Source organism: Symsagittifera roscoffensis, chromosome 5, assembly GCF_963678635.1.
Source record: "Symsagittifera roscoffensis chromosome 5, txSymRosc1.1, whole genome shotgun sequence".
NCBI lineage: Eukaryota > Metazoa > Xenacoelomorpha > Acoela > Convolutidae > Symsagittifera > Symsagittifera roscoffensis.
Window position 1 is genome coordinate 46225717 of NC_087066.1, and position 72089 is coordinate 46297805.

At 39.3% G+C, this 72089-nt stretch overlaps 1 protein-coding gene across 1 annotated transcript; it reads right to left on the reverse strand.

The window, feature by feature from the left end:
• Window positions 1-14983: 14983 nt before the first annotated feature.
• On the reverse strand, window positions 14984-48856 carry LOC134845514 (probable ATP-dependent RNA helicase DDX46). Its single transcript, XM_063862438.1, has 23 exons — window positions 48760-48856; window positions 48292-48349; window positions 47932-47978; window positions 47409-47657; window positions 44409-44556; window positions 43909-44127; window positions 43552-43725; window positions 33211-33516; window positions 32016-32181; window positions 31599-31722; window positions 28397-28572; window positions 27986-28107; window positions 27364-27525; window positions 26443-26607; window positions 25688-26022; window positions 24682-24844; window positions 21862-22008; window positions 21256-21403; window positions 19582-19823; window positions 18693-18880; window positions 18297-18433; window positions 17990-18063; window positions 14984-17609 (listed from the first exon to the last, which is right to left on the reverse strand). The coding sequence occupies exons 1-23, from the start codon at window positions 48780-48782 to the stop codon at window positions 17562-17564; spliced, it is 3621 nt and encodes a 1206-aa protein (XP_063718508.1). The 5' UTR covers window positions 48783-48856; the 3' UTR covers window positions 14984-17561.
• Between the last annotated feature and the right edge of the window lie 23233 nt (window positions 48857-72089).

The following is a 72089-nucleotide window of genomic DNA, read 5'->3' on the forward strand; positions in this document are numbered from 1 at the left end:
ATTGTAGGTCAGTTTTTGATGCACTCCCGTATGTTAAAATACCGTACTCAATTATTGATTTAGCATAGGCATTATAAAACATCAATAGCTGTTTTGTGCTGAAAAAACTTCTAGTTTTGAGTAATAGGCCATTGAACTGACGTAATTTTTTGTTCACTTTATCTATATGATCCTTAAAACTGAGCTTATTGTCGATTATTAGACCTAAATATTTTGTTTTGTAGGAATTTTCAATTTTGTGAGATGCAAAGGTAATTTCCGTCAGATGATTGTTATTAAAAGAGACTAGATTGCATTTTGCTGGATTAACAGTAAGCCCATTATTAACAAACCACTCCTGACTGAGGTATAAGGCACTTAAAAAATCTTTTTTGTTGTTGCAAAAAATCGTTGTATCATCAGCGTATAGAACGGAGTTGGCTTTACCAAGTTGTGTCGGCAAATCATTTATGTACAGTAAAAACAATAGTGGCCCCAGAACTGACCCCTGAGGAACGCCATATTTTATCAAACGTTTTTCTGACCAACATTTATTATAATCAACAAACTGAAATCTATATGATAAATAACTTTGTAATATCTGCAAAAATTTTCCTCTAAACCCGTTTTTTTCAAGCTTGGACAGCAATCTTTCATGATTTATTGTATCAAATGCTTTGGTCAGGTCTACGAAGCAGGATTGACAGGTGCATTTTTTGTCAATACTTTTACGTAAAGTTTCTGTAAACTCTAAAAGTGCATAAGTACATGAATGTTTTGGTCGAAAACTAAATTGGCTATCACTCAAAACCTTGTTCTTATTTATAAAGCTCATCATTCTGTAGAAAATGATCTTTTCAAAAACTTTATCAATTGATGTAAGTAGACTGATTGGTCTGTAGTTGCCCGCGTCATGACTGATCCATCTTTGTATATTGGAATAACTCGAGCAACTTTCAAGTCGGAAGGATAATATCCTTCATCAAAACATTGGTTAAATAGCTCAGTTAATGGTTGACTGATAACTGGAAGGGTTTGTTTAATTGTTTTATTGCTTATACCATCATGACCAATACTGTTACCGTTTTTCAATTTCTTAATCGCATTAGTTGTTTCTTTTATTGTTATTGGAGCAAAAACAAATGTGTTACTAATAATATTTGACTTAACCTTTTTGTTATCTGTAAATTTTGCTGCAAGTTTTTCACCAATACTGTTAAAATATTCATTAAATTTTGTCGCGTTTATTAAATTTCCTGAAACATTTTTTGCTTTACCCCAAAGCGATCGTATTGTAGAGAAAAGCTCTTTAGAGTTGCTGAAATTAGCTGTACTTTTGTCGTAAAAAGCAATCTTGGCATTACGAATTGTTTTATTGCAGATATTCCGTTCCTTTTTATAATTTTTGTGGTTTTCAGGGGTGGGATTTTTGATCAATTTTTTGTAACATTTGTTCTTTTGTTGGCGCTGTTTTTGGCATTCATTTGTTATCCAAGATTTTTTTGAGTTTTTAAAAGATTGATAGGGTGCAAATCTATCCAAAGCTTGGTTTATACTTCTAGTTATATGGGCTAACTTTTTATCAACAGACCAATTTGCCTCAATTTTAGATAGAAATTGGTGTATTAAAAACAAATATTTTAATATGCTAATATAGTTTCTTGAAAAATTAAAATTTCTTTTCCAATTACGGGGGAAATTTCTTTTGTTTTGTGGTCGATCGCTGGCATTTAAAAAATTAACAAGAGCATAATGATCGCTTATATTACAACGCAGAGTCGCAATGTCGTAGAAAGTGTTACTTATTGAGTGGTCAATGCAAGTCATTGTGCTCGGGGTAATTCTAGTTGCTTCGCAATTGTTTATATGTAAACCATACATGTTGATCAGGCCTTGGTACTTTTTAGTTTGAGAGTTCTCTTTTGAGATATCAATATTAAAATCCCCACAAATAATTATGTCTTTATTTCGTTCGCTCTTTATCTAGTTCTCTATTACAAGTTCAAGAGTAAAGACATAAAACTTCAAACCACTGAAATAAAAAATAACGATCTAAATAAGTGAAAAATCTATCGTTAATTAACCCTAAATAATACCTCATATAATTTACAATTAAGTTTGCGCCTTTCGTACATCACACTCTCCCGCTTCTTCAGTTAACAGAGATCAGTTCACAAGCGGAAATAGAGGGGGGCAGACGCCCCCCGTCAGGGATTCGACCCCCTGACAACCCGAAGGTTCCCTTCTTTGAACTTTTTTACGATATCCATTTTTGACTGAACAGACTCTAAATTTTTTCTTAAGTCGCCTTTGGCGCCAATATATACCAATTTTGAGGGGCAGCGCGCGGCAATCAATTTGGTCAACCTACAAAAAGGTCGATAAAGTTTCGAAAGTTTTTTGAAAATCCACCACCAACCCCTAAATCCCCCCCCCCCCCGAGAAAATCCTAGATTCGCCCGTGGATCACTTGATTTGCTGGTAACTTGTTTTTGAAAAGCTGCTGGTATATCCATAGATGGAAGTTATCCATTGGATTCTCTTGTATATCGGTCAAAATGACGAAACTGAGATTTGAACATCATAATGCAAAAATCCTCACAGAGTACTAAAGACGCAACTACTGTTCTGATTGAAAAACGAACTATTCTGGAAATCGAACTATTCTGATAGAAAAAATGCTGGAATATAATTTGAATTCACTAATCCTATCCGTAAAATTCATTATAAAAGAGAGAGATAGAGATAAATATTTTTGAACAGCCATTGGTGTCGATCAGTTTACAATGACCAGCTAAACTATAAATTCAAATTAAATCCTCAAGTATGATCACAAATTCAGCAGAGCAGAACATAACAAGCAAATAGAACGTCCATTATCTAAGGGCAGAAAATGAAACGAAGAAACCTCCACGGCGACTATAATTTGCTCTGAAATTGCAAGACGCCGTATTCAGAATAGAAAACGAGCTGAGATAAAATAAAAATACAAATTCAAAATCAAAAGTCTTTTTCCTGTTAGACTCTTTCCCCCAAACTCGTGGAAGTCATTTTACGACACAAACTCCACATGTCATACATGTACCAAAATATTGACGCGGAATTCAATTTTTTATTTCGTAAAACTTTTTTTGTGCTTTTCAAAAAACTTCGCTAAACCCCCCCCCCCCCCCCATTCAGCGCCAAACTACTTCAAACTTTTGCCTATATTTCATTCTAGGTCGATTTGAGCATAAGTATTTCCTTTTTAGACGATATTGTCTGAGTTCAAAATTTTTTACCAAGAGGGACTAACAGAAAGACCAGTGAAAGACATTGAGCATCATTTTTAACTAAAACAGACAGTTGGAAGAGAGTCATGAACGCAAAATAAAAATTATCTTGGCTTGTTTTTTTGAAAAACTTCAACTTTCGAATTTCAAAGAATCAAAATATGGCCTTCTGAAAACTAAATTCCACTTTAGTTCGAAATTAGAACTTGATCACGTTTTTCGTGACATTTACATTTTTTCTGTTCGCCAACGGAGTTTGCCCTTTTTCAACAAGGGAAATGAACTGAACTTAAAAAGAAATTAAACGTAAAATTGCTAAAAATCTAATTGAGTGTGAAAAAGTTTCAAGCCGTTTTCCTGAAAAACGCCACTAAAGACCTATATAAGAGTATTCACTACGTTCATGACTCTTAAAAATCCTTGAGCAGCGAACCTTCTGTTTAAGTCGGCAGTATTTAACTCTATTACATCTCAATACTTCAGTATTTCAGCTCAATGTCTATCAAACCACGAAAAGAAAAATTTAGACACAAATATCAGCGCAATCATTTTAGAGATAAAAGATTTAAGCAAATGGAATAAAAAAACTATAAAAATAAAATTGCTGAAAGCAAAATTGTCAATATTTTTCAAATAATTGCTCATTTTTAAATTATTTATAATTCAACTTATTGTCTCTAGCGCTAGCTTAGTGGCAAATACATTTTATCTGGTAAGCTAATCGCGATCTCTCATTATCAGTTTCATAACGACTGGTCTCAGGCTTTGAAGCAGTATTAATTTTGGGGGTGCCATTTTTGGACATGGATAATAGTTTTTTTTAGTTCTGTTGTCAGAACATTTTGAGATTGTCCAGGATGTTGAGAGCGTTTTTCTTGATAAACTCGTCGTCATTTTCCACTCCGCTCTCGTTGCCCTTTTCGCTGTCGTTTTCGTCCTCACTCGAGAGATCATCAAAGCCAATGACCTTTGCTAGTGATGTGTATTGTGTTGTTTGCTTCTGCATTTGACCAATTTTTGAACAGGAGGGCGAAGAGCCCATCATATTCGCAGTCATACTCGGTGAGATTTGTTGCGAGTTGGGAGGAGAGGGTAAAGTCAAGGAGGACGTTGAAATGGATTGCACGAGGGGTCGCTGGTTCAAGCAGTTCATACCAGGTAGCTGTTGCTGGTGACGTTGGTATCCCATTTGAGTCTGGGGGTCCATTGCCAGCCGACTATATTTGAAGCCCACATCACTTTTACCATTAATAAAACTGCTAGCGACCTTGTTCGAGAGTGAGGATGCAGTGCCAGGTGTTGTAGAGCTCGAGTTTGAGGCGACTAAGAGGAGTCCTTGCTGTTGTACAGTACTCACCGGGGTCGTGTCTTCTACCCCACTCTCACTGAAGTAGTCGCTGCAAACAGAAGGCGTCATCGCATGTTGCTGTTGTTGCATCTCATTCAATAACAACACACTCGATGCCACGTCCACTCCATTAGTGTCGAAACAGCTGTCATTTGATGATGTCATCACTCCCTCATCGGTCAGTTGATTCAAGAGGTCCGATTGGTTAATTTGGGATCCACTACGCTGATGTTGCAGTTTTTGAACCAGATTGTTTTCCAATGAGAACTGCGGCTGAAACTGGCTGTTCGAAAAAGCCGTACTCGTGCTGTTGCTATCTGTGAATTGAGAGGTATATGGTGCATTTGAATTTGTCAATTCTGTTAAGAGGGGCACCGAGTTTGTCTGACTAAACGCCTTGCCTATTGAAGAGGAGTTCTGACTGATATTACCACGATCACTACTACTGAATCGCGGTTGCGTAGTCGAATCGAGGCGAGTTTCAAATTTGGCCATGTCAAATGGATTGTTCACAAAGGCGCCGGGTGAAATTTGACCGCCATTTGAAGTCTGCATTGAGCTAGAACAAGGCTGCAGATTAAAGGCGGCGGCGCCAGTCGAGGACGTAGTAACTTGTGGGCAATTGTTGGAGCTCAAAAAATGATTGAAAGTGTCGTAATAACTAATTGGTTCAGACTTTATATTCACTCCATGTCTTGAGGCAGAGGAAGTGTTCGAAATATCGCCGAGGAGAAAGTTTCCATTGGGTAGTTTGTTGTTGCCCTCGGCAAAGGAAGAAGACAAAGAAGATGAGGATGAGATGCGAATCTTGTTCTCGGACACCAGTTGTCTGAAGGGTATCTTGTAACATTGCGCTATGTTGCTACTACTATTACTAACAGTTCCACTAGTCGGCTCTGTTATGACATCTTGCACGACTAAGTGATCAGTGTCCGATTTGTACTCACTGACTATTGCATTGTACCAACCAGGTACAAATGTTGTTCCTCTTAATTGCCTTTCGTCCCAGAATATTTCCACGCAACTTCCCCGTGTTTTCATTTCGGACAAGCAATCGCTGATACCTTCTTGCGAGGAGGCACCGTTCTCATCTAATGCACATTGTTCGCCTGAGACAACTTTCGAGCTATCTTGCTTCGGTTTAAGTTTCCTGAACTTCATCACAATCTTGTTTCCATCCATAATCACTATTTCAGAACTGTATTTGGAATACAGCGCATTTAAAGCTGGATTGACTTTTGAGGATCTGGTTTTCATTTTGCTCGTTGTTTTGTCTTCACGATTAGTCAATGCTGTTTCCACTTTCAGTTCCTGAGAAAGTTTTTCATTATGAAACGGTTGCTTATCACTAACAAGAGCGAGGGGACTGGATGTCTGCTGGAAGTCTTGAGAAGGAAACCTAACATCGACAGTGATGTCCAACTGTGTCGTCGTGGGTTTGTCCAGAAAAGGAGACGACTCGAATGCAGAACTCTTCTGGGAGCTGGATTCATTAGGAGAGTAGAACGTGTTCTGTAGGAACTCAGTCTGGTCGTTCTGAGGCACTGACGCTACTAGTTGTTGCAAGTCCAGCAGTGCCCGGATCCTGGGGTTGGCTTCGGCGTCTAGCCAAGCTCCTTGCCGGTTAATTTCATTGATTAGACTCGTAGACAGAAAGTGACAAGGGCAAGAACAGTCAAAATTGTTCCCAGTCAGAAACTCCTTGACCGCTTTAAGAACTTCATTAGAAAGAAACTTCTTCACGTCGTTGACAAGGAACTTGCAGCCTCTTAGACAGCATTCTGGTGGTACTCGATTGTCAAACTCGCCTGGATTGGGTTTCAGGAAGTCACAGAGGCGGCGTTTCTCGGGCTTGGCTTCATATTGGAATTGTAGTGGACGTTTGCGCGGCAGTCTGATGATTCTTTTCGCTTTCACGGGGGTCGAGTTCAAGCTTCGATTACTTTGATTTGTTACTTGTTGAGGTTCAGTTTTGACGGATTCAGTTGTAACTATGGGCGTTGCGGGACTCTTAGCTGAATTTGAGATTCCAGGTAAAGTGCCCATTGCTTTGGAACAAGGCACTCCAGCTGTATTGACAAGACTGGCAGCCTTTTCCTTCTTCTTTTCCCGGTCTGCCAGAGCAGGAGGAGCTCCGTGACCGGAATGAAAAAATTGGATATTCGCTTTTACAAACTTAGAGTTTGCTTTTTTGGCTGCTGCAGATTTATTTTTATCGGCGTTTGCCAGATCTAAAATGGAGGGATCCTTTAATGGCGACGTAAGACCTATTGACAGCTGAGGCTCTTCTTTAATAACAATTTGTTCTGGTCGGTTCTGGTGCAGAAAACTATTCCCGATGGGCGAGCTGGCAGTTAATCTAGGATGGTACGCTTCAATTGGTTCCAACTGTCCTTTCGTAAGACATGCAATCACCCAATCCGGCGTCACAATAGAAATTCGGTCGGACATTTTGAGTGACTTGGTATATTTTAAGCTTTGATTGGTAGCAGAGATGAGGAGGTTGCATCTGCTGTCCAAGAAAATCAAGCAGAGAGCTCCAAAGTGACTCATGACGAACCAGAGTTTCCGTCTGTCCTCGTGCGACAGACCACTGAAGGAGACGATGAGTCCCTCGAAGAAGGCCATGGACTTGGGTGAGAAGAGGGTGGGGTTGAGGATGTTATGGAGCATGATGGAAGAGATGGCCCATGACTCATCCACCACCACTGCCTGTGAGTACAGCTCACTTAGGTTTGATACGTGCTGGTCCTTGTGCATGTGTGTGCCCACTATGATGTGTGTGACGTCATCACTCATAAATCGGGACTCCTCCGCCCCGTTCTGGGTGAGTGCACGAGTCACTGGCTGAGACACTCCCACTCCGTAGAAGCGCAGCACAGTGAACAACCGCGAGACACTCCCTGTTCCTCCCCCTCCTCCTCCTCTGTGGTCGCCATCCTCTCCTCCGCCTCCAAAAGAGGCTAAGTCTACTCCACTCATAATTACATCTGAAATTACAATACAAATCAATACACTGCAGTCAATCGATAATCATATTTCGGCACTGCCAGAACAGCGCAAACAGGAATTTCACGCACAGAGGCGAATCGGAGCTTCGCACCACTTGCGATACACCAAAAAATGGCACGGCAGTTAGCCCAAAAAAGGGAAGCAAGCTGAATCGAAAAAAAAGAATTAATTTTTTAACGTTTGTCTGGAATGCGGGTAAATTTAAGGAAAAATACAACTGCCAGTTTTAAATAAGCATTAAGAAAAAAGTTCATTAAGCGGATACTGAGAAGAAAAAATTTGGGTGGACGCAGGGTGACCACTTCGGCCGGGAAAAAAGGGACCATTTCTTTTTCTCCGTAAAATAGCTATAGCAACCTAGCTGCCTCATAAAAAAGTTTATTTATTGAACAAATTTTGGTGATCTATTACAATAGGTGGCAGATTCAATTTCAACAGCTGGATCGCTTTTTGTTATACTTCGCACATTATTTATAGTTTATTCCAAAAAGCCAATCTTTTTGCAAAACAAGTGTAAAAATTGAATTTTTGAATAAGCATTTCATTTTCATTTGTATTTACAAAAACTATCTTTAGTATTAGTACAATTGATTGAAAATAAAATGACTATATAATGCATTAGAGTTCTGAAATTTAATACGTGCACTATACTCAAAATTACCACCTATTGTAACATATCACCCAAATTTTATTAGATTACTCATGAATGCAACAGTTAACTGTTTAAAAAACTATGAAAAAGTTTTCGAAAAATTCAAAAAAACACCAAAAAGTGACTAGTCACTCAAAAAGTAACCAAATGGGCATCTTAGGTTGACGACTTTTGAGCCGAAAAAAAAATCAAAAATTGAGCAAAAAAACGTTTTGAGAAAAAAAAAATCCCTTCACCTACCCTTCTGTAAGCACAAAAGCAATTTAAAAATTTGTTGCTTCATGCAACGAATTAACAGGCAACTAAACACATATGCATCAGCCCAAACCATTTAAGCCGAAAAAAAAACATTTAAGGGAAAAAAGCGGAAAATAAAAGGCGAAAAAAGAAAACTAAAAACAAGTGACAACTAAAAACACCAACAAAAAAATTCGAATGGAACGGCCATTTAAAAGGCAGCCATGCTCAGAAAAAACATCTTGAGAGGCAATCTGTTCTGTTGATATCAGCTAACAGCCGAGCTAACTGATTCAACTGATTTTGTTAAACTTGTTGTTAACTAGAAAAAAGTCTTTATTCCAGTTTGATAACGCTTGCTACTCGCAAGCGTAAGTAACAATTTGAATCATCGGGGCAGTACAACAGTGCCGAAAATGAAAACTTTATTCAACAGTGCCAAAAATGAAAACTTTGTTCAACAGTGCCGAAAATTTGAACAAATTTCAACATATTAAGTGCCGCAATCAAAAATTAAACAGCGATCGTTTACAATCTTAAGTGGCACTTTAAGAATTTGGGAGAGAAAATTTGCAATTTAGAAGTTTTGGCGCCAAAATAATTGTTTAATTTGCTGTTGCAGACATTTTGGCGCCGAAATTGGAGTGATTCTCTTTGATAATTAGGGTCAGTAATTTCCCGCTCTTTAGAAAATGCGTGTAAATTATTCTGAAATTTTCCCGCCTTTTTCGGCACTGTTGTTCTTCGGCACTGTTGAACGCCCCCGAATCACCAAAACAACGAAATCGAGTATGATACAAAATAAAGATTTAAAATTTTCCTCCCGTTAGTCATCACTCCAAACTGAAAAAAAATAACACATCGCGAGACTAATTACAACCTAGAATATTCGGCCACTCTTTAAGTAGCTCAAATGTTTGATAACAATTACCATTGTAAGCAATTAAAACCGGGGGCGTTCAACAGTGCCGAAAAAGGCGAGAAAATTTCAGAATAATTTACACGCATTTTCTAAAGAGCGGGAAATTACTGACGCTAATTATCAAAGAAAATCACTCCAATTTCGGCGCCAAAATGTCTGCAACAGCAAATTAAACGATTATTTGGGCGCCAAAACGTCTAAATTGCAAATTTTCTCTCCCAAAATCTTTAAGTGCCACTTAAGATTGTAAACGATCGCTGTTTAATTTTTGATTGACGCACTTAATATGTTGAAATTTGTTCAAGTTTTCGGCACTGTTGAACAAAGTTTTCATTTTCGGCACTGTTGAACAAAGTTTTCATTTTCGGCACTGTTGTACTTTGACACTGTTGTACTGCCTCTTAAAACCGAGTGCAAAAGTGACAACCCGGTGAAAAAAAAACTTTTAGAGCAAATAAATCAGTTGTCTGCGATAAATTGCATGGGAAGTTCAAGTTGAAGATGCTTTCGGTAAACTACAATCTTTTCGCTAATTTTGGGTTTGAATAGTCAAACTGTAGACCAGTTTCTCTCAACTTGAATTCAAATCACCAGTAAGAGTACTTTGAAATGATAGCAAGCTTGACCTTATACACCTACAATCTTCGGTGAGATTATGAATGTTTAGATGCGGGCAATCCATCCCATTTCTCAACATACGATCTATTAGACGGAAAGTTACAGCTCTTTCTCATATCATTCTTTCTAATAATCTACATGTATTTGGCATCGTTGAAACCTGGATTACATCAAATGAAAGTTATCTCATTAGGCAAATATGCCCAACCGGCTTCATGTATTTTAATTGTCCGCGTGAAAATAGAAGTGGTGGCGGACTGGCTTTAATCGCCCACCAGTCTTTGTGTATATCTTTAGTTCGCCATATTTGCTTCGATTATTTAGAAGCAGCCTTATTCACTTTTAATAACTTAGGTTCTAATGGACTCTTAATGCTAGTCTATCGGCCTCCTTCGGCGAACTTCAACAATTTTATCACTGAATTATGTAATTTGTTTTCTGAATTGCTACCGAACTGCCATTCTTTTATTTGCTTCGGTGATTTTAACGTTCACTTTAATAAAAGGGACAATAAATTTTTCCTACTTGAACACTTATTGAAAGAATATGGTTTGTACCAATCTGTACATGAACCAACGCACAATAAAGGCAACATTCTCGACTTGGTTTTATCATTCGAGAATAACAAGCCACAGGACGTTTCAGTTTATCCTTTTGATAAGTCAGACCATCACTTTATTAAATTTACGGTGCAGATTCTTTTCATACAAACTAAGATGAAATTACTTACATATCGCAGTTGGAAAAATGTAATTTTAGCGGAATTTGGCGACACTCTAGAATCGTCCTTGGATTTAAATGTTGGTCTTGGCATTTGTCAGAATAATTCAAATTTGATAACTGTTTTTAATCAAACCGTGGAAATGATTACGGACTTCATGGCGCCTATCAAAAAGCGGAATAAACTCATTCGGGAGTGTGATTTCTTCGATTCTGAACTTATTTTTATGAAACGTAAACGACGAAAGTTAGAAAGAATGTATAGAAAGAAGAAAATAGTTTTTAATGATTTTAAAGAGTTTGATAGGGAAATGAGAAACTGCTTTGCGGCTAAGAAACGCGAATTTTTTCGAAAGAAAATTGAGGTTATTCAAACCGATTCTAAGAAATTTAGAGCGCTTGATAAACTTATAGGAAATAAAACCGAAGCTTTTAGAGGAAATAAAACCGAAGGAAATAAAACCTTTGGCTAATAATTTTAATGATTATTTTGCTGGTAAAGTATCGAAATTGTGTACTGAAACTCTCAGTATGGATATGTTAGAAAATTCGTTTAAGGCTACACCTGTAGTTTTAATGGAAAGTTTCAGCTATATTAAACTTGAAGATTTGCATCAGGCTGTGCTATCAATGTCAAATGCAACTGCTCCTCATGATTTAATTCGAACAGTTATTTTTAAAAAGTTATGGAGCTACTGGGGACCGCATATCCTGAAAATTTTAAACCTTTAAATTGAAATGGGTAAGTTCCCCGATGAACTTAAAGAAGCAGTGATAATTCCAACTCTGAAGAAAGAAAATCTCGATCCGGAACAGCTTTCATCGTACAGACCAATTTCAAATCTTGTGTTTCTTTCGAAGTTATTTGAAAAACTTATACACAGTCAGCTTGTTGAACATGTTATGGTTTCGGGTCTCCTGGATAATAATCAATCTGCATACAGATTTGGAGCTTCGACAGAAACGGCATTGTTGAAAACATCTAATGATATATGTAAATTTTTGGATATGAATAATTACCTGATATTGATTGGCCTTGACTTATCTAGTGCGTTTGATACCCTTAGACATGATTATTTGATTGGAATCATGAAAAATTATATTGGTCTTTCTGATAACATATTGAAATGGTTTAGATCGTATCTCAGTAACCGTCGCCAAAAAGTTTTCATTGATTCACATTACTCTGACGAAGTTAATATTGAACACGGTGTTCCCCAAGGGTCGATCTTGGGACCCCTTTTATTTTGCATCTATGTTTTACCTCTTCGTGATGTGTTTCTTAAACTTAACGTATCTTATCAATCTTATGCAGATGATACCTTATTCTATGTTGCTGCAAACTTCAAAGAAAACGATTTTATCAGTGTCAAGGAGAAAGTTCACTCTATTATAATTAACGTGCTTGATTGTTACAAAAAACTTGGTTTAGTGGTAAACCCCGACAAAACTGAAATTATTTCACTCGCAAAACCAAACCATAAACTGGACCTCAAATCGTTTTTTGTTGGCTCATATGAAGTTAGGGTGTTGAATGAATTGAAATCATTAGGTGTACTTATTGATAAAAACTGGAATGCGGTTCCCCATATAAACAAAGTAACGCAGACATGTTACTTCGTCCTGCGGAAATGATACAGCGTTGGCTACTATTTGGATTTTAATAACCGTGTTATTCTTGTGAAAAATCTTATTTTATCGCGACTGGATTACTGTAATTCGCTGTTTTTAAGTTTACCGGACAAATTGATTAGAAAATTACAACGAATACAAGATGCCGCTGCTAGATTTGTGTTTCAGGCACATCGGCAGACGTCGGCAACGATCCTTCTACATGAACTGCATTGGCTGCCGGTTTGTCAGCGTATTAAGTTTAAGACTCTAGTTCTTCTCCACAAAGTACTTCATGATGACAGAATGGCCCAATATTTTGATGACATAGCAATATCGATAAGGCAACGATTTTCGATCAACAGATGGAATGCCACCATACGTTTATCCATGGCGCGTTCAAAATATGGAAAGAGATGTTTCACGTTTGCAGGACCGAAGTTATGGAACAGTCTGACGCAGGAGCTTAAATCAGAATCGGATGAATTGCTATTCAGGAAAAATTTGAAAACCCACCTGTTTCGACAATATTTCTACTAAGAACAGAACACCTTTGAGTCTAGAAAGGGTGTCAAAATAAACCCATGAATGAATGAATGAATGAATGGAAAGCATGCCACCTTTGCACTGAAAAATAGTCTTTTGTTTTTCGTTCCGCGCGCTTTTAAAATGATTCCACAGATCTGGTGAGAAGGCCCTGCTTGGCCCTTTAGAAGCAGCTGTGTGTTTTGCGCGAGACATTGGATCAATTAATTTCATCGAAAAAAAACTTCATATAAAGACCAAAGAGTTATACTCTTTGGGGCTGGACCAATCATCTGATCTTTTTCCAATTAGCCTGTGCAAAAAAGAAGCCAGTGGTAAAAGCAATGACTGATTTACCGGAATCCATGACAGCTATTTTGAAATCGAGCAAGCTATGGTAGGCTCCAACTGTTTCAGACTTTCAAAAACTCTTGACATTAATCTTCAGTTTCCGGCTTAGGGAAGTGAACCATCGGATCCGTCTGCTCGTTCACTGTAACATAATAAATAATTAATGTTGTTGTTGCTGTTTTTAGCCACAAGGTGGCGCGTCCGGTATGCTCAAACTGAGCCCCAGAAACGTCTCAACTTCAAACGGATGAATCCTCGTCTACTGGGATTTGAAAAAATGGTGTTCTAATTAACGGTCAAAAAGATAAAGAGCGGTGTCGGGGAAAGGACAGTGAACGTGGACGCAGTTTAGTGGACAGTTGGGGTCAATACGGTTCAGGAAAGTTTTGAGGAAGGGAATGCACCCGGATCAACTGTGCGGATAAGGTTCTCCCAGTGGAGAGGGAGGGACCCTTAGGAGAGAGGTACCCTTCTGAGTGGACTCTTTCGAGGGTGGTGCATCTGATATTAGCTGGCTGACTCTATATGAATAAAATTGCTTTTGAAGCACTTTAAATTGAAAAAGATAGAAATTTTATCCGCTAAAAACATTGAAAGACGTATGGGTAATAGTTTCAGATATGATATTTTCAATTTTGGGGCCTATAAACTTAAGCAGTGACAGGCAGATATTCCAGATGTTTAGAATCATGATGGAATTGAAACATGATGAAATCAAGGTTACTGCGCATAGGAAACTGCGCAGCCAGTAAATGATGGCAGTGGTCCATTTTAACTTTATATTCTCGATAAAATGTTCCATTGCGCTTATCTTTGTGCACCGTAATTACAAAGGGAACTGCACTTGAAACATCCGCACGCCAAATTGAGTTGCTCTCCAGCGCATCTAACTTTCTGCCGTAGAGAAAAATAACATGCCAACAGCATCAGAAGTGCGACTCGGTGACCAGAAAGATATTCCCCGGCAGAGATTCAGCGGCGAAGGTATGCGAATGTCCTTCAAAGCAGCAGGCGCTACCTCGATGAATATTTGCGACTCAAAGGCATCCCAGTTAACTCTGCGCACATCACTCTCAAGAGTTCTAAAATTGACTTAGCCTTGTCATTTATTGCATATCTCCGAATAAAACGGTTACTAGATAGAACTCACACCTTTTTGCCTGAAAAAAGTAGATTTATCCAATCTTTTTGTGAACCCAAGTTTTGTTAACCCAAAGTTCTCGAGATCATTTTGATACTTTTTACAAACAATTATGCCATAAAAAATTACAGATCATTCGCAGGGACGTTTACATCGATATTTGTCTGATAGGCAATAGTATTCTGGCGAACTTGATAACACTTCAGAAGAAACAGCTGCTTATCCCATTTGCTGATGGTATATTTAAGCCACCAATAGACCATTTTATTCAGATTCAATTGATAGATGAGCGACTAAACTGGTAGAAAAACCGATAAAAATGGTCAAAATCAATTTAAGAAGATCCAACTTAGCGTTAAAAGTTTAGAATTCCAGTTCGCATGATATCGAATTTAATCCAGATTTGAACAATTGTTCAACTAAGTTGTAGCTTACAAAATATTTCAATCACCCACCCGAAGCTTTACATGCAATTAAAAATACAATTAACAGTTTTAATCTCGTTTTAAATATACAGTTTTAAAAATGCAATTAGTTGGAAAAGAGTCAATTAACGCAATTAAACAAAAAAAAACTGACTTAATTTTTTTGAAAAACCTCAACTTTCGAAACTTGAAGAAAAATTAGACGCCCTTCAAGCTCTTCGAATATCTAAAACAAATTATGATGGCACTTTTTCGATGAAATTACGCCAATTCGAGAAAACTCGATCAATAGGTAAATTTATTATTTCGCTGGGAAATCTAAAAATCAAATTCCATTTTCGAAACTAGAAGTCAATCACGTTTTTTGTTACCTTTAACGTTCGCTGTTCGATACTGGAATTTGCCTTCCTTTCACATAGAGGCGAAGCTGCGCTTTGCTAACACTTGCGAGAACATGACCAAAAAGCAGCTCTATCAAGTGTCATAAGGAGAAGTGGAAATAAGCCTAGAATTAGCAAAAACTAGGCTACGTGTAGGATTCGAATCTGCGACCTACTGCAATCAAGTGATTTTGAGTCTCACGCACTTTACACTCAGCCACGGAAGCTTAACAACCGACAAACACTAGTCACGAATAAAGCAGCTACATATGCTAATAAATTGCCAATGCCATTCAGCAAAACTGGTACCAAATAAAATAGACTCAATTTTGCAACTTTCGAAATTTGAAGAAAAATTAGATGCCCTTCAAGCTCTTCGAATATCTAAAACAAATTATGATGGCACTTTTTCGATGAATTTACGCCTGAGAAAACTCGATCAATAGGTAAATTTTTTATTTAGCTGGGAAAGCTGAAAATCAAACTCAATTTTCGAAACCAGACGTCGATCACATTTTTCGTTCCCTTTTACGTTCGCTGATCGATAGTGGAATTTGCCTTCGTTTCACACAGAGGCGAAGCTGCGTTTTGCAAACACTTGCGAGAACACGACCAAAAAGCAGCTCTATCAAGTGAAATAAGAAAAGGTGAAAATAAGCTTCGAATTAGCAAAAACTAGGCTACGTGTAGGATTCGAATCTGCGACCTACTGCAATCAAAAGACTTTGAGTCTTACGCACTTCCCACTCAACCACGGAAGCTTACCAACCGACAAACACTAGTCACGAATAAAACAGCTACATATGCTTATAGATTCCCAATGCCATTCAGCAAAAGTGGCAGCGCCATTCAGCAAAAGTGGCACCAAATAAAAATAGACTCAATTTCGCAAGTAATAATTTTGAATATAACAAACTGAAGGTATCAACACTAATTTTGCATGAAACATATTGCAAAGCATAAAGCCACATTATGAACAAATTATGCATTTCAGAAGATTGCGATATATGAGTTAGAAAATTTCTGAAATCGCGGTTTCATTATTGCCATGTTGTTTGAAACAAACCAATTTTTTTCGGTTCATTTGATAAATTAAAAATGCATCTACTCTGTGGACTTGTTACTATTCGAATGTCAAAGACATGCTTTTAAAAAGCTGTTAAGTTGCCCCAAAAGTGGTACCAATATTTGCGACTTAGGCTATAAAAAACAGAAGGTTCGTACTAATACACTCGCTTCGCAAGTTTAAACAAAGGAAATAAACTGAACAAAAAAGTAAACCAAAAGACAACACGCGAAAAAGTGAATTTGAGCCTGAACAAATTGCAAGACTTTCCCGAAAAAAGTCATCGCGACCTAAATAAGAGTCTAACTACGTTCATCGACTATTAACAAATGATTTACGTTTTTTCGCGCTAATTTCAGTTTTGTGATTCGAGACTAATTTGCATTCCATTTAGAAAACGTATTTGATGTTGAATAATCCACAGCCAAACAGCTTATATTGAACCCCTAGATCCGTTTGTGGCTCCTATTTCAGATATAGTACTAGTGGGTGCGTATAAGATTTTCGCTTTTGATGATTTAAACACAGGCGAAAATGCACATCGCATACACAAGCAAAAATATGACCGATAATGCTACTGGGAGAATGAGTAAAACTTTGAGTCTACAAAATTTCGAGACGCACGCCAATTATGAGTCTACATAATTGCTAAGTGACGCAAGCCAATTAAGACGCATTGGCGCAGTACCAGTCAATTAAAAAAAAAATTACCAACTAACATGTCTTAATTTATAGAGCGTACGCATTTAAACTAGTATACGAAAACGTTCATTAAAACATCCGACCCTGCCCAGGTTCGAACCCTCTTATTTTGCTGCTGGTCTCCCTCCCTACCTCTCCGCTACAGATCCATGATGCCTTGAAGCTAAGTGTTATTTGTAATATAATATTCTGTGTTAATATCCTTAGCATTGGCTGTACTTAAAACCTGGATCAAAATGAACACTTTCAAAATGAACACATTTTGTCGAAACAATTGCATCGCAACAATATTTGCGCCCTAGGTTGAAAAAAAGAACGTTAATACTATAACACAAGCTATGCTTGTGAAATGACAGGATAATTTATCCTTCTTTTAAATAAAATGACCCAAGTATCGTACTTCCACATCGAAAATTGCAGCCTATTCAGAAAAAAATCGTTCATATTTTTAGCTCTAAATATTAACTGTGAGAAATAGTGAAAACAAAATACATCATCAATCATCATAAATGAAACTGCATGGCTACAAATTTCTGAATCAGGGGTCGACAATCAATTCTCTGATGAAGATGGGTCCGAAATGCATGCGCATTCCTGGGTTCAAACAACTTTGTAGCGTCCTTGCTGCCTCGTGCCTTGGTTTGTTTGCTAGAACAAGACAGTCAGCTTTAGAATTGTCAAACGGAAAAATTTCAGACTAATTAAGGGCTATTTTAACTTTGAACATGAAAAGGTTCATTCGAACATAGCCTGAAGAGAGTTAGAAAGTTGTGAATCAAATTTAAAAAATACAAAAAATACTGTTTTTTGAAATATTTTATGTTTGCGTATTTCAAAGAACGAACCACATCGCCGTCAACCGTTAATCATCATCATAAAATTTGATGATTGACTTTGTCACCAAACTAACTACAATTGCAAAACCAGATCATTGAAAAATTTTGTCTTTTTTTCTTTCTTGGCTAATTTAAGAATTAGAAACTTTCGTGCACTATGTATACTTCCTGTGTTTCTACAAGCAAACTCACCAATCGCACAAGTTCTTCCTTGATTATTCTGATCAACTCCGCTTTGCAAATGGCCACGCCTCTCTCGTGGATACCTAGAGCAACACAGAGCTTAACTCACTACAATTGCACCCATTAAAGGTTAACAGCCGCGGATCTAATATTTTTTGGAGACGAGGAAAAAGGAGGGATTATGATTTTTTATACTTTAGGCCGACCAAATTAACTTTCCTAGCTCTTGTCAAGTGCTAAAAACACTCTATTTCGCTTTAAAGAATTCGCCATCCACGGGCAGTTTTTGTAGTATAGTGTCGAGTATGTTACTCACTTTCGATGGCGAGGAACAGTTTCCTCTCTCCCTCGGGCGGCGTGTGTCCGCTGGGGTAGTACTGTCCCTTCACCGTGATCATGCAGTCAGAGTACTCGGCCAGGTGAGTGAGAGTCTCACGCGACAGTACCTTGAATCTAAGCCACAAACACACACACACACACACTCATGAATATTCGATAACAGCGTTTCTCTGCAAAGAGCTGAACAGTTTATTTTTTGGTCCTTTCCTGGTAGATACATTGTCTTAATGTTAACATTAACTCGTATCACATCAACACATTCATAGCTTGTAGAAGGGACATTAGCAGCTGGATTACTATGCGAAATTTCACTGAGAATGATGAATTTGACCTATTGGGGCTGAGGCTAAAAACACGTAAGTCGGATTGTTACCTGGCGGTGGCGGGGAAATCATTGATCTCCAGCTCTTCCTCGTACTTGGTCATCATGTGTGCATCCACTTCCATCTGGTGGGCGGAAGAGGCGGAGAGGGAGGAGGAGGATGAGGAGTCTGTGAGAGACCTCTGGTAGTTGAGCTTCCGGTTCAGCTTCTCCGCTGCCTGCTCAGCCGCTGATTTGCTCTGAAACACAAAACAGCTCTCAGAAAAACTAAAACATTTATTCAAGATAAAGTTCCCAGGCGCTCGATTGTACTACATCACATTGCTGAATGTGTCAACAAAGGATATGGGAAAAGATCCGGTTTTCAATTTTTTCGAATTGCATACAACAAATTACATTACCTTGAAGTTCTTTCAAATTCTAAACAAAATTCTGATTGACACTATCTTGAATTTTGTTTTGCATGAGTATGATTTCATTAGAAAGTCATATATGAATTTGAGCTTGATAATTACTCGATACCCCGGTACCACACTACAATCATCAGCATCATTATCAACTACATCAACAACTTCAAACGCAACAAGACATTGGCAAGTAGCGGTTACGTAGCAGTAAGTAGACAACTACTATATCAACCAATCAAAACCGAGATAGGAATGAAAACTGTCGAAATAAATAATTATCAATTTCCAATACTTATCAATGGTTTAATAGAGTTATTGTCTACTTACTGACGAGTATGAATAAGCACTCAGCGAAAAACGACTGCGTCACTTGCTTTAACGAGCTTAGATTTTTCACACTGTGTTTACCTATCAGTTCCGATTGTTACGATTTGGCGCCGAACTTGGCATACAAATAAGAATAGGAACAGTTGAACTGCAAGATAAAACTCTAAGTAGGACCTCTGCATATGAAGAGTAAAGAGGTTACTTACGCTGCTGCCAGTGGAGAAAGAGCCGGTCCTGAGGAATGCATTGGCCGCATCCATAAACGAAGAGTTGTCTTTGTTCATGTTGTTGGGTGTGGTTATGGCGTTGGAGCCTGTAGCGGGCACTTGAGGCCTGTGGATGGCATTGGTCATCTCAGCCGAGAATTTGGACGCCTGCTGTGGATTCTTCAGCATCTTCATGGCCAGTTCTCTCGCCTGTTTCATCTTATTGTCTATGTTCTGGTTACCTGTTAACAGTGATGTCAAATTTTGGAAGCAAGCAGTTTGATAATTTTTAACAACATAGACGCCAATACCGCTCTGTTAATTTTGGGAAAATAGTGCCCTCAAATAGAGACTAAGAAACTGACTAGAAGAAAAACTAGTCTAAATACATCCTAAACAGCATCAACGCTCCGCTTTAATTATCCAGGATAAAACCTAGCCAACACAGCTGGAAAAGCGTCAATGAACGCAAGGAAACAGAAAACATAGCCAACAGACAATTGGAACAGAGTCAATGAATGCCAATGAACAGAAAAAATACTAACTTTTTTTTTGAAAAAAAAACTAACTTCGATTTTCCGAAAAAAAAATAGATGGCCCTTAAACTATTTGAATTTCAAGAAAAATTTATGATTGACAATTTTTTCATAAAACTGACCTAATTTGAGAAAACTGGATCAGTAGGTAAGTTTATATTCGCTGGGTCTGATAATTAAATTCCATTTTCGAAATTCAAGTCGATCACGTTTTTCGCAATCTTTACACTTTTGCTGTTCGATAGTGGAGTTTACCCCTGGCCCCGAAATTAAGATTATTACGCCCTAGCAACTGCGCCATGTGTTGACCAGATATTCCTGTTGTCAAATGGTGCAGTCATGTTGTTTAAATAGTTGTTAACGTGAAAAATTCCACGTTCTGATTGAAAAGGATTGCAAATCGCAAGCTTTAAGAACATAGCTAATCGAAGATCGGAAAAGTAATGAACGCAAGTAAACAAAAAAAACACTGACTTTCTTGAAAAAATCTCAACTTTCGAATTTCTAAGAAGAAAATAGATGCCCTTAAAGTTCTTTGAATTTTTAGAACAAATTGTGATTGGCGCTTTTTTGATAACCTGAACCCAACTTGAGAAAACTGGATCAACAGGTAAAGTTTTTATTCTGCAGGAAATCTAAAAATTAAATTCCACTTTTGAAACTAGAAATCGTTCACGTTTTTTTCTCGCCATTTTCACGTACGTATGCATTATACCTCAAAAAGTGCATTATACCTAATTTCTTCCATATTTTAAGCTTTTTTCCTGAAAAAAAAACAAAAAAAATCAGCAAGACCTATATAAGAGTTTTCTCTACGTTCATTGCTCTTAAAAATGCTCATCAATGAAAAGAAGAGCTTGAGCTGCAGTGAAATAATGCAGCCAAATTTTTTGATGTCTAAAAAACGGTTGCAAAACCCTAGCAGCTCAGAAAAAGAGATTCCAGGCACAAGGAGAGATTCTAATGCGTTGTTACTGCTAGAAACAAGCAAATTTATAAAAACAAAGAACTATTTTCAGTTTTATGCTCACTGCACGACCGTAGATTGTGAAATTTTGAAGAACCAGATATAGTTTAAAAAACTGGAGTTTGAAAAGTTCTGTAGTAAGTGTAACTACTGAGTGATTTAGTTAAATACCCGTGAATATGACGGGTGCGTCGAGTGTTTTCTGAGCCTGTTCTGCCAGTCGCATCTGTTCTGCCAATTGAGCCTTCTCCTCCATACTCGGCTCCACTGACTTCACGCTCTTCTTCGTCTCAAACATCTGCTCAATCTTGCTCTCGATCTAACAAAGATACCAGAAATCACACCATCCTTGCGTTTGCTAAGGATAAAATAAGTTGCCAAATTTCGGGCAGAACCAATTGCCAATTGACTAGTAATGCAATTTGCCAATTTTGAACAACGTGCCCAAATAGAAACTTCAGATGACTAAGTGAGATAAATTATTCCTGAAAAAATAGTTTTCGCATGCAAAAATTATATTGAGTTGAGCCAATTGCTTTTTAAACTTCGGCCTTCATAGCTGTGAATATACCATGAAACATTTCCGCTGATATAAATGATACTATGTTAGGCCTCTCGCTTTTCGATCTAAGCAAAATAGCGTCACTTGTATCTTAAAATGAGTTCTACGCACTGATTTAAAATGAACTTTCCTGGCTGTTTTCACCATGTAGTTTAATCAAATTTTTCGCACTATGATGTCGAGCATTGTACTGGTTTTATGTTGTTTGTACTCACAATGTGGTCGTCCTCGTCGTCTGATTCGCCCATGCCATGTGATATCTTCTGCAGTTTCTTCCTCTCTAAGTCCATCTCCCGCTCACTTTCGTCGAACTTGAAGCCCTTCCCTCCAAATCCACCAGTACGGTATACCTCCTTCCCTAGCTATCACAACACAACAACCCATATCAAGCCAAATGAAAACCCATATAAAGCCAAATGAAAACCCATATCAAGCCAGTTGAAGGAAAATGGGACATAAGCCACGTGTGAAAATAAATTTGAAACCCTGTTCAAAAATTTAATCCGTTTGTCTCAATTTAAGTTCAATTTGAGGACAACATGTCGAGAAATCCAATCTCCAGCGTTAAACAAGCATTCGGAGCTATTTACCGAGGGGAAACTAGGCCGCCGATACTTGGAGAGACGAAAACAAAATTGATCCCAGAACTAAACTGTTGTCAAAAAAAACTTAAGAGCTGCAAGTTTTGAAACTAGAAGTTTGTACGCACTACCCCTGCTGAAACACAAAAGCATCCAACGCTATTTTTGTCCTTCAAGCGACACAATACGAGAGGAGAGTTCCTGCACTTCGCTTCAATCAAGCCAAAGCCCTTATGCTTTGCGATGTGAGAAGACAAAAACATAGCCAACAGACATTTGGAAAAGAGTCAATAAACGCAAGGAAACAAGAAAAATTAACCCAATTTGAGAAAACTATTAATCGGTAAAGTTTATATTTCGTTTCAACTTTTGTTGTTCGATAGTGGAGTTTGCCTTTTTTAACAAAAGAAAATCTGAACTTAGAAAGAAATCAAAAGTCAAAACGCGAAAAATTTCAGCGTGAACAAATTTTCGTGAAAAAAAAAACGAAAAAAAATAATCGCGACCTATATAAGAGCCTGAGCTACGTTCATCGCTTTTTAATAAGCAAATGATAGTCCGGCAATTTAACTAATCAAGAAAAAATTTCAGTTTAAATATAATCGGCCCCCGACAGGAATCGAACATTACTTTCGCTTGAGAGAGGAAATTCGAACTCTCAAAATCCAGACATGCTCAAAATTCACATCTGCTTGGTCATTCACAAATTCACATCTGCGTGCGAACTGGTATTGCTCTACTTGCTATATAAACATATATGCTATTAAAAACAATCTGAAAAAATGCGATATATCCGATATTTCAAAAACTCAAATAAGTTTCAAGAGACAGATCAATTCGCGAATCCTGGAATGATCGAAAACAAGCACTCATTTCATCACTTCAAAGCTTTCAAACAATTTCTGAAATCGTATATGATTAAGACTTTTCCGATAACAGAAGTAAAATAGCAAAACAATCCATATTTTTCCGCTGTGAATGCTACACACAGCCAAGAAATAGTTGGAAAGTGTCAATCAGCCAAAATAAAACAAGGTTAGCCAATAGCTGTGCAAGTGGCACAGAATGTTCCGACCATATTCATAAAAACTACACATAAAAGTTCTTCAAATTATTAAGTTCTGCAAATAAGCGTCGTTTTTTATACGTGGTGTGATGAGAATACTATACACAAGCCTGAAAAACTGGTAAATTAGGCTTAATCGACCAAAAAATGAAAAAATATTTTTAAAATTGTTCTTAATAGGGAAGTGCCAAATATAGCTTTCAAAAAATTTCCGTTTACAAAAATTAAAATTTTTAAGCCTAAATGACCAATTTATCAAGTTATCGTCACTTAATTCGATCGAAATTAGACGAAAAACCAAAAACTTCAAACCGTTTTTCTCGAATCACGACTGAAAGGGCTTTAATATGATATATCAATCAGCCCAGTCCGATGACTATTTGTGGTATCTATTTGTGGAATCTGGGAAAAAATAAAACACATCCGAATACTAAGTTCTTCCCCATTTTCCATGGTCGGAACAAAAATACTTGGCTTTAAGATCTTCGAATTTCAAAAAACTTTTTATGAATGACAGTTTTCGACAAAATTAAACCAATTTGTAGAAATTGACCAATACTAAGATATAATATTCTGCCGAGAAACTAAAAAAAAGAAAAGATCCATTTCCGAGAAAACTTGTTTACTTTGCGCAATTTAAGCAAATGAAACTGGAAAAAAAATTTTTAAAAAATCAACCGAAAAAAATAAAATTCGAGCGTGTAAAATTGTTCACAGAGGCGAAGCAGAAATTCGAACCACTCACGATTTAATTCACACATAAACACAGAGGCGAATTGCAGCTTCGTATCACTAGCGATTCAACACAAAAGCAGCATTGCAAGCTAGCGAAAGAAAAAGGAGACGGAAATCGAATCAAAAACATTTGGAAAAAAAACTTTCAGAAAAACAGTCGAAATACAAACCACCACAATTAAATAGGCATTGTATCTTTACCGAGTGGCCCCTCAGCCGACATAAAGTGGGTAGATGCCCATTGAGCCGAAAAACAAAAAAAATGTTTCAAAACAGTTGTTACGAAAAAAAATGTCAGCAATTACTTAAAACATTGAAATCTCGCGACACAAACTACCTGAAAATTTCAATAGAAACGTGAATTATTTTTTGCCCTTGAAGCGACATTATATAAGTTTAAATAATCCGTAAAAAGCAGAAGCCGAAACCATTTAGGCCTAAAAAGCTTTCAAGCTCACAAAGGAAAATCAAGAAAAATATAAGGTCAGGGCTATTATATCATTAAATTACAGGAGTGTATCAAAAAAGTTGCATCTACGATGAAAATTGCTCACAGCACAAGCAAAGTCTCCAATGTGGCAAGCCGAGGGAAGCAGTTTCGAAGTTGATACCGCTCACTTATATATACGTTCGCTTTTTAATATCATACTTACTGCCTTCTGTTCTGCGACGTACTCGTCCCACAGCTGCTGCAGTTCTCGAGGCAACTCTACTTTGGATAGTTGAAATGCACGCACTATGTCCCCAGACAATTTGCCCTGGTCTGTGGTGATGAAGGTGTACGCCACACCTTTGTTGCCCGCCCTCCCCGTACGACTTAAAAACAAACCTTTCAAGACACTCAGTACTGTAACTCTTTTTATCGAATACCTAGCTAGATGTTTTGATTTCGCAAATGTTAAGACCTCTGAGAATTCTGAGACGCAAATATATTACATTGTCTAAACCCATTTTGACAGTTTACTCGACGCATAACAATATATCAACGCAATACCAAAACAGCCCACTGAAAGTTGGAAAACAGTAATGAACGCAAATAAAGAGAAAAAACTGACTTCTTTTTGAAAAAACTTGCAAATTTTACAGAAGAAAAACTATGCACTTAAAGCTCTTTGAATTTCACAAAGAATTTATGTAGGACCCTTTTTTGATAAAACTAACCCAATTTGAGAAAACTGGATCAATTGGTAAAACTTTTTTATTAGGCTGGGTAATCTGATAATTAAATTCAACTTTCGAAATTAGAATTCGATCACGTGTTTCGTGAACTTTACACTTTTGCTGTTCGATAGTGGAGTTTGCCTCCTTTTAACAATGGAAATGCACTGAACTTCAAAAGAAATCACAAGTCAAACCGCGAAAAATTTGAGCTTGAACAAATTTCAAGACTTTTCCTGAAAAAAAATCACCATCACCGATATAAGAGTATTCACTACGTTCATTACTCTTAATAAAATGTCATAGAACATTCAGAGGACACCCGAAATTCGTATGTCTGACAGAAAAGACTTTGGTAGAAATTTACCAGTAGAAATTACGAGTCGATCATTAAAAATCAAAATTATTTGCCGAGTTCTGTGAGTAGTAGCAAGCCTATGTTGATATCTGAGAAACAAATTCGATCAGATACGAATTGAAGAGCTTGTATTGACAACATACCCGCATCTGTGCACGTAATCCTCGTAATGACTTGGACAGTCATAGTTGACGACTAGATACAGACTGCGCACGTCCAGACCTCTGGCAGCTACTGAGGTGGCGATGAGGAGAGAACACACTCCCATTCGGAAGTCCTGGATGACGGAGTCCCGGTCATACTGGTCCAGACCCCCGTGTAAAGCCAGGCAGGAGTAGGAGGCGTCCATGAGTCTCTTCAACAGCTTGTCAGCGTCCTCTTGTCGCTCCACGAACACCAAAGAGCTACCCTTCTCCGCATAGAGACCGAGGAGTTCGAGTAGCTTGTAAAACTTGATGTCTTCATCGTCCAATATGACCTATATATATCACAGAAAATACGTACCAAAAAGATGAGTGCTTAACTGCAAGAGAAAAAACCAAAACGCGAGATAATCCTATCGTCACAAATTGAATTTCACCCAATGATAAGGCGCTGTGGTTGAGTTTTTTTTGGAATATTGCGAAACCTTCAAGGGGCAACGCAACAAACACACTTGACCTTGGACCTCAAAAAATCATGTATTCGGATTTCTTATATTAGGACAGCGAACACAACTTGTCACCTCGGCCCGGATCAATTGTAACAATCAGTTTTTAAAGATTCTTTTAATAGGCGGTGTTATAATAAATCATAAATCAATTTTACGGCATTGAAACTTCAAGCAGCAGTCTTTCACATGCATTTTCGGCTTAAATTATTAGCCTAGTTTGAAACTTAAGCAGCCAGAGGAACCCACCACGTTTTGCTCGACGTCTGGACATACGACAGACCTGCCTCCGACCTGGATTTCGATGGGGTTGTCTAGAATGCGTCTGGCCAGAGTCTCCATCTGACGCGGAAAGGTAGCCGAGAACATGACTGTCTGTCGGTCCGGGCGCATATTGTCCATGATACGCATTACCTAATAAACCCAACAGATAATGTGACGCTTCAAAAGTAATTATATATTTTTTAATTGATTTTTTTTGTCAATTTTCGTAGTTAGCAGGAAGAGACTGACTTGGTTAATGAGCCATAGAATCTTTATCAATAGGTAAAGCTTTAAGCAAAATTCCACAATAGTTAGATTATAAATCTAACACGAAATATCAGTCTGAAAAATTACTCTGAAAAACAAAAATCTTCAGACCAGTTTTTCTCGATCAAAGCTTCTTTGCGGATTACGAATCACAAAAAGGATTAAAAATGATCGCGCGCTTTAGGCCAGTCAAAGTCGACTAAAAACACATCCTACGCCACAATTAAAGCCCGTTTCTTGAAGTGCTCGGAAGAATGAAGTCGACTGATTCTTATGCAAAATTAGCATGAAAATTTTCAATCACGGTACTAAAAACTCGGGAAAGATAGATTTTAGAAAATTGACCATGATTAATCAAAACTTTCTAGCAATTAAGAGTGAAGAGGGGTGGGATCTACCGAGAGTGACCAAACAGATAGGCAGTGACACTACCCGCCCAGCTCTGAAGTGGTAAATTTTCAACAAAATTATTCAGACACTGAATAAGTTTTTTTTAGATATCCCACATTAGACCCTAACGAGCTTTCTCTACATTAGTTAAAACGGCGCAAAAAAAATTTCCCGACGCCATAATTCTGCTTTGATTTTTTAGAGGTCGGAAAAACTCAAGCGTTGAGTACTCTTATGAATGCAACTGACCTGGGGTTCGAAGCCCATGTCGAACATTCTGTCTGCCTCGTCGAGCACACAGTAGGTGCAGCGCCTCAGATTAGTGACTCTGCCACTGTTCGCCGCCAGCATGTCAATCATGCGACCGGGAGTGCACACTATAATCTCTGCCCCCACCTTCAACTCCGCAATCTTAAAATAATGACAAATTGCTTCCAGCACCAAAATCAAGAATTTTTAAAATTTTGATGCTTCGAAGAGAAAGAAGCGAAGTTGTATCGGTTCGATTTTCCTCTTCGAAGTTTGAGATTTTTTTGACACAAAGCTTTATCCCCCCTCCCCAATAGTTTCGCATATCGTTGCGGATGAAGTACACATTTTCAACATCGAGTGTAAAGAACAAACTATTACTCCCGTTAAGCTTTATTCATTGGCTCCTTCATCTCACTGCCAAAATGTTTACAAACAGACCAGGAGCCTGACTACTTGCTGAATTCAAAGCAGAAACCCCCCAGTTAGTCTATATACAGTAGATATCTTTGTACCGATAGGGTTAGACCATAAAATATATGTTTGTTAGGACTAGCAGTGGTATACTATTAAATGTGTCGAGCGCTAGCAGAAGCAATGGTGTGGATGTAGGTAGTGTTACCTGTTCACTGATTCCGGTGCCCCCATATACGCAAGCTACTCTGAGGCCAAGTGTCTTTGCGAACTTCTTGCACTCTTTGAACGTCTGCAGGGCCAGTTCACGAGTGGGAGTCATCAGTACAGCTGCAAATAAAAGCAACACCACTTACACTCACATTAAAAATGACTCAACATTTCATAGGAGACTTTGAACAGGAGCGCATGAGTTCCAAATGAACCATCTAATATCGATTAGGCAATCATTAAAATGTTCCATTTCTTTCTTTTTGGGGAAAAATCACTACTGGCTGTTGATCTACTTCCTAGTGTTACAATTTCATGGCTCAAAACCTTCATTTTGATCGCCGCAACCCTCCCATACCCTACAGAATGCAACTTGTTCTTTGTTGCTGGCGCTCACACATTCACTCACCTATGGGTCCATCGCCCTCCTCCAGGAAGTCCTGGTCCATGACGTGTCTTATCATGGGAATGACGAAGGCTAGTGTCTTGCCGCAGCCGGTCTGTGCAATGCCCAGCATGTCCCGCCCACTCATGATCACCGGAAGCGCCTGAGCCTGGATGGGGGTGGGGGCCTCGTACTTGTTCCTATTGACACGAATACACATATATAACAGAGTCGAAGATGATTGATCTACCCATCATTTGTGATTATAAATGAAACATAGCCAACAGGTAGGGAAAAGTGTCAAAAAATTCCAAGAGACCCAAAAAAAAGTTATTTCAACTTTCTAGTTTTTAAGATAAACTATATCAGCTTCAAGTTTTTTGAACATCATAATCTTTAATAATTGCCACGTTTCTGATAACACTAACCCAATTTGAGAAAGCAAGATCAAATAAAAACTACCGCAGACAATTCTGAAAAAAAGACCAATTTTTGCTATTCCATAGGGTAATTTCCCTTTTTAGCAAATGACTTTCAATTGATGTTAATAAAAATCGAAGTCAAACCGCTAAAACAAATTTTAGCGTCAGCAAATTACTGAACTGGAAAAACTTCAACAAGACCTATAAAAGTGTCTTCACTATGTTCATTGACACTTAAAAGTTACACTAAGGCAATGTTGGATTGATATGAAAAAGAATGTATACTTAAGAGCACTCCTAAGCGCATTTTTAGTATGAATGCACTTCTTTTGTTATCTATATATTGATCACCGCAGAAAATCAAAATTTATCGTGAACAAATTTTTTCCTGATTAAAAATCAAAAAGACCTCACTACGTTCATAACTCTATATATAAAATCCTCTTTGATCTGTATCTGTATATCACTTTTTTTGCACCATTTGCACTTTCATTATTATTTAAGATCGTAATATGCCTTCGTTTAGCGAATGAATTTGAATTGAACTTGAAAAAAGTCAGACCGTCGTTAAACCAAATGAATTTCAGTTTACAAACCACACTTTCCTCCTGTGCTACGAACTCATCCGCATAAACCCTTATATAATTAAAACATTCATAATAGAGCGATTAAACACATGATACTAAATTTTCGCTAGAAAAAAACTTGAACAATAAAAGAAGATAATCTGAAATATATAACCAGAGGCGAAGTTGCATTTCGCATACTTAAGCAAAAATATGACCGATGACGCTACTGGGAAAACTGAATGAGTAAAATTTTGTGTCTACAAAACTTCTCAATAGACGCACGCCAATTATGAGTCTACGTAATTGCTAACTGACGCAAGCCAATTAAGACGCATTAGCAGAACCAGTCAATTTGAAAAAAAAAGAAACATACCAACTAACATGCCTCAATTTATAGAGCGGACGCATTTTAACTTGTATACGAAAAAGTTCATTTAAAACATCCGAACCCACCCAGGTTCAAACCCTCTTATTTTACTGCGGGTCTCCTTCCCTACCTCTACGCTACAGATCAATGATACCTTGAAGGTATAGTGCTATTTGTAATACATTTGTGTTGATATCCTTAGCATTGGCTGTACTTAATAGCTGTTTATTGATCGAAATGAAAAATTTCAAAATGAACACTAAAATTTGCGACTTAGGTTGGGAAAAAAAGAGAAATCATACTATCACACAAGCTTTGCTTGAGTAAACAGGAATGGATACTTAAGTTGAAAAATTGAACTCGAAATCAACAAAATTATTCTGCAAATTAATATCTACTTTCAAAACTAGAAGTCGATCACACTTATCGTGAAATTTACACTTTTGCTGTTCGATAAGCGACTTTGCCTTCCTTTCATTAAGGGAATGAACTGAACTTAAAAAGAAATCAGTAGTCAAATCGTAAAACTTTCCAGGAAAAAAAGTCACCAAAGCATATATTAGAGTACTTACTACACTCGCTCATGACTCTTGATTAAAAAGTCGGTGTCGGTTTAGAAACATCATATACTCAAGATTTTACATAGAGGCGAAGATGCACTTCGCACTTACTAGCGCGAAAAAGACAAAAAATTCTGCTACTGTAAAAATTCTGCTACGTCTCGGATTCGATCTACGACCTAGAGATTATGAGTCTCACGAACTATCTACTCAGCCACGGATGCGTAAAAACTACAAACTCTAGCCACAAATAAAGAAGAGAACAGATGCCATGAACTTCCAATGCTACAGGTTATGATTATAGCAAGAAAGCCACCAAATAAGTTAACGACTTTTACTTGCGAGTTAGTTTGGAAAAAAGCTAGTTGACAAAAATGGGACGTAAAAGGTCACTAAAAAGAAGATCTACCAAAATTTTCATGTTTATCTCGAAGATACTTCATTTTGAAGACAGCAGGTCAAACAGAATTGAAACAAGAATTGAAAAAATTCTGAGAAAGACACATTGAGCCGAAAAAAATGTCATAATTTTGAGCTATGAAAACTTTGAATCTGGTAGTTTTTGTGCACCCCCCCCCCGACGTCAGCACACAAATAAAAATTTTATGCATCAATTCAAAGGACGCAATACCACGCGGTTGAGCCAAAATATTATCGTTTGAGTTTAACAGCAGAACTTCAGTCGAAATCACGAATCAAAAAACCATTGACAGAAATCTTCAAAATTCTAAATTCTGTCGTAATAAACAATAAACGGTCGAAACAAGCCTGTTGAAAAACAAGCCTGTTGAAAAATTAGGCTTGGTTAAATTGAATTTGTTTACCAGGAGGGGATCAGCCGGAAAAAAATTGACAAAAAGCAAGAAGCCTAAAAAATATTTGAAAAACCAAAAGTAAAGATGAAAAATGTCCGGTGGGGATTCGAACTGCATGCCTGCGTCGCACCAACCAGATAAGATAGCAAGAGGCCAACCACGCGCTATGGATTTGTGAATTCAGTTTGAATATTAAAGCAAGGTAGCTTTCTTACTCTTGATTAGGACGACCACTCTGTGAACAATTTCTAGCAAGGTATCTAGTACTTGGTTGCAATAAACTAGCTAATCACAATGATAACTAAAAATAGAATGAACAGGTTGACTGTTTCAAACAGTTACTCTTTTTTGAGCATTTATCCATATCATTCCAGTATTTTTTGTGACTTTCATTTGGCACTTAGATTATGACTGGATTTTTTGTACCTTTTCATCGATTTAATCGATGTATAATGATATCCTTTTGTCCAAAGGCTTTTTATATCAAACTTACTTCTTGAGCACAGTGAGGACTGACTTGGATACTCCTGCCTGCACCCACGACTTGATGGGTTTGGGACAATTTGCGCCCTTCACCTTCGTCCCATCCAAATCATTCTCTCTGTATTTACTCACTTCTAAACAACAATAACAAAATCGCTATCTAGAGAACAAATATATACCACACACAAAAAAATGCACGCTACTTAAATAAATCACTATTTACTTCGACTACTTAACAGATCTTGAAAATTGATTTAGGTCAATTTGTAGCTTGAACTGAAGTGAATACAGGCAGCCTCAACTAGATTCACTTTGGCTGTGATTGACGCAACACTTAGGTTTTGACATCGAGCTAAGTGATACAATGACCCTAGTAACTTCGGCCAGTATTGTGTATTGTATGCATAAGAGTATCTACTCCACCTACCAGCCTTGGTCATGCGTGCTATCTCTGGGACCTCGACGTAGAACTGTTTACTGAAGGGAGGATACTCGATCTTGGAGTGGTCAACCTGGACTAGTTTCAGTCGCTTGTGGTCTGTCGCTGCATTCAACTCCCCCAAAGTCACCTTGTCCTCTTCTTCCGACGAATACTACACATATATACACAATATATTGATTGGAACATGAACATAGCCAACATACAGTCATACAGTGCTAATTAAATTTGTTAATTAACTCAAGGAAGCAAAAAACAACAACTCATTTTTGTTTCGACCAAGTCACTAAAAGGGTGTGATATTTCCCAGTAGATTTTGACTACTTCACGGAAAAAGCGTCGAGGGGGGGTTTAAGTCGTTAAACGCTACTGTTTGTGATTTGGATTCCAAAATGAAATAAAAATAGTTTAATTAGTGTCGAGAAAAAAATGGTCCTAATTTTTCCGTTTTTCAGACAGAGAAATAGATGAGACTGCTTTCCCAATCTGCCTTTTTATCTAACTAGACACCAAATGAAGAATAAACATTTTCATTCCATGTTTCTTACATGTCCTAACTCAAAGGATTAGGCTCGGAAAATTCTGAATTATCTGCGCTAATTTGATACAACTAACCTACATTTTTTTCTATGGACAAACTAAATTCAAATACATTTATTTTAAATAACCTCAAACAGTCTATAAAATCAAAGTCAAAACGCCAAAATAATAATATGAGCGTAAACTTACAAAATTTGAAAAACTCATAAAAAACATCCGAAAACACTTGACCTTAATCAGTAAAAAAAACCCTTAACAAAACAATTGTATGAGAAAATCTAGCATATTGGTAAAGTGTTTCCATGATTGACTTTTTTCGATGAAATTACCTCAGTTGCAGAGAAAACCGTATTAATATGCAATGCGTTTTTTTTCTAAAGAGAAAATTTAAAATAAACTCCACCACTGATCTAAGAAAGCTAAGCAAATTTTTGGCAACAAGTCAAAAACGAAAATACCAAAATAGAGGCTAAACAAATTCCAAGACTCTTCAGGCTAACTGAAAAAAAACTTTAAAATCCATTTCGTTTATCAACACTTATAAGTGCTGTAATTTTCTCGACGCATACTAATCTAATAAGTCGTCTCAAAGGATAGCCAAAAATGATTTTTGTAACAGAAGAAATAACTTAAAAACACTCACTTCTAGCGCATCCTGTCCCTGTTCTATCAACACGCCTCTCTTCTTCTCCACTTCACTCATCTCTTGCTTGTTGTTCTTGACACTTCCGCCTCTGCCTCCCACTGCTGCTGTTCCTGAGGTGGGGGCGGTTAATGCACTCAACTTGCCCTTGCTGGATGTGAGTGTGCCCCCCGAACTCGCACTGCTGCTTGAAGAGAGGGTTGGAGCTGAAACAACAGTTTTCTTCACCACCACCATTTTCTTCACCACCATCGAGCTGGCGCCACTGCCGTTTGTCGAATTGAAAAGGCCGACATCTCCTGATTTCTAAACACATACAGATAGCACATACAGGAATAAAATTTAACCCAATTTAATCAAAACCTCAAATTTTCTCTATTTGTTAAGCTCTTTTTTAAAATTCTTATAAATTAAAGTTTCGAACAGATATCAAAATAAACCGCATTAAACACATTTATCACAAAAATTGTCTGTGACGACCAGCGGCATAATCCTGAAAGAAAGAAGCTCAAATGTATAAATAATAGAAGAAGCATGTCAACTTAAAAACATAGCCAACTGAAGTAGGAAGAGTGTCAAAAAAAGTCCATTTTTGAAACTAGAATTAATTCACGTTTCTCGTGACCTGTTTTTTTTTGCTGTTCGTGACAAGTTTGTATGAATGAAATGACCTGTTCGCTATTCAAAACATAGCCAACAGACTTTTTCTTAAAAAACCAATCTGTCATGACCTAAATAAATACGTTCTTTTTCATTTGAGTAGAAAAAAAAGTCGAAAATACACCAACAAAATTTCTACAAAAACTTTCATATTTCTGTTTTGGATGATCTCCATAAACAGATATCGAAAGCATTTGGAGATACATCAATTACCAAGCGGCAACTAAAGCGACAAAACTTGGGTCGACCCTCGCTGAACCGAAAAAAACTGTTGTCACTTGAAAAATTGAGCAACCAATCCCTAGTGAAACACACAAAAATATTTAAAAATTAATTTGCCGCCAAAGCGGAATTTGACTAAATTGTTATATCATATATCGAGCAATCCGTTCAATTGAAAAAGGAACAAAAAAACAAACAAATAAAATTATTAAAAATCAAATTGGGGAATTTATAAACACAGAACTTTTAACAACATAGAAAACAACAAATCAAAAAAACCTTGGTCAGATTTGGTTAATTTATAAATAGCAGAACTTTCAATTATAATAAAATCAATTTATATCAACTAAAACTTTGGAAATGTTGAAGTAGATAATTGTATCGTAGAAAAGAATAGTTGTATAACTTGAATTATAAGTAACTGTAAGGCATCAAATCTAAATCTTACTGCAGCTTTGTTTTATATCGTACCGGACGATAGAGATCACAAGGTCATGACAGCAGGTCCCCAGACAGAAAGAAAGAAATTCATATCACTTACATAAACTCAAACTGGTCCCTATCTCATTCGGACAACCATAAATAAATTTAAGATCGTAGATGTAAAATTTATCAACTCATCCTTAGTTAAAGTTTTAATAACTGTTTTGGTTTCAACTTGAGTATTCAGGCACGCTCGCCAAACCTCTCCTTAAGGTTTTCTTCATCTCTCACTTGTGTTCGATTCGGTGAATCATCACTCCGCCCATTTTATCGACTCCTCTCCTTTGTCGCGTCGATTTTCGCGTTGCCTCCTCGCGCTGCTTTCGCTTACTACCGACGGTTTTCGGTGTCTGTTCTTTATCCGTTCCCGACGGTTCGTTCTCTCCGCCGCTCGCTGCAATTCTCGCCGCTTCGTCAGTGCGCCCCATGACTGCCCCGTCGCTATCTTCATCTTCATCACTTTCGTCCTCGCTGTACTCGACTATTCAATTTTTTCTCGTTTTCCCCGCTCGTTCCACATCTTCGTCCTCGCTGTATTCAACTAATCGATTTTTCTTTGTTTTCCGCGCTGGTTCCAATTCTAGTTGGTCCTTTTCAGCTTTCCTCTTATACTTTGTAGGCTTGCTTGGGCCCGGAGTGCTCTTTATGGGCTTGCTTGGACGCGGGGTGTTCGCGTCGATCCTTTCCTCAATTCGGCTTTCTTCAGCCGCCGATCTTAATGAAACACCACTTCGCCTTAATAACGACCCTTTTCCATTTGTACCGTGTTTCGTTAATTTTTCAATTTTTAATGGTAAACGTTTATACCTTCTTGGGTCCTTTGGGTCCGTTTTCCCGGTCTTCTGGTATACCGTCGTGGTACTGGTTTTGTGTCTTTTTAGCCATTCTGGTGCCTTAGGCAACTCTCGTGGTGCCTTGGGATCTACCACCTCCGTAACCTCAGGGTCCACGTCCGTCTCGATTAGGTCATGCTCATCCAAGACCCTTGGGGTTCTACGGTTTTCCGGGGCGTACACAAGATCTCTCCGTTTCTCCCAATCGAGAGTTAACTCCACATCAGCTAGACCACTCGCCTTGTCTAAACAAGATAACTTCTGGTTAATGACAGTTTTCCAATTTAGATTTTTCAATGATGGCTTTTTCGTCAAATTTCGAAGGGACATATTCGCTTCTCTTCCATGATAAGCCTCAAATGGCGTTAGCTTTGTCTTAGAATGCGGCACGAAAGGTAGCGCGCTCAGCGCACGGGATATCATTAATCCAAATTTATAGATTTTATTTTCCTGGAGGTATGTGAGCACGTAGTTTTTTATCGAGCCAATTGTCCGTTCGACCATTCCCGTCGCACGGTGGTCCTTAACCGGAGATTTCATGAGTTCAATGCCCTCATAATTACAGAAATTTTGTATTTCATTCGAGAAAAACCCCGTCGCCTGATCCATATGTAATTTCTTTGGGTGCCCATGGGTATTTATGTACTTACTTAGGAATTTTATTACATTTTTAGACTTGTTACTGGAACAGACATAAGGCAAAAGAGTATCTACTGCTACTAGTACATATTTCTTCCGACCCCGTACATAATTTACCGGACCCCAGAAGTCTAATTGGGCCAAATCATTAGGTTCCCTAGGCACATGAGTGTCCCCCATATCATTCTTTGGGATGTCTGGTTTAAGGTTTTTACCTGCTTCTAAGCAGCTTTTACAATATTTAGCTGTGGCGGCAATGTTCCTATGCATCAGCGGTATCCATATGTCCTTCGCGGCTGCAACATCTTATCTCGTCCATGGTGGTTGAAATGCAATCGGTTTAGCACTGCTGACGACATATCCTTCGGTATGGCCAGCCGGCCATCCATCCACAAACAGTTTTCGCGCACAGCAAAATCGTTGTAATGTTGGGCGTAATATTGCCACAATCTGGTATTGATGTCCTTGGCTCGTGGGTCCTTATCTCGGATCGCGTCACGGATCGTCTTTAGTATCGAGTCTTTTTCCAAATTGGCTTCGACTAATTTCAAATTTAGAATCTCAGGGTAATCGATTTTCTTAACTACTTTACTATCAGTATGCACTATGGAATAAATCCATTTATCATTCTGCACAAGTGATTAAGATAATCCGGGAAACTGATGCGGAAATGAAATAACAGTGTTTAACTTTTTCGAATTTGTTGGTTTCGGAATAACTTTTTCTGGCGGTATTACTTCTATATCAGAATCAGAACTTAAACTCGGCGGCTAGTTTAATCGGTTTAGAACTACATTGAGGTTTACATCTCCGGAATGGGTTGAGGTATTAACAATCGCGGAAGTTCTTGGATCGCTTTTCTCGGGTGAATTGATTGATGACATATTTTTTGTACTTTAATCTTGAATATCACAACTTGATTTTACGTACTGAGAACAACGTCTGATTTTCTCGCTTCGGCATTTGCATATTTCCGCCGGTATGCAAATCTCTCGATTCTGATTGGCTAACCGTCGGTTGCATATAACCACGCCCTCTAGTGAGCGCGTGTGCTCACGGTGAATATTTGCATATTCAGCTTTTCCTGTAGTTTCATTGGACACAACTTTTCTCTTTGAATAGAGGCATGACCGTTCGCCCTCTACTGTCGGTTTTGTCTTAATTTGATTCACTTTCTGACCCCTAGGCTTTAACTGATCCTTAGGATTCAATGCTTCGTTGATCATTTTTATTTTCGCTACTTTAAAACTTTCATCATAATGACTTGTCTCGGGTGCCGCTGCGGATGGAAACCGAGACAAATAGTCTGCCATTCCCACTTTTGACCCATGTCTGTGTTCAACTTTGAAATCATAAGGTACTAAACGATCGTACCATCGAGCTAACCGGCTAAAAAATGTTTTATTTCCTTTTGGAGGAAGAATTTAATAGTGTAAGCAACGCTTTGTGATCTGATATAACTGTAAAATAGCGGCCATATATATAGTTTCGAAAATGTTCCGTAGCCCATACTACCGCGAGTACTTCTAACACATTTGTAGAATACTTTTTCTCGGCCGGATTAAGGTACCGTGACGCAAACGAAATTGGATTGCAACCGGAGGCGCTGTACTGTTCTAACACGGCCCCTAGGCCATCGTGACTAGCATCATAAATTATCCTCGTTTCACGGTGAATATCGAAATGTCTAAGTTCCACTATGTTTTTCACCAGCAATTTTAATTGTTGAAACGCATTCTCGCAATTAGGCGTCCAGACAAAATCGTTATTCTGACTGAGTAATGGTCGTAATGGTGCGCTCACTTCCCCGAGTTTTGGCAAAAATTTATGCAAACTGTGCATCGAACCCATTAGTGATTTTAATTGCTTTCTAGATTTTGGTATTTTCAAATTTTCTACCGCTTGTGTATTCCGGACTAACGGCGCGATGCCACTTTCCCCAATTCGATACCCGAGCCATTCACACTCCGTTTTTGCAAATACGCATTTTCGTAATTTCAACGAAACATTTGATACGTCCAACTTCTTTAATATTTTTTCTACTTATGCAATATGCTCTAATTTAGTTCCCTTGGATGCAATTAGAATATCATCGATGAAAGCATTTGCCTGGGATAATTCCTTAAGTAAATTATCAATGACTTTTTGAAACTCCGCTGGCATTGACGTGAGCCCGTAAAACCCGTTTTTAAAGCGATACGTTCCCGTCGATTTTCCGCCGACTAGTGAAAAATTGCATTGCTCGCTCGTCTTTTGTTCTAAGGAAACTTGTCCGTACGCGTATGTTAAATCCAAAGTTGTAAAGTATACATCCCCCGCTTTTCTTTCTGCAATTATTTGACTTATCCCGTCTACTTGTTCGTCAATATTTGGCATTTGGTACTTACTCTTGTGTACCTGTTTATTCAGTTTTCTTGATTCGAATGCCAATTTTATACTTCCATCTATTTTTACTGTGATTACTATAGGAGAGACAAAGTACTTATCCGAACATTCTTGTAGTTTGATGATATGACCTTCTTTTATCAATCGATCAATTTCTTTGTCTACCTTATCTTGTAGACTGATAGGCACCCGACGCCCCTTTTGTTGTATCGGCTTTAGGTTTTCAAAGAATTTGGCTCTTACTTTAGCGTTTCGGATTTTTCCTATTTTGGTAAATAAATTTGGCTAAAACTTACAGAAATACGTTTGTAAATCATCATATTCCTCCTTTTCTTGACTGCTCCCTTCCCCCGTGATTCCCATCACTTTCCTTCTTTGCACCAACTCAAGATGATTTCCTGATATTACTGACACTTGCGCTGGTGCTGCCCAGCCGTTCAACGCCATCGTCACCGCTATCTTCCCAAGTATGTGTATTCGGTTGTTATTGTAGTCCAAAAATTCATCTTTAGAGGGTTGTAACTGAATATTAGTTTTACCTAATGTTGCTTTCAGATCCGTCATGCTGAAAATCGTCACTGGAGATCCGCTATCTATCCACAGCCACATCTTCTTTTTCGCACCTCGACCTGGACTCGGGCCCCAGGGATCTTTAGTTCCGTCATGTTCTTCTTCTTCTTGATTGACATCACCATGTAGTCATCGGATCCTGACGTCATGGATTCATTCTCCCCGCTTCCCTGCTGATTCACCCATGCCACTGAATCTTCCGCCACATTATCGACACTCTGCATGCTCTGATGGTGCTCATTTTCATCCCTCACCAATCCGACTCGTCCTCGTCCCCTCCACTGGTTAGTACCTCTTCTAATTCCTCTGCATGTGCGTTCAAAATGTCCCAGTTTCGGACACAAATAACATGTTGCTCCCTTTGCAGGACAACTCGCAATATGATCAAGAGTAAAATTCGGCGCCTCACAATTATAACACCTACGGTTATTTCCACCGCCCCACTGCTTGATCCTTGGGTGTATCCTCCACGTCCCCCGCTTGTTCGACCCCTGAAATACCCTTGTCTCCTTCTGATATTATTAACTGGCTCCTGTTTGATGGTTATCGGCGGTGCGGACGAAGCTGGTTTTCCAGTATAGGATTTATATGCACGTTCACCTCGCTCATAAGACAGTGCGATCCTATAGACTTCCTTTGGTAGTTTTGTTGATCGTGATAATTCTCTTTAGCAATCCGATTCCCGCATGTTCATAATAAAAATATCACGAACATTTTCAGCCGCGTTTGCAAAATCACACCTGCCCGCAAGAGCACTTAATTCAGCGTGGAATTTTTCAAACGTTTCATTTTCCCTCTGCTTTCTTCCATAGAAGAGTCCCCTCTTATGTGTCACATTTTGTTCGCGTTGAAAAACATTTTGCATTTCGTCCAATACCCGTGGGTACCGTACCGTTTTAACATTTACCGCCGGTTTTCGGGCTTTAAATATCCGTTGCGCCTCGTCTCCAATACAGAGATATAGGTTAGACTTCAACTTCTTCTCCGACTCAGTACGATTTTTCCCGTTTACCTCCTCTGGCAACACTGCAATAGCCGCCGCATTTAACGTACGCGCAAAATAAAAATCGTCAGGGTCAATGTCATATTTTGCGATCATGCCCCAGTGGAACTTTATGATCCACTCCTCCCAATAGATGGGGGGTTCTGGCGTTCGTGCGTCCCAGAATGATACTATATTAAGCGGATTTCCCCCCTCCTTTTCGTTCCGCTGACTGCGCCATCTTGAAGTAGATAATTGTATCGTAGAAAAGAAAAGAATAGTTGTATAACTTGAATTATAAGCAACTGTAAGGCTCATCAAATCTAAATCTTACTGCAGCTTTTTGTTTTAGATCGTACCGGACGATAGAGATCACAAGGTCATGACAGCAGGTCCCCAGACAGAAAGAAACAAATTCATATCACTTACATAAACTCAAACTGGTCCCTATCTCAGAAAGTAAGTCGAAAAAACCGTACCAGATAACACAAAGGGCAGTTTAAAAACGGAAAATGAACCGACGCAAATTAGGAAAACCAATAATACGAAAAAACTTACCACTTCAATTAATCCATTTGCAAAAATAAAACAGCACAACAGCAGCCTGCACGTGAAAGAAACGTCACGTTTCTAACAAATTTGCAAGAAAAATTGTTTACCGGAAAAAGTGAGCTGCAGCAGTTTGTAAAATTGAACACGAGATAAAACAACCTGAATAAACTTAATCCGCAAAAAAGCTTCGCAAAATCAGCGTTGTTAATTGTATTATATAGAGGAATCATTAAAACTGACCTTCAATTATAGTGAAAATTGTTTAATTATCAAGAAAAGTCAGCGCTGTGGCAACTAAGCCGACAAAAAATAAGCAGGCAAGATGGGCCGACAATTTTTAATCAAACGGAATGTTTTATAAGTTTGAAAAGAAATAGCTCCTGGTACAATTCGAGAGCCGTTTATGTGTTGTCCAAAGCTTGTGTTGTCTCAATGATTCAATAATTCAGTTTGAAAAATTGTGGGCAGTGAAAGAAGTGCATATTCCAAATCGATAACGCTTGCTGAGCGTAGAAAAACGTATTGCTGCGACGGTGAAAAGCTTTTTAGAACCATCACATGCGTATATGCAATTCATTTAACTTTTGAAACCTTTATAATTTTAGTGACTATCATCACTACACTACGGTGAGAAAACGATCTATATTCAATAAAAAGGGAGAAAGGGTACCTTTACAATTTCAAATCCACACGTTTCTCCGCTGATACCAGCAAGAAGTTAGAAAAACCTTAGATAGCAATCACCGAAGATTGTAACTCAGAGGTGAAGCTGAGTTTCGCAAACACGCGAGAAAACCTCAAACAATAGCTGTAAAAAAAATAAAATAAAAAAGGAACGTAAAAATAAGCCTGACCAGGACATTTTGAGCCACAAAACCTCGCATCTGCGCCATGGACTTTGAACATTTACTAATTCTAGCGACCAATGAAGCAGCTAGATGTGCTAATAAACTACCAATGCTAGGCCGCAAAGGTCGAGCCAAATATAAATAGACAAATATTTCATATAATAATTTGGCATATTATAAATTAAAGGCTTTGCATGTAAACAATTGAAAAGCATCAAGCCAAATCATGTATTAAAATGCCTATTAAAAAATTACAAGATTCGAAAAAACTCCCAAATGGAGTTTTTACAGCATTGCAAGCTAGCGAATAGAAAATGAGACAAAATCAAAAAAAACTTGGAGAAAAATAATTTGAGAAAAAAAAAACAATCGAAAAGCAGAAACAACAGTGTTAGTTCAGCTTAAACTATTTACCGAGCGGCCACTAAGCCGACACTAAAAAATAAAAAACACAGCCCACAGACATTTGGTAAAAGAGTCATGAACGCAGAGAAACAAAAAAAATAAAATAATTAATTTTCGAATTTCAAAGGAGAAAAAGACATTCAAGCTCTGTGAATTTTTAACAATTTATGATTGGCATTTTTTTGATAAAATTAACCTAATTTGAGAAAACTGGGTCAATTAGTAAAAAAAAATTTTCGCGGGGAAATCTGAAAACTAATTTCCATTTTCAACACTAGAAGTCGATCACGTTTTTCGTGACTTTTTCACTTTTGCTGTTCGATAGTTGAATTCATCTTGCTTTCAACATAGGAAATGAACTGAAAAAAAAATCAGAAGTCAAACCAAGAAAAATCAAATTAAAATGCAAACAAATTTTAAGACGTTTTTTCGAAAATAAATCAAAACAAAATACAACCAAGACCTATAAAAGAGTAAACACTAAGTACATGAACCATAAAAATTACCAAAAATTTTTTGTCATAAAAAACTTTGAGCAATTAACTTTGAAAAAATTTGCAACATATTACATAAACTTTACGACAAAATTTGTTGCCTTTGAAGCGGCACAAAATAATATAACGAAGCCCATCAAACATAAAACGAAACTATTCCGTCTGAATGAAAATTTTAAGCAAAAAAAACCATAGCCAACTAACAGTTGGAAAAAAGTAATGAACTCAAGGAAACTGAACACCAACTGACTTGATTTTTTAAGAGCATTCAAATTTTGAATTTCGAAAGAAAAATAGATGCCCTCAAAGCTCTTTGATCTAGTAGAACAAATTATGATGGACACTTTTTTGTTAAAATTAACCCAATTTGTGAAAACTGGATCAAAACGTATAACTTTTATTTCGCTGGGAAATCTGATAATTAATCTCCACTTTCGAAATCAAAAACCGATCACATTTTTCATGACCTTTCCACTTTAGCTTTTCGATAGTGGAGTTTGCCTTCCTTTTAATTAAAAAAAATAACTTGAGAAGAAATCAAAAGTCAAACCTCGAAAAAAAAACAAAAAAATCAGCATGACCTATATAAGAGTACTCACTACGCTCATTACTCTTAACAAAAAGGAAAACCAAGGAAAATGTCAGGGCTAATAATTTTACAAATTACATAAATAAATCAAAAACACTTGCATATACGATGAAAAAAGCTGACAGCACACGAAAACTCCGCGATGTGGCAACTAAGCCGACAAAACATAAGCTGACAAATGAAAGTCCGACCATTCAATTTTTCCTGGCCAAAAAAATTTCAATCATGCATTCTGAAGAAAAAAACATTCTTTCATTCTGAAAACGACCCTGTCGGGACTCGAGCTCCAGACCTTAGTGTTCTAATGCAACCGGATTGCGGGAGAAAAAGTCTATTCCCGATTACAAGACACTTGCTCTCGCTGTAATTATTTCCCGATACTGTACGGTTGGTTGAAACAAAAAGCTCTTTTTTCTATTCAATTGGTGAATCGAAAATGCATCAACTATGTTAACTTATTACTAATCGAATGTCATAGCCAATACTATCAAAAAGCTGTAAATGTTCCAACAAAAGTGGCCCCAATATTTACGAATTAGGTTGGAAAGAGAAGAATACTCGAACTATTACACTTTGCTAAAACCCGCTAATTTGTAATTTATGAGCCTAAACTGGCTATTAAATAGTTCTTATTGTCAAACTGAAAAGCGTTCACAGAAGATTTTAATCAAAAATGTACCTTTGGTTTTACTGCTTTGTCTATCTCCATCATGAACTGGTCAAGTGGGTCAACTTCTTCATCCGGCTCCTCTTTAACTGCTTCTGGTTCTTTTGTTTCATTCCCAGTCGGACCCGGTTTAACCCCCTCGCCATTTTGTTTCACAGCAGAACTGTTCGAACTTCCCTCTCCGGCCTGAAATAAAGACAGAAAATGCACCGAGTCGAGGCACAGCTTCGTATTATTTTCCCTTTAAGGCGTAAAACTGGTATTGAACAATTTTTGATACACTTCCAGTTTTAAAATTCTTTCAAAAGATACAACAATTTCAATAATTAAAAATAACGTTCAATAAATTTTTCAAAGCTTTGCCCTCACATTGTTAGTGGAGGGGGCTTCGGTCCCTGTTCCGTGGTCCGGTCCTTCGTCGCTGGTGGCTTCGTAGTCGTCCTCCTCGTCGTTCTCCAGTGACCAGGACTGCTGCTGATTGACACCCCCAGACAACGCCCCCTTTCCACCATTTGCAAGAGCTGTATTTGAAGAGCCATTGGGAGCAGCTGTAGAGATGTCCTTGTTGGCCGAGCGCCATTGTGCAACCTATCACACACAACACAAAACATCATATAACACTTACACTCTACCTTTCATCAGCTACCAATGTCAAGTACAATTCATGATTCACACGGTCAGGACTCACTTCAATAAGAGCAGAAGTTGATCGAAACAAAACATAAGTGACCAGTTTCTATGACAGTAGCTCAAGAAATTGCGACATTAGAAGGTTTTTGCCAAGAAGGGAAAAGCTTTAAACATCTTTTCTTGTCCTTTTTTATTTTGTCGCATTATTATATGTTTGCGGTATATTAGTATGTTCGCACTTTTTCTCTGCGCTTCTGCATCTCCTGTTCCAGTTCCTTCTGGATTTCCTCCTGACTCTTTCCAGAAGACAATATCTGGGCCACTTTATCCTGATATGAGGAGCCTCCACCACCACTTCCACTTTTCCCTTTGTCATCTCTGCGAGACCTGAACACGGCAAAAAAAATAAACACAGCGGTTGAGGTGTACTGCGTAAACACAAGCTAAATACGTGGGAAAAGCTCGGATTTGAATACGCAAAAAATACAAATATAAAATTGAAAAAAGGCCTAAAAAACACAGCGAATAGACAGCTGGAATGACCGTTCATGAACTCAAGGCATGCTATAACGCTGTTACACATGTATGCAGCAAAGTGCGACCAAAAGTGAGCACTACTTTAAGCGAGTTGGGTTAGAAAAAAGTTCATTCGTAATATAACACTACACTCGCCAGCTCGGTTGTGTAATAACTGTATCAACATAGTTTTAAGTTTTCACTCACTTTTATTGTTACGTGAATATGAAGTGAACTTAAAAAGAAACCAGAATGGAAAACCGCCAGAACATGAATTTGAGCGTAAACAATTTTTGTGAACAGAATTTCTTAGAAAAACATAGCCAGCTGACAGTTGGGAAAGAGTAATAAAAGCAAGGAAATAGGAAAAAAAACTGACCTGTTTTTTGAAAAAACATCAACTTTCGAAATTTTAGGAAAAAGTTTATGCCCTTAAAACTATTTGATTTTCATGAAAAATTTATGATTGGTGCTTATAAGATAAAATTAACCCAATTTAAAAAAACTGGATCAATAGATCAAATTTTTATTTCGCTGGGAAACTTGATAAAATGCCATTTTCGAAATTATAAGTCGATCACGTTTTTCGTGAACTTTACATTTTTGCTGCTCAATAGTGGAGTTTGCGTTCCTTTTAACAGAGGCAATGAAGTGAACTTAAAAAAAAATCAAAAGTCAAATCGCGAAAAAACAAATACAAGAGTGAACAAATTTTAAGACTTGTTCTTAAAAACACCAAGACTTATATCAGATTATTCACTGCGTTCAATATTTTTTAAAAACCAAAAGGATTCAAAATTTGCTTCTTTCCTTAAAACTTATAGATAGCCAATAAACAGCTGGAAAAGAGTCAATGAACACTGGCAAACTAAAAAAAAAGACTTACTTGTTTTATACAAAATCTCAACATTTGAATTTCATCAAACATGGATGATTGACGCTTTTTTTGATGATATTAACCTAACGTGATAAAAATGGATCAATAGTTAATTTTTTTTATTTTGCTGAAAAATCTGATAAACAAAACCCGTTTTCGAATCTACAAGAACATCACGTTTATTGTGACTTTTACAATTTCGCTATTGGATAGTGGAGTTTGCCTTTCTTTTAAACAATGAAAAGAAGTGAACTTAAAAAAGAAAAAAATCAAACCGCGAAAAAGTTCATTTGAGCGTGAATAACTTTTAAGACTTCTCCTAAAAAAACCAAAAAAAACATAAAAGAGTCTGACTCACGCTCATCGACTCTAAATTAACATAAACCTCGCCACTGATAAAACAGCTACATATGCTCATTAATTGTCAATGCTATGCAGCAAAATCTCATCAAATAAAATTAGACACAAAATTTGCAAATAATAATTCGGAATATAATAATTTAAGGCATCCACACTAACTTTGCATCTAACACATAAGGAAGTATTGAACTAAATTATGTATGAAGACAGAGACGAAGCACAGCTCGGCAACACTTGCAATGCAAAAAAATTAACTTTTTTTGAAAAGATAATTACATGAAACTTGAAAATATAATTACAACATTAAATCACAACCTTTGAAACAATAATTACAACCTGAAATTAAAACCTGAAGCCAGAAGATCCTCCAGAGGTGAAGAACTTGTGGACAAAATTGTTTACGGGAAAAAATTCTAATACTTGTTTGCGATACCCTTGCTTACCGCAAGGGTAATAATGCATTTCAAAAAAATTGCGAGATATATTGAGTATTGAGTCGGAAAATTTTCTCAAACGCAATTTATATTACTTTACTGTTGTTTGAAACAAATAACTTTTTCGGGTTCATTTGATGAATTAAACATAGCCAACTAACAGTAGGAAAAGAGTAATGAACGCAAGGAAACTGAAAAGAAACTGACTTGTTTTTTTTCAAGAGCCTTCAACTTTTGAATTTCGAAGAAAAAAATAGATGGCCTTAAAGCTCTTTGAATTTGTAGAACAATTTATGATGGACACTTTTTTTTGTTAAATTAACCTAATTTGAGAAAACTGGATCAATATGTAAAACTTATATTTCGCTGGGAAATCTGATAATTAATTTCCATTTTCAAAATCAGTAGTCGATCACGTTTTTCGTGATCTTCACACTTTTGCTCTACGACAGTGGAGTTTGCCTTCCATTTCACAATGGAAATGCACTGAATTTAGAAAGAAATCACAAGTCAAACCGCGAAAAATCAAAACTGAGCATGGACATAAAAAGACCTATAGAAGAGACCTGAAAGACCTATAGAAGAGTAGCCACTACGTTCATTACTCTCAAAATTACCAACTATGATAACTTATGACTAATCGAATTCCAAAGCACATGCTATCAAAATGCCGAGAAGGTGCTTCCAAAAATGGCACCAATATTTGAGACTTAGGTTGAGAAAAAAAGAATACTGGTACTACTACTACGCTCGCATGTTTAAATCGAACGGGTTTTTAAAATGTAGACATGCTCAAGATATGTTTGCTGGTTGATGAAAGTACAGATTTGAGAAATTGAATCAATGATTCGGGTTCCAATTAGATAACGCTGACTAATCGCAAATGATTTCAATACTACGACTTGATTTCAACAAAAAACTGGCGCATATAAAAAACACTAGTCACAAGAGCCGACAGAATCTTCAAAGAGTGATAATTAACAAAAGTGATTTAACAATTCGTACAAAAAAGATTAAATTTTTCGAATATATTCAACCCATATCTGCCTCACCTGTGATGTTTTTCTCCTTCATTTCTGTCTCGGTTCTTCTTCTTCTCCCTCGATCTCTTTCTGTCCCCCCTCACGGGTGACCTTTCCCTCTCCCGGCTGCGTGACCTCCTCTTCATCCCCCCTCGACTACTGCTGCTACTACCCCCTTCATGCTGCTCATAGCCCCCTCCACCGCCACTGCCATTTCCACTTCCTCTGCTGGCCCCACTGGCACGGCTATTATGTTCCGCAGAACGAGATCTGGATCTTCTGCAATAACGACACACACAATTAATAACTGAAGCTTAACAATTTCTACACGACAAACAAAAAACATATCGGTTATTTTCAAAACTATTTTGATTTCCCTAAGCTTAAGTCTAGATCAACATCCATCATTACATAATTTAGCAACATTTGCTGTTTTTTTTCTACTGGGTTCAGAATCGAAATACATATATAACTCCCAGATGACTATATTTCAAAATTGCGGTCATTTCCGTTTTAGTGTTAGTTTTTGACTGTATCAGTATAAATTTCTCACTTGGTTTTTCTGTCTTTTTCTGTCTTCCGCTCCTTTTCTGCTCTCTTCTGAAACACACAAAGGCTAGTTTATTATCAAAGCCAAATTGCTCGCAATATGCTTTTGGCCATCGAAGCCGAATGAAGTTCATTTTCGCAAAAATAATCTTTTGACGACCAAAACAAACTTAGAACTTTTCAGCAAGAAAAAAAATAATGTCAAATACAATCAATCTGTCTGAAGAACCGTTTTCTGTCCGACCAATTGAAGACCTCAAGCTCACTTCGCCAATTTCGCCAACAATCATGAACCGTTTTTTTTCTTTCGGAGAGAAAGGAAGAATTTGTTTAAGGATACTGAAGAAAAACAGTGACTACATACTTTTTTCTTCTTTCTGTCGGGCGAGTCGTCTGTTCCCGGAGATCCACTACGATAGTGTCTAAAACAAACACAAACTAACATTACAATTAATTTTTAGTAGAGTCCATTTTTATTCCCAAATTAACCCTTTGCATAACAAACCACTGCACACCTCACTTCTTTAGAGGGCACAAAACCATGACCTCTCTAACTCAAAATTAACTTTGTTTATTGGCACTTCCTTTGCTTTTTTGAATAAAGAAGCAAATAGCATTTTTACACCATTTCGGGTAAAAAACGGATAGTCTCAATAATGCCTACATTTACAGGGTCAAACAATGCTTTCATTTCGGCAGTTAGAGTGCAAAGAGTTTGAGGGCAAAGAGCAATTTGACTTGTGAAAAAGATTTTTAATTGTTTAAAATTTTGGGCAATAAAATATTTTCAATGCAAAATGAATATAAAAAAGCGCACAAAATTACTCCTTGCCGTTTTTTAGAAGATTCGGGCATTATGAACCGATTGAGTCCTACACCATTGATGAGAACTGTGAAATCATCTGACAGACATTCTAAATTTATCTGAAAACGAAACAAAACTTCAGGAAACTTTCCAACCCAACACACTAGAAATATTCACCGTAAAATCCAGAACGCAAATCACGAAAACATTTTAGTTTCATTAAACTTCTTTCGAAAAAAAACTAGAAAAAAAGTTCAAGCCTAACAAGAACAGCCGTTTACTGTGCAACTAGCACAGAATGTTCCGACCATAGTCGTATAAAAATACATTTAAAAAATTTTAAAAAGTTGTGTTACAAACGGTACAAAAAAAGCATTGTAAGCCTGCTCGCTCGCTTTATTCGCTCAAATTGCGACAATAAATAATAAAAAAAAATTGAACCTGTTTTTTTTTCGATACCTCAGCAAAAATTTTAATGTCGATCGAATAACGACTGTAAGGGCTTCAATATAATATATCACTCCACCCATTCCGATAATTATTCGTGGTGGTACCTGATTTTGCCTGGAGAACAAAAAAAAACAATTTCAATTGTAGGAACAATGAATCAAACAGTGTAATAAGGCGCAGAGCTTGAATACTCGAGCAGATGCTGACTATTAACATAAGTCGTTCTGTAGAAACTTTATCGAGAAAAGTTAATTTATGAAAAAAATTTGGTCCATACAAATTTTCACTTTTTTTGAAGTTAAAACATCACAAAATTTAAGGAAATAACTAGACCTATAGCAATTTTTGATACGAAAATAAAAAAAACAGGGGGATAATTTTTTTCTTGATACCGATCTTCAACTGCCTCATTTTTTTGTGAACTTACATCAGCTGAAACTAAAATGTTTACAGCTGAAGAATACAATTTCCAAAGCAAAACATGCCGAGTAACCTTAAAAAACTTGCATAAAACTTAGCAACAAAATTAATAGAAAAAAAATGAGAAACTATTTACAAAAAATGCTCTAATTTATCAAAAATACACAAAACAGAAATAAAAATGGTTTTAGTTTTTACCGAGCGACCACTCAGCCGAAAATGTGCGTGTAGAGGCCCATTGAGCCGAAAACAAAGATGTCATAGGAAACCACAGTCACAAAAATGTGAGCAATTAAGTTTTAAAACTTCTAACTTTTGCAACACAAACTGCCTGATTTTTTAAGCAACAACATAAGCAGACAAATGAAAAAAACAATCAAGTTACGGCCGAAATTCAAACCCCAGTCCTTAGATGAGGATACAACCGCGTTACCTCTAAGCCAAATGGGAAGGAGTCTCTGATTTGCTAAGGTTCACTAATAAAGCAACTTCAACTTGCAAGATTTGTAAGACAAAAGGTTTACGGGAAGAAAAGTCTATTTGCTGACTACAAGACACTTGCTCTCGCAGTGAAGTGTGAACCAATCAATACAATTATTATGCCAGCAATAACGACGTGTTCGCCAGACAGCCTTCAAAAATGTTTCCAGGAAAAAAAGTCCCGAATACAAAACACCTGCTACTGCAAGGGTAATAAATATAAATCCAACCGCGAAAAAGACAAGACTCATAAAATCCATCATTATAACTAAAGTGACCAAAAATGAAAATAAACCAAGGCAAACAGTTAAATAAAATTGTTGTTGAAGTTAAGCCAAAAATCTATCGTGCAAAAGTCTATTATACGATTTTAATAATCGTGCTCTTGTAACTATAAACAACAGTAATTGGTTGGAGCTTTTTTCAATTTCCGAAAAATGCTATTTCCAATGCTACAGTGAAATTTCCAAATAAGTGAACACTTTTAATGAACACTTATTTGCGAGTTAGGTTCGAAAAAAAAGAAGATTCGTGATAATACACTACGCTGATGGCTAGTGTAAAAATACCAGAGAAGTAACTTTTTAATTTTAAGCAAAAAGTGGTATTGATGTACGATCTATTTCATCAGACTTAACTTTCTATTCAAGATTCGCCTGCTTATTAGCTGAAACAAACAACGACAAAATGAAACTTAGGCCAAAGAAGGACAAAAAAGTTAATTCCTTATTTTCATAAAGAATAAAGAGCTTCAGAAACACTTAAATGCAATAAAACAATCCAATAGTTTTGAGTTTTGTCAACAAATAACTTAAGAAATATTCTGCTAAATTTATTCAATAAAACAAATGGAACAAACTTTTGAAAGCTTTCACAAAGTTAATTTATAAGCCGAGATAATTACATTTCCGATTTCAATATCAATCAACTGGCCAATTTAGAACCTACCGAACATTCAAACCAGCTCAGTTCAATTTTTCGACACAGATCTTAGGCGCAGCTTTGCGCTACTTTCGACAATAAGAGATATGTTATGTGCAATAATATTTGAACAAAAAAAACCCAACATATTCCTAATTTTCAAAAAAAAATTCAGGGCATTTAATACAATCAATATATTCTCTATTACAGTTCAAAACATGAAAACTCATTGAAAAAAAAAACTCAATACACAGGCGATTGAAAAAAAGAACATAAAAATTCATCAACATTTTGCAATCAGATGAGCCGATAAATTCAGCTCCATTAATTGCTTTTTTCCTGCTACGGGTAAAGTAGAAAGTCAAAAAACTCAAAACACAGAAAACAAATGCCAAATCTTTAGAATCTCAATTACCCTAAGCATTATTGAATCAATCCAAAAAATTTTCAGCTTAGCGAAAATTGGTTAAGTCAGAGAAAAAATCTAAGATGTTAATCACAAACAAATCGGACAAACGATTGCCTGAAGACAAACACTTTTAATTCAAAAAAGACCTTCTTCGTCCCAAGCATGTGCGTTACCTCTAAGCTAAGCGGGTAAAGTTGGCAGCAAGAATTTTACATGCTAATAGAGTAAACTGATGCTGAATTCTGTGATCAGAGTTTTTAACGGCACTCGATGCTCGGAATGCTTTCGAGTTAATTTTTGATGTTCTAGAAAACTTTGACCTCTTGAATTCTTCAAACATCAGTTTGGAAGCATCAGAGAGACCAGGGAATACTTTTTTCAATTTTGTCATGGTTTTATCTCCTTAGCAGCATAATTAAAAAAATAAAAGCAATATCTTAACTTTGCCTCGCGACGCTAAATAAAAAAAAGTAAACACATTTTTGAAGATGAGAAGACATCATTATATTGAACAAAAATTGAGGACAGAGGCTAATCGGAGTTTCGTATCAATTGCAATACAACTCAAGCTTATCATTGCAAGCTAGCGAATAGAAAATGAGCGAAAATAATTGAAGCGAAAAATTTTAAAAAACGAATATTTCTTTGGTAACAATAAAAAATTCAGGCTCAGAAAAGCAATCACAAACAATAAACAAGGATCACCGGTTACTGTGCAAGAAGCACAGAATGTTCCGACCATAACCTTTGAAAACAAAAGTTTTTTTTTTAAATTGGTGTAGCTTCTTCGTGGTGTGATAAAAAGATCTGACGTACAAGTAACACTTAGGCTAATTTTAAGATTAAGACCATTTATCCAAGGGGGAAGGGACCAACACACGAGCTGTACAGCTCATCACGGCCAAATGATGTTGTGCCCCTGCTTAAGAACTACATGCAGTTTTTTTGGTTATTTTTCTGGGCTGGGTAATGTTGCTTCACCCTCAAGCAACGAGCGCGGATCATGGTGAGCCTCAAACATCCGACCTTTCGATTGAGAGGCGGAGACGCAATCACTTCACCACCGCTCCGCTAATTCAACAGTCATATTAATATTGGCAAATTGGACAAAAAATTTTGCTAAGCCATTGTAAGCCTGCTCTCTCGCTTTATTCGCTCCAAATTGAAATAACAATCCAAAATTTAAACCAGTTTTTCTCGATACTGAGAAAAACTTTTGATAATTTTTAGTGTCGTTCGAATCACGACTGAAAGGGCTTCAATGTGATATATCACTCAACCCATTCCGATAATTACTTGTGGTACTTAGTTTTGCGAGCAAAACAAAACAAAACTAAAACACACCCGAATAAAAAGTTCCTGCCCATTTTTCAAATAGTTGGAACAAAAATCTTTTATAATCTACAGAGCGGCCACTAAGTCAAGATTGGGTCGATAACAAAAACAAGGCCTTAAGACATTGTCATAAAAGGTTGAGCGATTAACTTTGAAATCCGTGAACACCATATCCGACCTAACTTTTTAAAAATAATGTTTTTGCCCTTCAAGCGACACAAAATTGTCTGACTATAAGCCAATAACACATTGGCCAAAACAATTCAGGCCGAATCAAGCATTTAGTCAGGGATATTAAATGTTATTCGGGGTTATTACAAATTACCTGAGTAAATCAATAATCGTTGCAACAAAAATGAAATTTCTAGCAGCTCAAGAAAAATCGAAATCCGAAATGTGGCAACTAAGCCGACCAAATATAAGCAGATAACAAAAATTCTATTTCTCTCGGGAAAAAAATCCATTTCATAGATACTAAGAAAACAAGGTCCGGTCGGGACTCGAAATACCAACCTTAGGATGAAAAGACAACCGCGTTACCTTTGGACCAAAAAGGAAAAAGCCCGAATCAAAATGGAAAAAAAAACCGGAATCTGTTAAGGTTCAATAATACAGCAGATTGGTAAGAAAAGTTGTTTACAGAAAAAGTCTAGTTCCGGTTACAAGACACTTGTTCTCGCAAGTCTAATCAACTATTCGCTTTATGCAGATGACTGAATTATAAATGCTACTTATGCTACTTGTGATAAACAATTATTTCAATCGAATTCAGCACAAGAAATTTTTTGTGCTATAAAACTGTAGACGCGTCTTGAAGCTCTTTGTTTCTGGGTAGTTCTTTGTCATGTACTCGTCCAATGGTATCCGCATCGACATCATTTTCCGTCAGAATCTGCGGCATGAACTGGTCATTCCGTCGTAACTTCATTGCGACAGCGGCTAAACCAATTATGTAAAAAGAAGCAACGACAAATCCTGCAAAACAGCTGTCAAAAACTTGTATCGACTTCCAGGTAGGGTAATGAGTTTGGTAGTAAAAGGCTGTTTCCAATACAAAGAAAGAAGCAACAAAAAATATTACAGCGAATAACAGAGTAAATAACAGATCGATTTTAAGAAAGTCGCGAGGCATGTTCCGATAACTTACAGTGAGACACAAAACTGAAAAGCAGAGCGAGTAGGCTAGAGATGCAACGTTGAGAGACAGAAAAAACTCAAGTCTCCAATGCATTGGCAAATCCACAACCTTGCTCCTATCTCTGAACATCGCAAGCAAGAGACAGAAAATGCACAACACGTTAGACAGTATCTGTGCAACCTTGCTTGCTCCAATTGCACTTTTTAGATAAGCAACCAAGACCATCTTTAAATTGCCTCATTTAATTGTAAATTGTTCATTGAGAGAATTAATTCTGAGAATTAATTTCATTATTAATTTAACGATAAAATAGTAATATTGCACTATGTAATTTTACTAATTAAGCACGAAGGGAGCTAATTAGCTTCTCCACTGCTGATTTTTCTGAGAGTAATTCAATTGTCTTACATACCCAAAACAAATTTCTAATCAATTACATATATATCTGAAAAAAAAACAAGGCTGTAATTAAACATTAAGATGAAGGTTTAATTGTTGACCTTCAGGTGTCTGTATCTGGAAATCAGCTCCTCAATTTAGACTAAATCTAATGTGCTATAAACGACGCGCGTTTAAATTTCATATTAAAGCCCGCTATTCAATTTAGACTAAATCTAATGTGCTATAAAGGACGGGCGTTTAAATTTCATATTAAAGCCCTTCTGAGAAAGTTTTCTGATACAATTATTGACAAAAAAGTTCATTTTGCAAAACCTCATTTCGAAAGATTTCGATCGAAATAAAACACAATCAATTCAAGAAAAAAATTCTTGTTTCGATATACTTTCAACTATTCAAGTTTTTACATGAGCAACCAAAAAAAACTATGGCTTATGGAAGCCTAAACAGAGAAAAAAGTGAGCCTAAACAGAGAAAAATGTTATCTAGGACCGACCGAAAGCACGCAGTGTGACATTCGACCAGAATGTGAAAAATGCAATCTCTGCAGAATTCGGAATTTTAGCAGTAAGCCTTCCGGATTGGTGGTTTTTAAGAACAAAGGGCGTTATTGGAACGTTTAGCCAAACGGTGAAGGCTGGAATATTCTAGTATTTTAAAATTTCAAAAATTCGAATGATGACGTCACATTTCTGAGAAATGCTGAAACGGCCATTTTTAACAAAAAACGAGAGAGGAACAAGAACAACAACGTTGGTTGCGCTGACGAGAACAACTTGATCGAAATTGAAGAAGTCGAAATTAAAGAAAAACAGCAGCAGAGTGCAGAGAACGTTCCGAGTTGCAACTATTGTGCTGCTACAATAGTTGCAAGGCCGTTGCGAACAACGGTGAAGGGTAAGAAATCAGCCCTCCGTGTTATCGTGAATTCGAACTTAAGGAGCTTGATTCACTGGATTCAAGAATCCGGAAGGGTCTCGGGACGGAAAACTTTTATTGACTCATATGAACTTTTAGCATCCTGTCATGTCCTGACTTGAATTTAATTGATATTTGGATTAGTTTTGACAAGGATGAGGTGCTAAGAGTTGGGGGGGGAAAGGGTTGATCCATCTTCGATGGAGATGATGATTTTTATCTACTGAACAAAAACAATAGTAATATAATAAGTAGTAGCCCTGTTTTTAGAAGTGACCTCGTGGTCTGGGGATACGGAGACCCAGCCATGAGCTCACTATTTTTGCATGTAATTCAGTTAATTTGAGCGTTCTGGTCGAAGCCGGAGAACAGTAACGTTTTTGTCGGCCCGATGTTAGAAAAGACCACCGAAAAGTACTGGCTTGGTAGAGACGGTGAAAAACATGCAAAGCTCTGTTTAGACGCTAGCCAGTCGTCTTAAGACTTAGTTTTGTTATCCGTCGATATGTATCTTCCGGGCGAATGTTACATGTATGTTTTTATGGCGCTCCTGGGTGTTATTCTTTCATAACATCATGACCAGCGGAACCGTTAACGAGCACTCCGCGCCGAGCGGATGCTCACATTAACGCCCTTAAAAGGCCTAAACTGCCGGGGCGGAAGGGTAGTTCGGAACGCGGAAGCCTTCCGGATTACCGTGAATAGTTTTTTAACCTAGTTAAGACCGAAAATTCACTAACCAGGAAGGGTGGGGGGAATCATGAACCCCTCATCCCCTGAGTGGTTTGTGACCAAAAACACTTAAAGATATAAGCAAAACCAAACAAAAAGTAGTATAGTACCCAAGAAAAACAAAAAACATAAAAAATAACCGAAAAAACCAAAAACAGTAAAAAAGTAAAAAATCAGTAGAAATCATCCCCCCAGACAAGATGTGATTCAACCCCCCCGTTTGTTGTTGATAGATATATTGTTATTACAGGCATTTATATCAGTCAGGATCGTTACGATCAGTTTTGAAGCCCGTTTGTGAGGCTTGTACTGTAGGGTTATTTGAGCATTTAAGCACGTTAATGATAAATTGCGCTCAATCCGGAAGGGTCAGCTGATTTGCGCTCAATTCGGAAGGGTCTTGGGTGAAGACCGATCCGGCAAGCAGTACAAGGAGCAACAAGAAGGGGCTCAACGACAACAACAATCGACTGTTGGGTATCGTTAACAAGTTTTGTATCCCTTTTGGTACAAAAAGTAAGATAGCAATCTGTGGGGGGCTCGACAGTGCTGCACTGTAGTGACCCTTCACCGAACTGCGAATATCCGAGTTAAGCACCTTAATTCGGATAATAAACAAACCCGGAGGGGTATAGTATTACTAATATTATTATTTATATAGCCTATATTAATAGTCTTATATCGTTTTTCAGTGAAAAACAACGAAAACAGACCGGTTTTTAGGGTCAAAATAGCGATATTTTGATCCCCCCACAAGTCGCGATTTTTGAGATATCGATATTTTTTGAAACGGAAAAAAGCGCTAAGTTAGTGTGTTACATCGTAACTGCACTACTGTAATAGGTAGAACCTGTTAACTTTAGTTCGGAAGTGGTTGGAACTAGTTTGGTACAAAAAACCAAATTTTCCCATTTTTTGATAGTAAGAAGCACTATAAAATCAGAAAATTTTTTGAAATCTTTGAGTTAGGACAGTAAAAATAGTTGTTCGGACAACGTCGACTAGTGAATCTACGAGTTTTAAAACCCGCTACCCGAAAGCCTTCCGGGTTGCAGAGAAATCGAACATAACGTGTTTGATTTGGTGGATTCATCAATCCGGAGGGGTCCAGGTAGCATAGTTTTTCGCAAATTTTTTCTACAAAAGCGTTTTAGATCGGGTCTTTTGCATTGAACTAGAAGAGTATAGGCCTTTTGAGCTCAGATCAATAATTTTTAGCTCGAAAGGACCAGATTTGCGGAAAAAGTTAGGCGGAACCTATAAGAGAGAAAATTTTTGAGTTTGGAAGAAAGACGTTTTAGTTAATAACTTTGGAACTACTGAGCATATTGAGTTGATCTTGGTACCAATAGATCACAAATTAGCTGAGCTTACTGATAGGGTCAGAAATTTTTTTTGGAAAAGTAAGCGAGAAAATTTTTTGAGATTGTTTTTAGCAAATTACACAAATCCGGAGGGGTACACCCTTCACGTTTTATAAATTTTGCTGAAAAACCCTTATACCCCTACCAAAAGTTGATAGCGATTGAACTAAGTAACTTAAGACAGTTCTAGACAAAAAGGGAGGGCTGAAGGCACAAGACAACCACAATAGGGTCGAAATTAGGCAAGTGATAAGACCCTTCACCGTTAGTGTGAATTGTCAAATAAGTGCCTTAACTTCAATCCGGAGGGGTCTAGGAAAGGACCCTATACCCTTCCCAGTTAATTCAAACAGCATAAAAGCAACGCAGAACGTATCCGGAGGGGTATAAGCTGAGATTAAGAAAACTACGAAAAGCTACTTTGACAGAGCTAAGGGCTCCCAATCCGGAGGGGTCGAAATTTTTCAAAGTCAGAGGGGTCCGAATCCGGAGGGGTCTACTTTCCACAAAACCGGAGGGGTCCGAATCCGGAGGGGTCTTATAGTTGCTAATTCGGAGGGTTCCAAATCCGGAGGGGTCTACTATTAACTAACTCGGAGGGGTCCCAATCCGGAGGGGTCTATATTCTGACAGTCCGGAAGGGTCCTATTTGTGCCAATCCGGAGGGGTATTATTTTATTAAGGATTTAGGTTAACGAAAGAAAGACTAAAAAGCGAGAGGTATTAGGTTATTAATACACAGGCTAGGTATCAGTGACTGCACTGGTAACTTGCCTTTCAAAAAGAACCAGACTAATACAAAACAGGTCCGAACTCGGATATTCGCGACACTAAGTCTAAATTAAAAAGAGCGTGACTCATTGGTGTGGATTGAAACATAATACGTTTTTGGGAAAAGTGACTGCCCTGAGGATTTTAGTAGGTCTAGCTCGGGCAGTCCGAAGGCAGAATAGGTAACACAGTACTCGGTGGGTGCAATAGACGCCCACTTGAGAAAATTACTGCCTTCAAAGTTTTGTCTGTTTGGTGCAGCACCAAGCAGGGAAAGCTTTTTCTTTAAAAGACAGGTTCGACAATTGTACTGCGACCGACTAAGAGTACAAGACACATACGTTTTTTTATATATACATTCATATTGTGTCAATATATATTTTTTTTGTTTTTTTTTTATTTTAAATCAACCTAAACTGTGCTTGATTGGGTAGTGAGTACACTATCTTTTAAAATTGACTGATAACATCATATTGTGCTAGTTTCCAGATCTTTGGACCGATAATCGGTCAGTGTGAATAAATTTTATACAAACTGTACTCTGACAACATACAGGGATTCGTGGTCACTATTTAGTAGAATCTGGTGAAATTTATTGTGTTGTGTCATTATTATTGTTAATAAAACTATAAGGTCTCTAGCAATTGAGTCAAGAGTGGGCATAGGAAAGTGACAAATAAAGAATGAGTTTAGACAAGTCAAGGATACCAAAACGAGGTAATAGCTCTAGGAAATTCATACCTGAAAAGCAAAGAAAAACGATGACCGATCCTTTTGTGGATTGGATCAAGCGAACCCGGTCCGATAAAGAGGAGACGGTTTCAGGCAGAATGGTTGAAACGAGAAGTCAGAAGACCTCAGAAGAGCGAAGAGAACTGTTAGAAGTGGAGGTCAATACGGACCATACCATGAACGACAACCAGGGAGTAAATGGACTGGAAGGGAGAGGCAGAAGGCTGGCGAGTGAATCTACTCCGGTAGAACAAGGCCATGACTTTGCCACTTCCACCGGGACATTGGATCGAGAGGAGATGTCGGAACTGTCCGACATCTCAACTGAAGTAACGGCAACTAGAAGATCTCCGACAGACAACACTATGATGGCAAGCGGAACTGGGAAACAAACAACCTCATCATCGTTCTCAGAAAGAATGAAGAACACCTTCGGAAACATCTTTCCATTCAGCATGGGAGGAGGAGCAGGAAACGATGGTGAGTCCCAGGAGGAAGAGGATGAAGAGGAGCAAGGGGACTTTGGATCTCAAGTCAGCCTCAATAGTTCGATCCAGGAGAGTGAGGCACACGTCGGAAGAGAGACTGGAACCATGGATAAATTTGGTGTAGTGACAACGATAAGCAAAGAGGCAAACACACCGGGCACGTCAAAGGACTTCGCGATTAGGACAAGTTCGGAGCCACAACCTGGAGAGAGTAGAACCAGAGGGCTTGGCATCGCGTTAATGGATCCTGAATTAAATAATGAAAAGACGTTGAAGCAGAGAGTCAAGGCCCGGATCTCGACAAGCACGAAGTTACCTGGGACCGACAGGGTTACACCACCACTAGTGACGCCACTCATGGATAACGGGGCAGCACTAGAGGAAGCCTTAAACAACATAGTGGGCAGCAGTTTAGGAGAACAAAATGAACAGATGTCGATAAGGATGAGTGAACTAGAAAGAGCAGTTCACATTGAAAGAGAAAGTCTGCGGGAAGAAATAAACCGCAACAGACAAGAAGTTGGCAGAAGCAAAAAACACTTGAAAGAAAGAACGGACGAACATATGACGAGGAACTTGTCGCGAATGACAAGAGAGGCGGAACAGAGGGAGTTACGCTTAAGAGCCGACATGGAGAAGTTAAGAATTCAGCAAGAGCAGTCTCTTGGGTCTCTTGACACAAAGATAGACGCGATGATGGAGAGGCGAACTCAGGCTATCATGGATAGGTTGCACGGGCTACTAAGCAGCAAGAGTGGACCAAAAGAAGGAGAGCCGAACTCGGGAGGTCCAAGCAGGGAACCGAGGGTGAACTTCAATGAACATCAAAGGAGGAAGACGTATGGATCCACTAGAGGCAGGGGCAGTTCATCAGGCTATGCCACAAGGGGTAATACAGCATGGGGCCCGAACAGTAGAGCAAGTTCAACGGGGAACAGACAAACCTCGAACGAACGACCAACGCAAAGCACACATGCGACTGGGAGAAGCGATTCTGGCAACATGGGGCATACAAGCCCGAGGAGGAGTCATATGGGCCAAGCGGGAAACGCTCATGGTGATTCGGATTGCAGGGATGCACCGCACACAGAGCCTTCGACAAGGTGTGAGGACACTCAAGCGGGACACTCAAGGGATGCTACGGCAATGGCCACAGCATTTGGACCACTGAACAGGTCTTTAGAGACATTCCTGACGAGGTTATCAAGAACCAATGAACGCAGTGAGAAGTCCAGAAGAGTCTTTAAGAAACCAAGATGCTACAAAGACGAATCTGATGGCTGTATTGATACCTGGATAGAGGTAATGAAGCTGAATTTTGAGGAAGAGGACTTGTCGGAGAGACAGGAATGCAGCGCGCTCACCAGCAACTTAGAAGGGACAGCCCTGAACTGTGTCATGGCCAAGAAACAGTATCAACGTGACACTGCAGAGAAAATCTTCGAAATCTTGTTAAACCGTTTCGGATCAGGGGTGCAGGGGCACCAGGCGATGATGCGCTTCGAGAAACGGAGGCAACGAGAAGATGAAACAATAGACAAGTTTCTCGATGATTTGGAAATGCTGAGAAGACGCAGCCAACCGGATGAGTCAAACCGAAGGATGAACCTGGCCGTAGCCTCAAAATTCATCGATGGTGTGAAAAATGATGAACTTCGTACGATGCTAGCAACGCATTACACACCACTACCAACTAATGCGCCAACACCGGAGGAGTTGAGGCTCAAATCAAAAGAGTATCTTTTGTTGAAACCTCCTTCGAGATCTGGATATTACAAGAACAATTATGGCAATTTTAACAACGGACCAGCAAACCAAGGGAACAATTGGTATAAACCGAGGGATGATATGGACAAGAGACGTTCTTGTGCTAATTGCAGTTCAACAGACCATCATGTGTCAGCATGCCCAGCTTACAAACAAGGCATGAAAGCAATAGGCTTTAGCCTCGAGGACGAAGATGCGTCAGAGTTGGATCATGAGGATTTCATGAGAGGAGTAATTGCGAAATTCGGCCCGAGGTGTTTCTTTTGTAACTTGGAAGGTCATTTTAAATCAGATTGTCCGCAACTCTGGGATGCAGTGGCAGACATCAAGCATCCAAGACATGAAGAAGCTTTGTCAGGAGTGAAAGCCAGCAAGGCTCGACTTTTGAGTGAAGCGGAGGCACGCAGAAAGGATAAACCTCAAGAGCTGGTGGCAAAGAAGATGCAAGCGGTAACAGAGGAAGCACGTGAACCGGAACCAGCAACTGCGGCCGATGACTTCAAAATCGATTATAGGGCAGCTGCGAGGGACGCTATAAATAGAGTACAGCAGGAACTAGTGACGAAAGAGATTGAGCAAAAGGTGAAACTCGAGCTGGAGAATGAAAAATTACAGGAGCAACTGAACGCCTTTGAAGCAACGGAAGTTGAAGAGGCAAAAGCACCAAGCAGCTTGAGCATGAAACTTAATGTTATCTCTGGTCAGAGGTTCGGTATAGCACCGCAAGGAAGTAAAATACAGTCGATAATCTCAGTGACAGGGCATCAGGTAATCAGAAACCGTCTGAGTTCACTTTGATGCATTTGGACACATATGCAGACTATCTGAGGCAGATGGAGCCACGCACCGAGTCGAGGGCTGTGAGGGCACTACTGACCACGGGTGGCCCTCGCATGAAGAAACTTCATGGACGCTACCTAGAAGTCTATGGGCCGTATCAAGTGATGCTGAACGTGGATGGGATCAGTATCTACACCAGGACTTATGTAACAAAAGATGATGACCAAATAGGGCAGATCTATTTGGGTGAAGAGGAACTCAAAGTCCGCAGGATAGGCCATGACGCCATGATGGAACAAGACGCGGTACACATTGGATATGAAGCAGATGTGACAGCACACCTGCTCGACACCAACGGAACAAAAATCGGAGTCACAGGGCTTCTGGACACAGGAGCGGTGGTGAGTGTGATGCCGATAAAAACTTGGGAAAGAATGGGCTTCACACGGGAAGATCTGATTCCTACGAACCTCCGACTGGCCGCTGCAAATCGAGGAGCCATCTACGTGGCCGGAAGAACACCGATAACGGTCCTTCACATGGGAGGACGAGACCTTTGGATGAGCTTCCTGGTGGTAGAGAATCTGGACGACGCCGACCAATTCATCTTGGGCAGAGATTTTGTCAGGAATTTTGACGTGATGATTGACTTGAACAACGGTCTAATACGGATTAGAAACCCGGACCGAAAGTATGTTAAGAGACCAATTAATAGGATAATAACAGATGAAAATAAGGTACCAGTTTCTTTGGATAGAAAAGTGAAGTTACAACCAGGACAAGCTGTAGTAGCAATTTTTAGAATGAGAAATTTAAATTCGTTAAGTGATAGCAAACAGGTTTGCTTAGTACCGAATCCAAATAGTCAGAGTTCGGTAATTTTAGGCCGGAGCTTCTCGGTAACGCGAAACGGACTGTGTGTCAGTGTGTTGTTGAACACACTGGACACCACGGTTTCAATCCAGCGTGGAAAGAAGCTTGGCTACGCCTTGCCGATGAGGACCGACTATGAGGAGACACAAAACTTGAAGAAACATAATGTGAAAGACTGTCCTTATCATGCAAATAAAGATAAAATCTTAAAGAGAATTAATGAATTAAAATCTATTCATAAATTGTTTTCAATGAAATCCGAAACGGACGACGGCTTATCAAGTTGCTCGAATTTTCCGGAACGCCCCTCGTCATATGAACTTGATGCTGACAAACCGGTTTTGCCAGAAATAGAACATTTAAAAGGAAAAATAGGTGAGGGAGATTTTGAAAAATTGCGGGACCTCCTAAATCGGAACGCCGAGGTATTTTCAAAACATAAGGCGGACATCGGTTGCTGTAATTTCGTCGAACACGAAATCGAACTAGAAGAGGGCGCCGTTCCCCATAGGGAAGGCGCAAGGCGAATGACGCCACATAAATCGGAAGCGTGCCGAGCGGAAATAGAAATGTTGCTTGAATACGACATGATAGAACCCTCGAAATCGCCGTGGGCTTGCGGGGTAGTCATGGCGAAAAAGAAAGGGGGGCAGCTTAGATTTTGTTGCGACTTTCGTTACTTGAACGCGGTAACGATTAAAGATGCGTACCCGATACCGCGAATAGACGAGAGCCTATCTAAACTTGGTGATGCAAAGTTCTTCACCACATTGGACTTGGGTTCTGCCTTCTGGCAGGTTCCTCTGCGAAAGAAGGACAGAGAGAAAACCGGATTCGCGTGCGAATTGGGGTTGTACCAGTGGAAGAGGATGCCCTTCGGCTTGTGCAATGCAACAGCAACTTTTCAAAGGCTGATGGCTCAGGCTTTGACAGGAGTGACCAAAAAGTACGGGAATCTCTTGATGTGCTACGTGGATGATGTAGTCATAGCGACACCGACCCTGGAGGATCACATTGATCGGCTCGATGAGGTCTTCGGATGTATGAAAAGAGCAGGCTTGAAATGCAAACCATCGAAATGTGAAATCCTTAGGGATTCGATAAAGTACCTAGGAAGGATGGTGGATAGGCATGGCGTGAGGCCGGACCCTGAAGCAGTGGAAGCAGTGTTGACATGGAAAGCTCCTAGAACGGACACACAGCTCATGAGCTTCCTAGGGTTTGCCAATTACTACCGTGAATTCATTAAAGGATATGCGGACAAGGTGTATCCGATGCAGAAGCTGATGCGCAACAAAGGGAAGAAGTTCGAATGGAACGATGAGGCACAAGTTGCTTTCGAGAACATAAAGCGGGAACTGTGCGAAGCGCCAGTGCTGGGCATGCCTACAGAAAAAGGCATGTATGTTCTTGACACAGACGCATCGGTGGTGGCCATCTCAGGAATATTGCATCAAGAGCAAGAATGGAACGGAAGAACAGTTCTCCGTCCCATTGCATACGGCAGCAAAGTCTTGAGTGACACAGAGATGAAATATGGCGCACCAAAAGCAGAAATGTTTGCAGTAGTCACCTTCGTGGAGAAGTACCGTGCATACTTGGGGAGCGCTCCCTTCAAGTTACGCGTGGACAACAGAGCGTTATCCTGGTTGAAGACCTACTCGATGGATCAGAGTTATATTGGTAGGTGGATAGTAAGACTGGATGGCTACCATATGATAATCGAACATAGGATGCGTGACAAACACCAGAATGCTGACAGCCTCAGTAAGAAAACTGAATTCTATGAAAGATTGGAGCAGAAGCAGGCCAATCAGGCGGAAGTAAAGGAGGGATTCTCGTTTCTGGACAAAGAAACTTATGAAGCGCTTCCCTTAACGAGATGGTTGGATAAGTCTGGACATCCAATTCCAGGGCATCCTGAGTTACCTGTAGAGAAAGCAGCCGAGATAAAGATTCCTACCAAGGAGGATCCGGTCCCCTTGGATTTGTTGCTGCGCTCGAACCTGGTCCAGCAAGAACTCTCTCGCATGAATATAAACAGCCTCTCATTATTGGATAAAACGGTGCAAGTCACACCACAAGTAATGCGGATGCTGGGTGGATTGTTAGAAAGAGAAGTGACCAGAGATGACCCCGAGTGGACAGCAGCAGTGGCATCGCTGACAGTCAGTGAGAAGGTGAAGATCATGCCGTCCAGACGACAACACGAAGAGAACGAGAGGGATTGTAGGACAATAGTTCAGCAACTAGTATCCTCAATACCCCAAGAGATTTTAACCAGTACTTCTTACGGACAGAAAGGACAGGAGAGCGGCAGGCAAAAGAAAAGTGTCACCTTTGTAGACCGGGATAAAGACGGTGAAGTTGTAAAACAAAATCTGCTGCAAGACTATTTGTCCGGGGAGAAGGATGAGGAGAAAAACCAGCGATCACAAGATCAACAACCGGGACAAGTGAATTGGTTCGGGGAGTCCGAGATAGACGAGAAAATTCCTGATGAGAAACAGGACCTAGAGAACAAGGTTTTGTCCGGGGAGTTCAGATGGATGCGAAGGAAATACAGACATGATCTGGAGGAGCGTGCAGTCTCCAGCACAACACCTTCGACGGATAATGATTCCCGAAACTCAGGAATGGATACCTATTCCGACAGGAATTCGACCTCGGGATCAGAACTGTCAGAACTAGCGATACACACGCTACTAGTGGAAACTCGGGCGAGAGACCTGGACAGAGAGGTGTACCAGGATCCGGACAGCGATCGCTACCTTATACCGAGCGAAAGTGTCTTTGACAACGCAGCGGATGACTTAGAAACAATAGCAGTATCGAAACGTTCGATGAGCTTATTGCCACAGAAAGAGGCAGTCAGGACTGATCTTCAACCGTTTCAGCAAGAAACACAACCGTTGGCGAAGATTTGGTGTGTTAAGATGGAAGAAGACACACATCAGCCCAACGAGCTGAATAGTCAGATGAGGGTCATGAAGACGTACTTGAAGGCGAGATACAGACTCTCGGACCTTCTAAGGGCGCAGAGAAATGATCGCATGACAAGCAACCTAAAAAGGTGGATAGAAAACGGTGCACCTGACAAAGGTGACCTAGAAGAAGACAGCTATAGGATCCTGAGACAATACTTCATGCAGAAGGAGGGGAGATTATATCTGAACAAGGACGGGATCGTGGCTTGCAGGAGAAGAGAAGAAGACAAGGTCTTATACAAATATAACGCGATAGTGTTGCCGCAACTCTATCAGACAGAACTATTATTCAGGTCGCATGATCAGATGGGCCATCAAGGGATCGACAAAGTGTATCAGAGGATCCTGAAGCGCTTTGAGTGGCCTGGAATGAAAAAGGCATGTGAGAAATGGGTAACAGCCTGCCTGTCATGCCAACAGGTCAAGGATCCAAGGAAGTTGCGATTTCCTTTACAGTCGATTGAGTCGTCTGAATTCAACGAGGTGGTGCAGATAGATCACCAGAAGATATGCATGACAGACAGCGGTTACAACCAAGTCTTGGTCATGATAGATCACTTCACGAAGTATGCAGAGGCCGTGCCCTGCATAACTGCCTCGGCGGAAGAGACATGCGACCACCTGATCAATACGTGGATAGCAAGACATGGTTGTCCAATGACGTTTCAATCGGACAATGGAACGGCTTTCGTAGGCGAGCTTACGAAAGAGCTTATGAGACGGTCACAAGTCGCTCAGTCTCACTCCACGACATACCATCCTCAGACGAATGGCTTAGTGGAAAGACAGAATAGGACGTTAGTGTCGATGCTGAGGGTATATTGTTCCAGGTACATGACCGATTGGGACAGATACCTTCCACAGGTGATGGGAGCTTATAATAGCACGCAACACTCCACCACTGGGGTCAGTCCACACATGATGCTGACGGGACACGAGAAGTCTTTACCCTTGACATTCTTCTACCCAGAGTATGAGGGGAAGAAAACATCTCCACAGGTTTACGTGAGGGATGTGATCAGACGTCAACAGGAGTTGAACGATCTGTGTAGACGAAATACTCAGCAAGCACAGGCAAGGCAGAGGAAAAGATTCGACAAGAAAGCAGCTGGTGCAAAAGCTTACTCGGTGGGAGACTATGTATGGGTATTTCAGAACGTTATACCACCGAAAGGGACAAAGAAACTTCTAAAGAAATGGAGAGGACCCTTCATGATTACGGAGGTGCACCAGGAGGGACGCTTTTATAGACTGAGTACTGGCCGAGCCGCCCACTACGAGAACATCAAGCCACACAATCCATCGACAGAAGACTGGTGTATACCTGCAGACATGGAAGAAGGGGATTATCTAATGATCGATCCTGCTTGTGAGGTCAATGAAAAAGGCACCAGGGAGAAGAACGATGGAAACGAAGTCGTAGAGGAAGGTACGGATACACCATTGGACCTGGATCCAAACGAACAGATCGAAGCGGACGATGAAACCTTACCCTACGCAGAGGAAGATTGGCAGGATCCCGAACAGACAGAGGTTCCCAAGAACTTCGAACCGGACCTTCCGTTCACGATGCAGACTCGTCAGAAGGACGGGACGAGACAAAGAAAGAAATACAATCCTTACGGTGACGACTTTGTAGTGGATAGGATAGATCTAAAGAAAATAGTGGAGGAAGTAGTGGGTTTAGAGGAAATAACCGTGTCACAAGACATTGACATAGTCGATGATCACAACGATGAGTGGGTTGACGACTGGTCGAAACCCGAAGTAGAATTCGACGATGAGCAACAGCAGTCAAATGAACAAAACCTGACGAACCTGCGCGTCTTAGAGTGGCTGAACGAAATGACATCAGACCCTAAAGAGACCAGCGTTACGATTCAAGACGTAGATCGCGAAAGCGCGAAATACATTAAGACCGAACGAGATGATCCTTCCTGGGCTGCCCAGGAAGGACAACTTCTCATTCCAGCTTCTAACCTTGACTTAATACCCGGTATGCGATCGACGGGGACGCCGATGGATATTTTTGTCCGGGGAGTGGGGGTAGGACTTACCCACACTGAAAACTTGATAATAAAAAAATTAAGAATAGCAAGAGAAACAGGAGACTTAGAAGCAGAAACAGGCGAAGAACCTAAGAAACCTGATACAGGTAGGGTAGTTGAGTCATATTTTAAGTTACCAAATGAATATTCTAGTAACATAATACTAACAGACAGTGATTTCATACTCACAAACAGAACATGTGCGGTAGCAATCACCGCAGACATGAGTTTTAGGACGGCGCTAGCGGCAGATTTTAAGAGGGAATATAAAAACGTGGAGTTCCTTTGGAAGCAAAGACCAGGGATAGGGGGCGTAGCAGCCTTACCTCCGGCGGTGTCGCAGATACCGGGAAAGTACTTGTGCTTCTTGGTAGCGAGGGCGACGGAGAAGCAGCACGTGGACCCAGAAAACCTAGTCTTGTCTTTGACGAGGCTGAGGGACTTCCTTGTGGAAATGGACGTGAAGGAGCTCTCGCTTCCAGTGTACGATCCAAATAGAGGAAGACTGCATCCTCGGGAATTGTACGCGCTTATACACGTGATATTCTCTGATACGAACATACAAGTATATCTACATAAGAAATATTATTTAAGTATAGGCTGAGTGATGTGCGAAAGAGTGTTAGGCCAAAGACCAAGTTGCATGTAATATGTGATGTGTGTTATGTTATGTTATGTTATGTGTTAGGTTATTAAGATCATGGGTAAGTAAGCGTTAGTGACCATGAACAACTAAATGACGATCTTGGGAATAGATCCAAAGTTTGGACTGTCCAATCTTAGGTCGAATTCCAAAATTTTAGAAACCAATTGATTTTAATAAATTTTAGGATAAATATCTTTTTATCTGAACTGTTTTAAGCAGATTTTAACGATATAAATTAAGGTGAAACTGACAGGTGTGACAGTCGTGATTCCTTTTCTAGATCCTGATTGATCATTTAATTGCTCATTTGAGTCAAAACTTGAAATCGAAATCAAGTCAAACTTGGAAAGAACAGTATGGACAATTTCAACCTGGATGAATTGATGGACCTGGCAGAGGCAGATGTAGGACCGATGGTAGATGCGATCTATCGTCGGCTGATCGAACGAGACTTCGCTCTGGAGGACCCAGAGGTGGTCATGTTGCTGACCGCCCTGATTAACATCTTGGGGCACGACAACCGTGGGGACCGCCCCACGGAAGTCCTGTTGATGGCAGCATATGGAGAAAGAGGAGTACTAGACCGCCCGAACATGAGAGTGATGAGGTGGAGAAACGGGGCTCTCTCAGGGAGTGACTTGGCGAATGAGCCTGGATTGGGAAGTTCTAGGACATACCAACCAGGTGAGATGCCAATGCCCTCTAAGCCTAAACCTGGGCTGACGAGAATGCATCGGGAGATGAACAGCGAGGCGACCTCGTCTGGTTCACCACTGAGAGCAGCTGTGCCACCAAAAGGGGCGAAAGTAACACAGAAGGTTCAGACGAACCAAACCATACAAGATCTGGACGAGATGAACGATCAGCTGAGAAGTACGAAGAAGGAGTTAGACGATATGACGAAGACCATGCTGGCGATGGAGGAAGACCGGGACATGTGGAGAAAGTTGTTTGAAGACTGCAACAAAAAGCAGGGTCAAGAGATCGAACGCTTAAGGCAGGAATACAAAGAGCGATCGGAGCAGGTGGCGTTGACAACGGCCGTGGAGAAAGTAATACCTGCAAGGGATATTCCTCGTGGGCAGTCCCCGATGGAGCTCTTGACGCCTCGAGAAATGAGTCAAACAACGGAGACACGACCTCCAGTGGAGACAAATCGAGTAACGATCCCGGATCCTAGCGACACCTTGGGTGACCCCGTCGTAGAACAGACAGTGAGAAAACTGATAGAGACAGCTGGACGATTGGTCGCTAACAAGAATGCACCAGGTTCCGGGGTGACTGCACCCTATGGAACGATTGACGATACGGACAGAGTACAACTCTCCCAGACAGTAATCAGACAAGGGATGAGTAACGTGACACCACTCATGGGGAACTCGAGGATCCCAGAGAGGAAAGTAAGGAAGATGCCAGCGAAGAAAGTGTCTCGTGTAATAGATGTGCAGAAGAATAATCAATTGAAGTATAATTTCACGGGAGTTCCGGAGACAGATCCGAGGGCCTGCTTCAATCGAGCTACCTGGAGCCCGGCTGTGAACCTGCAGCAACCACCACTCGGGACATCTCACCTGATATTGGGAGACAGCTTAGTCAGAGTGCTGTCGAATTTGAGGACCTCATGGGTCACCACGGTGATGGCCTTTGGAGGCGCGACGATTGCCCAATTATATCGCATGGTGGAGCTGATGAATCCAGGGAAGATACCCAATGTGATGATCTTAGTTGGGACGAATGATATCTCCAGAGGATCAGATGAGCAGGAAGCACTGTGGGAATCAATGATGGTGTGTTTGTTTACTACCCTCTGGCAGAAATTCAATTGCGCGGTACTGACCGTTTGCACTGTGCCAATGAATACGAGAAGCCTGACAGCATCAGGAAGAAGGCACAACGAGGGAGTCATGAGATGGAACAACATCTTGAGAAACCTAGCAAATCGAAATGCCGGAAGAATGATCCTCATGGACATTGAACATGAATTGAGAGCCATTGATCAAGCCAGATTGACCACAGATGGCATCCACTTCGACAGTGTCGAAGGACAAGCTTGGTTGAATCGAGTCTTCCAAGAACGGTTGGATGAGCTGGAAGCAGAACTCTTTGACACAGGAGTGCTGAAGGAAGAAGGAACGGTGAGTGATACGGTGATCACCACCTTTGTGCCTCCTAACCTGGAAACACGCTTGGGTACGGTCCCAGCCGTCACAAATTACCGGCAACAAAGCTCCGGTGAATCAGGTCGAAGAACAGACGTACAGGATCGGTTGGGAGAAGCACCGATGAGGAGGACAATTCATCCTAGGAGAAGGATAGGACCTGTCAACCAACCAATCGAAGAAGTAGCAGGCACATCTAGATCGGACACTAGATCGGAGACGACGAGTACCAGTCGAGAGGAGAGACCGAGCAGAGGCTCATTGATGTGGTCGCGATCCATACCGTCTCCTTGGCATATATACAAAGACGAACTAATGAAGCTGGACCTACAGAGAGTGAGCTTCATCGAAGATGCAAGGAGGATGCTGAATGGAGCGACGCTATCCGTCAGCAGATTGTACTCGATAACCGGCGTAGACTGGTTGATAGCCGCTAGCATAAATTTCAGTTCCACGACGGCCTTGAGATTTGCCGACTTGGAGGGACTGCCCTCCAACAACACAATGGGACCTGTGAATGCAAGACCGTTGCAAGATGTGAGATTGAACCATGATGAGAGGAATCGTGAAGAAAGACCAGGAAGATTCCTGACGGTGAGAGCGCCGATTGGACAACATGTGAAGATATTTAGGCAACTGACGACACCACCTGGTCATGTGAAGGAGAGGGTGTACCCAAAACTAGTGAACCAAGATGGTGAAGCCCAGAGATATGGCGGATTGACAGCGATAAAGAAAGATGAGACCATCTTCGCCGCCTACGACAAAGCAGAGATGAGAAAGACCAAAATCATGGTAGTAGCGAATTCAGAGTTCGTGTACACCTCTAAGTCTTTGTTTTGGCCGGACGTCATAATGCTGGCCGCAGTTGACCTAGACCTATTGCAATCAGTGTCATTGGCTATAGGGGTACAAAGGCAGACAGAAATGAACCCGATAACGATTGTGTTTGCTGGCATCAATGACCATCTACATAGTAGAGGTTTTCTGAGCAGGCTCAGAGATCCTGCAACAGCAGAAAACGCAGTATGGCCAGCGATTAAAGACATCCTGGAGTCGATGGGTGAGGTGGTGGACGCGAAGAAGGAGGGATCATTCAATAAAGTGACGTTGAGAGTAGTATTTGCGTTGTCTCCGGGATATGCACATCTCCCGGATGGACTGAAATTTGTGTATGCAATGGTAGCCTTACTTTCGGAGGGAAAATATGATGTGATCATATCAGCCCCGAATCGCATGATAGAAATGGAGAACCTGAGGCCACTTAAGGCTGAACTGCCTGCAGTATGGTCAGATATCTCAAACGCGATGAGAGGGTTCAAGGACCACGCGCTACACATGTTGGTGTTGGACGAAGTGCTGGGGTTGGAACTGTCCAACTTCAGTCGGCAACTCAAACTGAAACCAGGAATAGATGACGACCATCGAGTAATCACGGCAATGTCCAACGACTTGTGGTTCCGAGCAATGGAAGTGGCGAGTGAAGACACGAGAAGAAAGAATTCACTGGAGACGAGAGCTCATCTGGAAGCGATGGTGC

Bases quoted from the DNA above. Each gene is read 5' to 3' on its own strand.
- LOC134845514 (XM_063862438.1), bottom strand. From the start codon at position 48,782: ATGCCCGAATCTTCTAAAAAACG. The intron at 26,023-26,442 runs GTGGGTTCCTCT...TGATATATATAG, and splicing joins CAGACGTCGAGCAAAACGTG to GTCATATTGGACGATGAAGA. The intron at 18,434-18,692 runs GTAACAATCCGA...TTTGTGGCTTAG, and splicing joins GATTTCCCCGCCACCGCCAG to ATTCAAGGTACTGTCGCGTG.